Genomic DNA, 71910 nt, shown 5'->3' with positions numbered 1-71910 from the left:
CTTGCGGATGCGAAGTTCCCCCATGGGGTTCTCCTTTTCAGCCTGGTCCTGCACCATGATGGAGAACAGGAAGAGATCTTTTGAATTTCATTGGTTTCTGTTGTGATGTCCTCCTTTTCATTTCTGATTTGGTTTATTAGAGTTCTTTCTTTCTTTGTGGCCATGTGCTTCCGGGAACTTGGTTTTAAGTCTATGGATGTTGGCTGTTGGTGGGATTACACGGTGCCAGGGGCAGTCCCTAGTTGTGACCGCCTAGCTATTGGAAAATGGGAAATCTGGGCAGAAGAGGCCCAGTCCTGATCCTAGCAGACTTGGAGGTCTCAGCCCCGGGTCCCACACACCTGGGTTCCTCTGCCAGTACCTTCAGTGCATGAGGCTCGTCCGAACGTGTGGAGAGGGCCTTGAGCATGGCTGTAGCTAGGCTCTGGAGGTCTTCGGTCACGGGAGCTCTGCTTGGGGTAGGGAGGAAAGCTGAAGCCCACCCCCTCCAAGGGGCCCCAGGGAAGACAGCCAGGTGTGTGGGCAAGAGACTCTCTGCCATCTGATAAGGGATTAATATCCAGGATATACAAGACACTAGTAGAATTGTACAAGAAAAAACCTTCAACCCCATCAGAAAATTGGGCGAAGAAATGAACAGAAGTTTCCTCAAAAAAGAAATGCAAATGGCTAAAAGGCACATGAAAAAATGTTCTACATCGCTAGTCATCAGGGAGATACAAATCAAAACAACAATGAGATATCTCACATCACAGAGACTGGCACACATTCAAAAGAACAAAAACAACCAGTGGATGTGGTGAAAAAGGGACGCTCTTTCACTGTTGTGAGAATGTCGACTGGTCCAGCCTTTCTGGAAAACAATATGGATAGTCCTTCAAAAACTAGAAATTGTGCGTCCATATGATCGTGCAATTCCACATCTGGGAATATATCCTGAGGATGCAAAAAGCACAGTAGAAATGACATCTTTACCTATATGTTCATTGCAGCACTGTTCACAATAGCCAAAATCTGGAAACAACCCATGTGCCCTAGAACAGATAACTGGTTAGAGAAACTTTGGTACAACTACACAATGGAATATTATGCAGCTGTTAGGAGAGATGACGTCATGAAATTTGCTTGTAAATGGATAGACATGGACAGTATAATGCTAAGTGTAATGAGTCAGAAAGAGAGGGACAGACATAGAAAAACTGCACTCATTTGTGGAATATAAAACAGCATAACATGAGGTGGACACTTAAGGACAGTAGATATAAGGGTCAGGAAGATTGTTCCATAGCTGGAAGCCTGCCTCATGAGCGGAGGGGAGAAGGCAGCTGGAATAGAGAAGGGATCACTAAGAAAAATGATGACTAGAGGAATTTGTAGGGATGGGTGATGTGTGTTGAGAGTAGTTAATGGACCAAACATGATGACCTCCCAGTGTCTGTGTTGCAAGCCATAATGCCCCAAAGTAGAGAGAGATTATGGGTAATATTGTCTGCCATGGAGGCAAGGGGAGGGTGGGAAAGGGGGTATACTGGGGTGGTGGGGAACGTGCACTGGTAGAGGGATGGGTGTTTGATCATTGTGTGATTGTAACCCAACCATGAAAGCTATCTCACGGTGATTCAATAAAAAAAAAATTCATGTGCAAACCTTTCTCTGACATTTCAGACTCCAATAATCCCCTTCAAGAGCTTCTTCTTGGGGAACGCGGTTGTGGTACAGATAGGACCAAGTCCAAGAACCAGAATGCACACAGTCAGTTTTGAAGATGGCATAGAAATGGCATTAAGAAATCTCAGTCACAGAAGCACAAATCTCTTAAAGGAGTGAACCCCAAATTCCTAAGGATCATGCATTTAATCACGAAGCACAAGAATGGCCTGAAGAAGATGCCAGACAACAGTGCTGAGGCCATCAAGGCCCTGGTGCAGCCCAAGCAGGCCAGGCCCTGATCACAAAGAACAGTTACAAGCTCAGCTGACTTGCCTTCATTGCTCGCCCCAGGCTTGGGGAAAATGCTTGTGCCGCATTGCAAGGGTTTCTGGCTTTGCCAGCCAAAAACCAAGATGAAACCAAGGATGCAACCAAGTCCAAGACCCAAAGTAAGACCTAGATGGTGGCTGCAGCTCCAGCAACACCTCCAGCTCCCAAAAATGCCGAGGCCCTGCTGTGGTCTCCTAAAAGGCTCCTGTCTGCCAGTGTGAGCGTGGCAGGATGGGTGTAACCTCTGGGCTGTTTCCAGCATGGGTCCTCCTGTGTTATTTGTACAAATAAACCTGAGAGCAGTAAAAAAAATAAAAAAAAACTCTTCAAGTCACCATCCAGGGGATTGTTGTCATTTTGACCTAATTTTCCTAGGGTCTTGATATTTTTCCTGCCTTCTCCAAATATAATCTGAATGATTAAAGACAGAAATTCTTCCATTGGTCCTTAAAAGTCCCAGGGTCCCTAACACACAAAAGGCTAGCCCTTAATTATCAAACCCCATCACCTGCAGGCAATACTGTTAAGTTGAAACAAGAAAGGCATCCTCGTACTTTTTCCAAGGGGAAAATTAAAAGTAGATCCTTAGTCAACTTGTACATTCTTAGGTATATATGTGTTGCGTGAATATTTGTGCGGTTGGAGGCGCTGAGATAAGGCACGCGGAAGAAATGTCTTGCATGGAGGACTAAGGCTCTCTCTGGCTCTTAGCAAAGGCAGAGGGCCTCGTGGATCTCCTTTTATTGATGGTGCACTTCTAAAGGGTGCAATACATTGATGTCATTAAAGGCAACAAAAGGTGTTACAGGAACAACATTGAGGCAACATTATTTCCCATTATTTCCTTGTATCTGCAGGACAGTAATCTAGGCCTGCGGAAAGTAGATACAAAACCAAAACCTAAATGGAAACCTTCCTTGGGCTGAAAGCACTTGGGTTTACATCCCAAGACCAGGCTGGGCTGCCACAGGAAATCTACATGTCAATTACAGACTAGGCAGCACTTGAAATCTACATCCCAAAGACTAGGCTGGGCCAGAGCCTGGAATCTACAATGTCAAAAGTCAGGCCTCGTTAGCACCTAAGATCTGCATGTCAAAGACCAGCCAGGCTTCTGTGAGAAAAGGAAAACTGCCTCTGAAATTATTTCCAGAAGGCAGCTGAAAAGGGGGAAAATATTCCTGTCTGTAGTACAGTGTCCCCAACATCTCCCCCTTTTTCTTTAGGACAGATTTTAACCATCATAACAATTCAAGCTTAAAATAAAATGCTAGACACAAAATGTTCAATAACAATAGCAGAGCACCTATTCTCTAGGACAGATTCTCTTACACCAGGACCCATCCAATGGTGAAATCCCATGGTTGTGTTTCTCCTCTCCTTGTCCAACAAACATATAAGCATTCATAATATTAGTCATTTTGTATGGACATAGCAAGTGATGCATTAAGCTTTTAGAATTGCTCTCCTGGGGCCATCTCAATCTCAGACTACAGTGCTCAGGCCAGATTAGTCATTCCTATCCCTAGCAGGGTCTTAGTCTCATCATTACTTTAGGATCATGACAGCACTTGCCCATGATCAAACTCTTAACTTATAGTTAAGAATTAGGCACTTTGGCCAGGCCCATCTCGATGCCAGGGTAGCACATAACTTACCGTTTGCCCTAGATCCGTCCCGTCCCTCATTCGGGACCCTGCTTTTTAGGGGGCTAGGAATTGAGGGCAACCAAGGATACAGTCAAGAAAGCAGATGCCCGGGAATTAATAATATTCAAAGCCAATTAAATCCCAATTGCAAAGGCATAATATTAAATGTCTTCCTCTCTCCATACAAAAAGACATGACTTTAAACTAAACTATTCAAAAGACATAAAGAGAGGAGAAAGACAATATCTCACTCATACATATAAAATCATAGATTTAACTCATCAAAAATACTTTGCCATATATCTGAAAACCCAATACCGGAAGGATAGTTATTAGAAGTACCATGAATTTACAAATCCATTATTCTAACTGTTCATATATATATTATACGCTAACAAATGATCTTTAACATTATCCCATGAAAATTCAGTCATATTGTACAGCACAAGTGTTATACAGAATAAAGTAATATTCCAATCACATTTTATAGTGGTGACTCGCTGACTATTCACTAAGCAAAGTAACAGTTCAAGGAGCATCAGCCGACTCAGACTGCAGTTCAGAGTCCATTTGTTTTTGAACAGTCCGGAATTTCTGAGAGTTCTCATGCCATTTCTGGACGAATACCACAGTCTATGTTCCTTGCTTCAGAGCTATATCTGCCACAGCCATTGTCGCTGTCGCTGTGATGTTCCCCCGATAGCAGCGATGAGCAGGCTAAGAAATCTCTTGATCAATCAGAGAAGAGAGGTAATCAGTTTTGACAACGTGCTTCAGTTGTTGGATTCTCTTCCCATGGTCGATGAAAAATCACCAGCATTCCAACACCTACTCAGGCTCTGAAAAATAAAAACTTCCTTTCGTGGAATCTCATAGATGGGTTAATACAAGCATACATGAAACATTGTGCACAGGAAATCATTCCTTCTATCACATAAGGAAAGGGCGCACAAGCTAAAACATTAAACATTAAAACATTAAACATTAAAACATTAAACATTGGAACCAAGAGCCGCGGCACGAGAAGCAGAGCCTCCCGCCTACTGACTGTGATCCTGAGGTCTCCTAACCCATTTTGGCACCAGAGCAGATTCTTGGAGCCATGCATTTTGACTGCGAACTGAACTACAACCTCGTGCAGCCCGGGGAGGGATTTTTTTCCCTCTCCACCCCATTTTTCTGAGCGAAAATGGCGGCAGCGGCAGCAACCACGCGGTGAGAGCCACCCTCTAAGACCCCTACACCAGGAGGTAGGACTTTCTTTAGTGACGTAGCCTGTAGGTGATCCTGGGAGGGGAGGTGTTCCCGGCGCGCCTTCCGCCCAGAGATGAACCAAGAGCCGCGGCACGAGAAGCAGAGCCTCCCGCCTACTGACTGTGATCCTGAGGTCTCCTAACCCATTTTGGCACCAGAGCAGATTCTTGGAGCCATGCATTTTGACTGCGAACTGAACTACAACCTCGTGCAGCCCGGGGAGGGATTTTTTTCCCTCTCCACCCCATTTTTCTGAGCGAAAATGGCGGCAGCGGCAGCAACCACGCGGTGAGAGCCACCCTCTAAGACCCCTACACCAGGAGGTAGGACTTTCTTTAGTGACGTAGCCTGTAGGTGATCCTGGGAGGGGAGGTGTTCCCGGCGCGCCTTCCGCCCAGAGATGAACCAAGAGCCGCGGCACGAGAAGCAGAGCCTCCCGCCTACTGACTGTGATCCTGAGGTCTCCTAACCCATTTTGGCACCAGAGCAGATTCTTGGAGCCATGCATTTTGACTGCGAACTGAACTACAACCTCGTGCAGCCCGGGGAGGGATTTTTTTCCCTCTCCACCCCATTTTTCTGAGCGAAAATGGCGGCAGCGGCAGCAACCACGCGGTGAGAGCCACCCTCTAAGACCCCTACACCAGGAGGTAGGACTTTCTTTAGTGACGTAGCCTGTAGGTGATCCTGGGAGGGGAGGTGTTCCCGGCGCGCCTTCCGCCCAGAGATGAACCAAGAGCCGCGGCACGAGAAGCAGAGCCTCCCGCCTACTGACTGTGATCCTGAGGTCTCCTAACCCATTTTGGCACCAGAGCAGATTCTTGGAGCCATGCATTTTGACTGCGAACTGAACTACAACCTCGTGCAGCCCGGGGAGGGATTTTTTTCCCTCTCCACCCCATTTTTCTGAGCGAAAATGGCGGCAGCGGCAGCAACCACGCGGTGAGAGCCACCCTCTAAGACCCCTACACCAGGAGGTAGGACTTTCTTTAGTGACGTAGCCTGTAGGTGATCCTGGGAGGGGAGGTGTTCCCGGCGCGCCTTCCGCCCAGAGATGAACCAAGAGCCGCGGCACGAGAAGCAGAGCCTCCCGCCTACTGACTGTGATCCTGAGGTCTCCTAACCCATTTTGGCACCAGAGCAGATTCTTGGAGCCATGCATTTTGACTGCGAACTGAACTACAACCTCGTGCAGCCCGGGGAGGGATTTTTTTCCCTCTCCACCCCATTTTTCTGAGCGAAAATGGCGGCAGCGGCAGCAACCACGCGGTGAGAGCCACCCTCTAAGACCCCTACACCAGGAGGTAGGACTTTCTTTAGTGACGTAGCCTGTAGGTGATCCTGGGAGGGGAGGTGTTCCCGGCGCGCCTTCCGCCCAGAGATGAACCAAGAGCCGCGGCACGAGAAGCAGAGCCTCCCGCCTACTGACTGTGATCCTGAGGTCTCCTAACCCATTTTGGCACCAGAGCAGATTCTTGGAGCCATGCATTTTGACTGCGAACTGAACTACAACCTCGTGCAGCCCGGGGAGGGATTTTTTTCCCTCTCCACCCCATTTTTCTGAGCGAAAATGGCGGCAGCGGCAGCAACCACGCGGTGAGAGCCACCCTCTAAGACCCCTACACCAGGAGGTAGGACTTTCTTTAGTGACGTAGCCTGTAGGTGATCCTGGGAGGGGAGGTGTTCCCGGCGCGCCTTCCGCCCAGAGATGAACCAAGAGCCGCGGCACGAGAAGCAGAGCCTCCCGCCTACTGACTGTGATCCTGAGGTCTCCTAACCCATTTTGGCACCAGAGCAGATTCTTGGAGCCATGCATTTTGACTGCGAACTGAACTACAACCTCGTGCAGCCCGGGGAGGGATTTTTTTCCCTCTCCACCCCATTTTTCTGAGCGAAAATGGCGGCAGCGGCAGCAACCACGCGGTGAGAGCCACCCTCTAAGACCCCTACACCAGGAGGTAGGACTTTCTTTAGTGACGTAGCCTGTAGGTGATCCTGGGAGGGGAGGTGTTCCCGGCGCGCCTTCCGCCCAGAGATGAACCAAGAGCCGCGGCACGAGAAGCAGAGCCTCCCGCCTACTGACTGTGATCCTGAGGTCTCCTAACCCATTTTGGCACCAGAGCAGATTCTTGGAGCCATGCATTTTGACTGCGAACTGAACTACAACCTCGTGCAGCCCGGGGAGGGATTTTTTTCCCTCTCCACCCCATTTTTCTGAGCGAAAATGGCGGCAGCGGCAGCAACCACGCGGTGAGAGCCACCCTCTAAGACCCCTACACCAGGAGGTAGGACTTTCTTTAGTGACGTAGCCTGTAGGTGATCCTGGGAGGGGAGGTGTTCCCGGCGCGCCTTCCGCCCAGAGATGAACCAAGAGCCGCGGCACGAGAAGCAGAGCCTCCCGCCTACTGACTGTGATCCTGAGGTCTCCTAACCCATTTTGGCACCAGAGCAGATTCTTGGAGCCATGCATTTTGACTGCGAACTGAACTACAACCTCGTGCAGCCCGGGGAGGGATTTTTTTCCCTCTCCACCCCATTTTTCTGAGCGAAAATGGCGGCAGCGGCAGCAACCACGCGGTGAGAGCCACCCTCTAAGACCCCTACACCAGGAGGTAGGACTTTCTTTAGTGACGTAGCCTGTAGGTGATCCTGGGAGGGGAGGTGTTCCCGGCGCGCCTTCCGCCCAGAGATGAACCAAGAGCCGCGGCACGAGAAGCAGAGCCTCCCGCCTACTGACTGTGATCCTGAGGTCTCCTAACCCATTTTGGCACCAGAGCAGATTCTTGGAGCCATGCATTTTGACTGCGAACTGAACTACAACCTCGTGCAGCCCGGGGAGGGATTTTTTTCCCTCTCCACCCCATTTTTCTGAGCGAAAATGGCGGCAGCGGCAGCAACCACGCGGTGAGAGCCACCCTCTAAGACCCCTACACCAGGAGGTAGGACTTTCTTTAGTGACGTAGCCTGTAGGTGATCCTGGGAGGGGAGGTGTTCCCGGCGCGCCTTCCGCCCAGAGATGAACCAAGAGCCGCGGCACGAGAAGCAGAGCCTCCCGCCTACTGACTGTGATCCTGAGGTCTCCTAACCCATTTTGGCACCAGAGCAGATTCTTGGAGCCATGCATTTTGACTGCGAACTGAACTACAACCTCGTGCAGCCCGGGGAGGGATTTTTTTCCCTCTCCACCCCATTTTTCTGAGCGAAAATGGCGGCAGCGGCAGCAACCACGCGGTGAGAGCCACCCTCTAAGACCCCTACACCAGGAGGTAGGACTTTCTTTAGTGACGTAGCCTGTAGGTGATCCTGGGAGGGGAGGTGTTCCCGGCGCGCCTTCCGCCCAGAGATGAACCAAGAGCCGCGGCACGAGAAGCAGAGCCTCCCGCCTACTGACTGTGATCCTGAGGTCTCCTAACCCATTTTGGCACCAGAGCAGATTCTTGGAGCCATGCATTTTGACTGCGAACTGAACTACAACCTCGTGCAGCCCGGGGAGGGATTTTTTTCCCTCTCCACCCCATTTTTCTGAGCGAAAATGGCGGCAGCGGCAGCAACCACGCGGTGAGAGCCACCCTCTAAGACCCCTACACCAGGAGGTAGGACTTTCTTTAGTGACGTAGCCTGTAGGTGATCCTGGGAGGGGAGGTGTTCCCGGCGCGCCTTCCGCCCAGAGATGAACCAAGAGCCGCGGCACGAGAAGCAGAGCCTCCCGCCTACTGACTGTGATCCTGAGGTCTCCTAACCCATTTTGGCACCAGAGCAGATTCTTGGAGCCATGCATTTTGACTGCGAACTGAACTACAACCTCGTGCAGCCCGGGGAGGGATTTTTTTCCCTCTCCACCCCATTTTTCTGAGCGAAAATGGCGGCAGCGGCAGCAACCACGCGGTGAGAGCCACCCTCTAAGACCCCTACACCAGGAGGTAGGACTTTCTTTAGTGACGTAGCCTGTAGGTGATCCTGGGAGGGGAGGTGTTCCCGGCGCGCCTTCCGCCCAGAGATGAACCAAGAGCCGCGGCACGAGAAGCAGAGCCTCCCGCCTACTGACTGTGATCCTGAGGTCTCCTAACCCATTTTGGCACCAGAGCAGATTCTTGGAGCCATGCATTTTGACTGCGAACTGAACTACAACCTCGTGCAGCCCGGGGAGGGATTTTTTTCCCTCTCCACCCCATTTTTCTGAGCGAAAATGGCGGCAGCGGCAGCAACCACGCGGTGAGAGCCACCCTCTAAGACCCCTACACCAGGAGGTAGGACTTTCTTTAGTGACGTAGCCTGTAGGTGATCCTGGGAGGGGAGGTGTTCCCGGCGCGCCTTCCGCCCAGAGATGAACCAAGAGCCGCGGCACGAGAAGCAGAGCCTCCCGCCTACTGACTGTGATCCTGAGGTCTCCTAACCCATTTTGGCACCAGAGCAGATTCTTGGAGCCATGCATTTTGACTGCGAACTGAACTACAACCTCGTGCAGCCCGGGGAGGGATTTTTTTCCCTCTCCACCCCATTTTTCTGAGCGAAAATGGCGGCAGCGGCAGCAACCACGCGGTGAGAGCCACCCTCTAAGACCCCTACACCAGGAGGTAGGACTTTCTTTAGTGACGTAGCCTGTAGGTGATCCTGGGAGGGGAGGTGTTCCCGGCGCGCCTTCCGCCCAGAGATGAACCAAGAGCCGCGGCACGAGAAGCAGAGCCTCCCGCCTACTGACTGTGATCCTGAGGTCTCCTAACCCATTTTGGCACCAGAGCAGATTCTTGGAGCCATGCATTTTGACTGCGAACTGAACTACAACCTCGTGCAGCCCGGGGAGGGATTTTTTTCCCTCTCCACCCCATTTTTCTGAGCGAAAATGGCGGCAGCGGCAGCAACCACGCGGTGAGAGCCACCCTCTAAGACCCCTACACCAGGAGGTAGGACTTTCTTTAGTGACGTAGCCTGTAGGTGATCCTGGGAGGGGAGGTGTTCCCGGCGCGCCTTCCGCCCAGAGATGAACCAAGAGCCGCGGCACGAGAAGCAGAGCCTCCCGCCTACTGACTGTGATCCTGAGGTCTCCTAACCCATTTTGGCACCAGAGCAGATTCTTGGAGCCATGCATTTTGACTGCGAACTGAACTACAACCTCGTGCAGCCCGGGGAGGGATTTTTTTCCCTCTCCACCCCATTTTTCTGAGCGAAAATGGCGGCAGCGGCAGCAACCACGCGGTGAGAGCCACCCTCTAAGACCCCTACACCAGGAGGTAGGACTTTCTTTAGTGACGTAGCCTGTAGGTGATCCTGGGAGGGGAGGTGTTCCCGGCGCGCCTTCCGCCCAGAGATGAACCAAGAGCCGCGGCACGAGAAGCAGAGCCTCCCGCCTACTGACTGTGATCCTGAGGTCTCCTAACCCATTTTGGCACCAGAGCAGATTCTTGGAGCCATGCATTTTGACTGCGAACTGAACTACAACCTCGTGCAGCCCGGGGAGGGATTTTTTTCCCTCTCCACCCCATTTTTCTGAGCGAAAATGGCGGCAGCGGCAGCAACCACGCGGTGAGAGCCACCCTCTAAGACCCCTACACCAGGAGGTAGGACTTTCTTTAGTGACGTAGCCTGTAGGTGATCCTGGGAGGGGAGGTGTTCCCGGCGCGCCTTCCGCCCAGAGATGAACCAAGAGCCGCGGCACGAGAAGCAGAGCCTCCCGCCTACTGACTGTGATCCTGAGGTCTCCTAACCCATTTTGGCACCAGAGCAGATTCTTGGAGCCATGCATTTTGACTGCGAACTGAACTACAACCTCGTGCAGCCCGGGGAGGGATTTTTTTCCCTCTCCACCCCATTTTTCTGAGCGAAAATGGCGGCAGCGGCAGCAACCACGCGGTGAGAGCCACCCTCTAAGACCCCTACACCAGGAGGTAGGACTTTCTTTAGTGACGTAGCCTGTAGGTGATCCTGGGAGGGGAGGTGTTCCCGGCGCGCCTTCCGCCCAGAGATGAACCAAGAGCCGCGGCACGAGAAGCAGAGCCTCCCGCCTACTGACTGTGATCCTGAGGTCTCCTAACCCATTTTGGCACCAGAGCAGATTCTTGGAGCCATGCATTTTGACTGCGAACTGAACTACAACCTCGTGCAGCCCGGGGAGGGATTTTTTTCCCTCTCCACCCCATTTTTCTGAGCGAAAATGGCGGCAGCGGCAGCAACCACGCGGTGAGAGCCACCCTCTAAGACCCCTACACCAGGAGGTAGGACTTTCTTTAGTGACGTAGCCTGTAGGTGATCCTGGGAGGGGAGGTGTTCCCGGCGCGCCTTCCGCCCAGAGATGAACCAAGAGCCGCGGCACGAGAAGCAGAGCCTCCCGCCTACTGACTGTGATCCTGAGGTCTCCTAACCCATTTTGGCACCAGAGCAGATTCTTGGAGCCATGCATTTTGACTGCGAACTGAACTACAACCTCGTGCAGCCCGGGGAGGGATTTTTTTCCCTCTCCACCCCATTTTTCTGAGCGAAAATGGCGGCAGCGGCAGCAACCACGCGGTGAGAGCCACCCTCTAAGACCCCTACACCAGGAGGTAGGACTTTCTTTAGTGACGTAGCCTGTAGGTGATCCTGGGAGGGGAGGTGTTCCCGGCGCGCCTTCCGCCCAGAGATGAACCAAGAGCCGCGGCACGAGAAGCAGAGCCTCCCGCCTACTGACTGTGATCCTGAGGTCTCCTAACCCATTTTGGCACCAGAGCAGATTCTTGGAGCCATGCATTTTGACTGCGAACTGAACTACAACCTCGTGCAGCCCGGGGAGGGATTTTTTTCCCTCTCCACCCCATTTTTCTGAGCGAAAATGGCGGCAGCGGCAGCAACCACGCGGTGAGAGCCACCCTCTAAGACCCCTACACCAGGAGGTAGGACTTTCTTTAGTGACGTAGCCTGTAGGTGATCCTGGGAGGGGAGGTGTTCCCGGCGCGCCTTCCGCCCAGAGATGAACCAAGAGCCGCGGCACGAGAAGCAGAGCCTCCCGCCTACTGACTGTGATCCTGAGGTCTCCTAACCCATTTTGGCACCAGAGCAGATTCTTGGAGCCATGCATTTTGACTGCGAACTGAACTACAACCTCGTGCAGCCCGGGGAGGGATTTTTTTCCCTCTCCACCCCATTTTTCTGAGCGAAAATGGCGGCAGCGGCAGCAACCACGCGGTGAGAGCCACCCTCTAAGACCCCTACACCAGGAGGTAGGACTTTCTTTAGTGACGTAGCCTGTAGGTGATCCTGGGAGGGGAGGTGTTCCCGGCGCGCCTTCCGCCCAGAGATGAACCAAGAGCCGCGGCACGAGAAGCAGAGCCTCCCGCCTACTGACTGTGATCCTGAGGTCTCCTAACCCATTTTGGCACCAGAGCAGATTCTTGGAGCCATGCATTTTGACTGCGAACTGAACTACAACCTCGTGCAGCCCGGGGAGGGATTTTTTTCCCTCTCCACCCCATTTTTCTGAGCGAAAATGGCGGCAGCGGCAGCAACCACGCGGTGAGAGCCACCCTCTAAGACCCCTACACCAGGAGGTAGGACTTTCTTTAGTGACGTAGCCTGTAGGTGATCCTGGGAGGGGAGGTGTTCCCGGCGCGCCTTCCGCCCAGAGATGAACCAAGAGCCGCGGCACGAGAAGCAGAGCCTCCCGCCTACTGACTGTGATCCTGAGGTCTCCTAACCCATTTTGGCACCAGAGCAGATTCTTGGAGCCATGCATTTTGACTGCGAACTGAACTACAACCTCGTGCAGCCCGGGGAGGGATTTTTTTCCCTCTCCACCCCATTTTTCTGAGCGAAAATGGCGGCAGCGGCAGCAACCACGCGGTGAGAGCCACCCTCTAAGACCCCTACACCAGGAGGTAGGACTTTCTTTAGTGACGTAGCCTGTAGGTGATCCTGGGAGGGGAGGTGTTCCCGGCGCGCCTTCCGCCCAGAGATGAACCAAGAGCCGCGGCACGAGAAGCAGAGCCTCCCGCCTACTGACTGTGATCCTGAGGTCTCCTAACCCATTTTGGCACCAGAGCAGATTCTTGGAGCCATCCATTTTGACTGTGAACTGAGCTAAAATATTAGAAACCCAAAACCGCGCGGCCGCTATCGCGGCCGCGCGGACTCAAAATCTTCACCTTTACCAAGGAAGAGAAATTATTAGATGATGCTTATTCAGCAGGCCTGATTGTTGGGGAAAATTTCCAATCAACAATAGTGAGTTCTGTATGGAAATATGAAATGTACTCAATATATAGAGAGAATAATGGGAATATCATCAGCTACTTAGATGGGGGGTGGGGTGGGAGGGGGGTGTATTGGGGTTTTTGGTGGTGGAACGGGTGCACTGGTGAAGGGATGGTGGTTTAATCAGTATTTGACTGTGACTTAAACCTGAAAGCTTTGTATTTTTTTTTGTTTTCACGGTGGTTCAATAAAATATTTCTTTAAAAAAAAAAAAAAAATAAAACATTAAACATTAATGTTAATATTAACATTAAAACATTAAACTTAAACTTCTGTTGAAATAAATAGTATCATTCTTGGTTTGGCTTCCAAGTTTGGGTGTTCAAACTCAGTACATCAGGATCCTCCACGAGCTGATTCACCACCAGGATCTCACCATTCTACAAGGAAGTGATCATTGATGTAAAGAGAAGGGTTCGGCAGGGTGATACCATTTCACCGAAATTCTTCAGTGCCACCCTCGAGAACATCATGCGACGGCTGGAATGGGAAGGAATGGGAGTAAAGATAGACGGTCGGCAACTACAACACCTCCACTTCGCTGATGACATCGTTCTAATAACAACCAAACATTAGCCAACCGGCACAAATGCTGGCCAACTTCGACCGTGAGTGTGGAAAGATCGAACTGCAGCTGAATCTCACCAATACAATGTTCATGAAAAATGAACTAGTCCCTGACGTTCCATTTGCTCTCAATGGAGTGAATATCTCCGAATGTAGCAGCTATGTGTACCTGGGTTGAGAACTCAACATGAGGAACAACTTGGTGCCAGAATAGAGCAACATTTTGCGTGGAAAATGTGGAACATTTTCAAGAGCATCAAAGAAGTGGTTCAGAGGACAAAGAACCTCTGGCTCCGGGCACATCTTTTCAACTCCACCGTTCTTCCTGCACTAACATACGCCTCAGAGACCTGGGCCCTACACAAACAGGATGAGAACGCTATTCGGGTATCCCAAAGAGGAATCAAAAACCTCTGCTTGGAGTATCACGTTTCATTCAAGTGAGAGGAGGAATCCGGAGTTCTGACCTCTGTCCATGATCAAGAATCAGGGACAGGACTGGAGTGATAGCACAGTGGGTAGGGCGTTTGCCCTGCACGTGGCTGACCTGCATCCTGTATGGTCCCCTGAGCACTGCCAGGAGTGAGTTCTGAGTACAAAACCAGGAATACCCCCTGAGCATCGCTGGGTGTGACCCAAAAACTAAAAAAATAAAAAAGAATCATGGACCCTGTGTCGTTTGCAAGGTGTCGAAAATCAGATGGGCTGGACATGTAATGGCATTCAGAGATGGCTGCTAGACTAGAGCTGTTACTGACTGGATTCCATGGGATGTGAAAATACCGCGTGGCTGCCCACGTATGAGAAGTATGGTCAGACTTCTTTGTTAAAACCCTGAACGAACAGTTTGAGTCTCTTCGTGTTCTTGGAGCGAACAGATACCACTGGGCTACACTAGCACTAGACAGGGACGAATGGAGATTTTACTGGCACCTGCCCTAGAAAATCGAAGATCAACGGGATGACAAGTAACACAAGTGATATAGACCACAACTTCTTGATCCATTTATCTGTAGTTGGGCATTTGGGTTGTTTCCATAAGTTGGCTCTTGCACTGTGACAGTGAACATAGGTGTGCATATATTCTTTGAATTAATGTTTTTGAGTTTTGGGAATAGTTGCCAATAAGTGGTAATTCTGGATCATATGAGAGTTTTATTCCTATATTTTGATAGCCCTCCATATTGCTTTTCATGGAGGCCGAGTCAGAGGACAGTCCCACCAACAGTGGACGAGGGTTCCTCTCTCATCCAAGTCCCACCAACACTGGCTATTTCCAGACCTTTGGATATATTCCATTCTCAACTGTAAAGCTGCCTTCTTTTTAAACAGTTAGTTTTTTCTTGTTTGTTTTTTGGGGGGCCCCACCTTGTGCTGCTCAAGACTTACTCTTGGTTTTGTACTCAGGAATCCCTCCTGGTGCTCAGGGGACCATATGTGATGCTAGAGATGGAACTGCAGTCAGCAACAGGAAGGCAGGGGCCTTACCTGATGTACCATTGCTCTGCCTGGAACATTTAAAGGTGATTACTGAGCAATAATATAAGCCATAAACCAATTACTGTATCTACAAAGTCGTATTATGTATATCTTTAAGTATTTAACAATGTCTATAATTATCAAAACAACTATACACAATTCAAGAATACAAAGGTGTAAAGAATGATACAATGGATACTCAACTATTCACTACTCACTTAAAACACTGGTATGTTGCTAGGGCTATGGCAACAGCACAGTGGGTAGGCCACTTGCCTTGCTCAGGGCTGATGTGGAAACCTGAATCCCAGATGGTTCCACAAACCACATCAGTGATTCCTCAGCTCAGAGCCAGGAGCAAGTCCTGGGAACAGTTGGTTGTTTCCTTTGTTTTCCTTTGATTTGGGGGGGCATCACCCTGCGATGCTGCATGCTTAATACTACACTTGGTTCAGCACTCAGGAATCACTTAGGAAACAACCAAACAAGCAAACCTGAAACATTGTGTACTCAATTACATCTCTTGTTTTATGCCACTTTGATTGCCTATGCCTTTATCCTGAATTTGTTCACATGTAATTTGTTTATTATTATACACCTGAATTTTTTTTTTTTTGGTGGGGGCACAGCTGGCTATGCTCAGGGATCACTCCTGGTGGGCTTGAGGTACCATACGTGGTGTGCCTGGGTTGGAACCCGTGTTGGCCTCATACAAGGCAAGCTCCCTCCCCGCTGTACTCTCTGACCCCATTCTCCCCCCACCCATATATACATATAAACTTTATATATTGTCTGTCTTGCTGTTGAACATTTAGGATGTCTTCAGTTTAAAATTTTATTTATTTCTTTGTTTTGTTTGGGGGCCACACCTGTGATGCTCAGGGATTACTTTTGTCTTTGCACTCTACTAAGGCTCAGCCCTCCAGTTTAAAACGGCAATAATATTGCTATAGACATTCTAGCATTTTATTTATGTGACTGAGTCTAGAGCCCTCTGTGCTTTGAATTTTACTAAGTATTGCTAAATTGTTCTCTAAATTGTCTCTCCAATTTAGTATCCTGATACCAAATTAAAATACTCTGCACATCAAAGGAAATTCCACAAAATAAAAAACAGCCTAGGAAATAGATACTTTTGATTTAAATGTTTTTCAATAGACATACAAAGTTATAACAAAGATGAACAATCTTATAAGCAAAGAGTTGGGATCAGAAAGAGTAGACAGAAGGGTCAGAGAGATGACTCAAAACTTAGAGCCCCAGGTTTTATTTTCTGAACCTGGTGGTCCCCCAAATATTGAGCTAGGAGTGACACCCTGAACACTGCAACGTGTGGCCTCAAGACAGAAAAAAAGGAGTGATCTCAGAACACAGTCAGGAGGGCTACTGAGTGTGGCCCCCAAATCATCAAACAAAAACAGGCTAAATTTTCTACTGGAAATTTGACATATTCTTTTTTCTTTTTCTTCTTTTTAGTTTTTGAGCCACATCCAGTGATACTCAGGGGTTATCCTGGCTCTGCCCTCAGAAATAGCTCCTGGCAGTTTTCAGGGGACCATATAAGATGCTGGAGATTGAACCCAGGTTGACTACATGCAAGGCAAATGCCCTCCCCGCTGTACTATTGCTTTAGCTCCTTCACATGTTCTTGGCCTTTGACAACAGAAAATTAAAAACATGCTAGGTAGCAAGAGTGGTGGAAAGGCTGCAAGAAATGTGGTATGTAAACTCTGCTTAAATATATTGACATTTATTACTAAAACAGTTCCTGAATAGGTGAGCACTAGAATATCTCTCAGCATCTCAGGAAAAGGATAGAACTGAAATCTGATCTGTTGCCATCTGAGGCACACTTTGCCATTTGAGTCCAACTGTGTTTAAATCTAAAATTAAAGAAATAAATGGCAACACAAGGAATACAATAGAATCCAGACTGGTAATAGAATATATGAAATATCGAAGATCCAATCCAAAATTATTCAACAAAAGAATTATGAGAACATAAACTCAGAATGGAAGGGAATGTTTTGAAATTCAATATCTGATAAAGGGTTAGTACCCAAACTCTTGGGTCTTATGAACACTATGTGGGAACCCCCCAAATGGACAGAGAATCTAAGTAGACATATTTCCAATGAATGCAGGATTCTCAACTTCAGTTGAGAATCAGGGGATGGCACACAAGATCACAATGAGAAGGGCCAGAGTGACAGGACAGTGGGTAGTACAGTGGATAGTACAGTGGGCAGGGTGTTTGCTCTGCACATGACCAACCAGGGTTCAATCCCCCAACATCCCATATGGTCTCCTGAGCATCGTCAGAAGTAATTCCTGAGCATAGAGCTAGGAGTAATCCCTGAGCAAACTGGGTGTGGCCCCAAAAATAAAAAACCAAAACCAAAACCAAAAAAAGGATCACAATAAGATGCCATTTCATGCCAGTCAGAATGGCTGTTATAATGAAGATGAGAAATAACTTGTTGGTTTTGACCTAGAGAAAAGGAAACCCTTAGTGCACTGTGGGTAGGAGTATAAAACTGGTATAGACAATGTACTTACTATGCAATATGGTATGGAACATATGAAATAAAGTATGGATGTTTCTTATACGACTAGAAATGGACCAAGCACATTATTCAGCAATTCCACTTCTAGATATTTATCCAAGGGATACAAAATACTAACTCAAAGATATTTATTACGTTATTTATAATAGCCACAACATGTCCATTGATTTTTAAAGTCAGGGATTGAACTCATACACACACTCTACCTCTGAGCTACATTCCTGACTCTCTATAGAAAATTTAGTGATCAAAAATCAGAGCAAGTTACTGTCGCTCTCCCCTCCTCTGGTGGAGCCTCACCCATGAGTGAACCTATCCCTGGACTGCACAACGGTGAGTGCCTCAAACCTCACACCACCCGTACTCCAAGAGTACCGCATACATCTGATGGGGTTCAAAGTAGGAGGCAACCAATCTTAGAGGGAAATATTTCTTTTACAGATATATATATCAATGTATATATATTGATATATATATATAAATATATATATATATACACAAAACCCAACCTTTAACAACATATTAGTGATCTCCTCTAGAAGGGCTTAATGACGCTGTATGAAATACAACAGTCTTCATACTCTTTCCTCGAAGGAAACGCTTTGTAGCATTTTCAGAGGTTTTTCATAACAATACAAAATATATTCTTTCTTTTTTTTTTTTTTTTGCTCTTTTGGGCCACACCCAGCGACGGTCAGGGGTTACTCCTGGCTTTGCACTCAGGAATTACTCCTGGCGGTGCTTGGAGGGGGCATATGGCAATGCACATACATGATGGTGATTTGGGAGATCACACACTTCCTTGTGACAACAGGAAGCCTCGAAAGTAGAGCCACAATGTTCACACACAGTGCACTGCAGGGGATCGAACCAATAGCCTCATGCTTGCCAGGCTTTGCCAATGGAGCTATACCTGGTATCAACCAAATAAGATATATACATAGCAACCAACAAAATATCTATGTGGGAATCACTCTAGGTGGGGCTCAGGGAATCTTCTGTGGTGCCAGGACTCTAACTGGGTTGGACCCAGGCAAAGCAAACATCCTACCCACTGGACAGCTGCTCTAACTTAGTAGTTTCTAACTAACAATCTTGCCAACACTACAGTGAACGATTATTTCACAATTATTAGAATGGCTGTGTAATAAAAAAAGTTAATTCGAAGGCCACAGTGGCTCTCTTACTACTGCCTGCATTTGGCAGTCTCGGGCTGTTTCCCCCACCCTTTGGAGGCTGATGGCAATGGGCAGATGAAGGAGGGAAAGAGGGTCAGGCTGGTTGGTGTCAGTTGCAGTTTATTCCAATCTCATCTCCATCCTCCTCTGATTCTCCTTCAGATCTTCCCCCTTCATTCTTCTCCATCCTCCTTCTGGATCCCCTGATTCTCCTGGATTCTCCCTTGATTTCCTTTCTGGATCCCCAGCCCACTCTTACAGCCTTAGTTAAATCCCAAATGATGAGGGGTTGTGGTAACAATTACACATGGGTGTGGCCATACAATCAACAGAGCTCAAGTCCCTCAGGGGAAGCTTCTTCTAGGACAGATTCTCATTCAGTAAGAGGACCCACCCAAGAGCGGAATCCTATGGGTGTGTTTCTCCTCTCCATAGTCCAACAAACATATAAAATTCCTAATAGTAGTCATTTTGTATGGCTCTCCTGAGGCCATCTTGCTATAGATCTCAGACTACAGTACTCAGTCCAGATTAGTCTTTCCTAACTTTACCAGGGTCCTAATTTAATTGTTACTTTTTTGGATCATGACAGAATTTGCCCATGACCATGCCTTTAACTTATAGTTAAGTATTATGGCACTTGGCCTGGCCCATTTTCATTCCAGGGTAGCTCAGAGCTTGCCCTGGATCCATCTAGTCCTTCGTTGGGACCCTGCTTTTGGGGTGCTAGGAACTAAGGGCAACTGAGGCTTAAATCTAGAAAGCAGATGCACAGGAGTGAATATTATTTGTAGTTAATTAACTCCCAGGTTACAAAAGCATAGTATTAACTGTCTTCCTGTGTCCATACAAAAAGAACATTGCTTTAGAGTAAACTATGCAAAAGGTCATAAGAGAAGCAGAAAAGCAATATTTCACTTATAGATACAAGTCAAGTGTCCTTAGGAGGATCTGACCTTACAAGTTAACAGAGTCTGATTAGGGGAAAAACGTAATTGACCGGTGGGGAAGCAGAACACAAAGAGGTTACGGATAGGCAAAAGAATGGGAGTGACTCGGGAGCACTGTGATGGGTGTAACCCAATAAACCTAAACTCCTGTGGCAAGGGAGAAAGGACAAACCAATGTTATCCTACAAATAGCTGTTATTTACAAATGAGAAAACAAAACAAGGGGTTGGAGCAATAGTACAGCAGGTAGGGTGTTTGCTTTGCGTGTGGCCAATCTGAGTTCAATCACCCATTATCCCACATGGTATCCTGAGCACCACCAGGAGTAAGTCCTGATTTCAGAACCAGAAGTGACCCCTAAACATTGCCAGGCGTGACCCAAAAAGCCCTCCACACCAAAAAAAAAACCCCAAAAAAGTCATGCAATAGAGGCGTCAGTAGGATACAGAACAATGCCTGTGCAGTGCTAATGAGAATATAAGATACTACAGCTACAGTGAAAGGTGTTATAATAGTTTCTCCCACATTCCACATAGATTTGCAGGTGATTTGACAATTCCATTTCAGAGAATATCTACAGAAGAATTAGAGGTAGTTGCCAGAGAGATTGTACAACAGTCAGGACACTTCCTTGTGGGTCAACCTGGGTTCAATCCCTGGCACTCCATGGGGCCCCCTGAGCAACACCAGGAGTGGTCCCTGAGCACCAAGCCAGGAGTAAGCCCTGAGCTGTGTCAAGTATGTCCCCTCAAAAAAAAGAGAGAGAGAAAGTTCCTTCCCCATTTGATTTATCACACAGTGATATGTGAGGGCTGCACCCCAGGCGGTGCACACCTGTTTGGGGCTCACTGGATGCCGCTCCCTCACAGGCACTGATCAACACCTGCTGCTCTCGGTTGTGGTGCACCAGGGGTTCTCCAGGGATCTCAAGAGCAGTGCCACCAGAATCTCAGTTGGCTTGTGGGACAGTGTCAGAGATTGAACTCATGTCCTTGTGCCTGCAAGACAGATAAATCTACCCTGAGCACGTCGCTGGGCCCTGCACCATCTTTTTTTTTTTTTTTTTTTTTTGCTTTTTGGATCACACCCAGCGATGCTCAGGGGTTACTCCTGGCTTTGCACTCAGGAATTACTCCTGGCGGTGCTTGGGGGACCATGTGGAATGCCGGGGATCAAACCCGGGTCAGCCGTGTGCAAGGCGAACGCCCTCCCACTGTGCTATCGCTCCAGCCCCTGCACCATCTTTTAATTGATCATTTTGGCAGCTCTATCTATTTTGGTTGGCAGTTTGTTTGGATACAATAATGAATTATGTGCATATCACAAAAATGGTGTTTCTGCTTCATGGGCTTCTTAAGTTCGTCATCATCATCATCATCATTATCATCATTATCATCACCATCATCATCATCATCCTGTTGATCATCGAATTTCTTGAGCAGTCTCAGTAACGTTTCCATTCTTCCAAGCCCTGAGATTTTAGAAGCCTCTCTCTACTCATCCTTTCAATGATGCTGTTGGGCTTCCAAAGCATCGCTGGGCTTCTTAAGTTAGTATTTTTAAATCAAAATAGTATTCATTTATTTATGCTTCTATAGTCGCGATGAAAACAACTAATTTTTTTTTTGATTGGTGAAAATAACGTTCCAAAGGTTTTACTCAAAGTAAACTTTGTAAGCTGTAAATTATATAAAAAGAAGGGAACACTTTAAAAAAATTTTATTAGTGAATCACTGTGAGGTACAGTTAGAAACTTATGAACTTTGTGTTTGTATTTCAGTCATAAAGTGATCGTTTACCCTTCCTCCACCAGTGCCCAATTTCCTCCACCAATGTTCCCAGTATCCCTCCCACCACCCCCACCCCACCCTGCCTTTGTGGCAGGGCATTTCCTTTTGTTTTCTCTCCTTTTGGGTGTTGTAGTTTGCAATAGAGGTATTGAGTGGCCTTCATGTTCGGTCTATGGTCTACTTTCGGCACGCATCTTTCAACATGAATGGGTCCTCCCAACATCCTCTACTTGGTGGGAACACTTTTTTTTTTTAAAGAATTAAAATGTTCAGGATCAGATGGAATGCTGGGATCAAACCCAGATTGGCCACATGCAAGGCAAAATCCCTGCCGACTGTACTCTCGCTCTGCACCCAACCACTTCACTTTTTACGTGTGCACAAGCAAACCTGGAACTCACAAAATGCAAATTCATTGAAAGGAACTATGATCTAAGTGAACAGTCATTCTTCACTGAATAGCGTGTGAATATCTTCTAGAGCTGCATGTCTTAGTTACCTTCTGGAACATTATTCTTTGAATAAGTTGGCCTCGTTTTCACATGATCCATGTCAATTTTGTCCTCCAGTGTCAGGATAATTTACACTTTATTCAGATTGCTAGTTCACCACCAATGTTCTTAAAAAGCAAATATATTAAATTATTACTTTCATTCTATTGAAACTCTTGCTGCCACAGCAGTTCCACAGGTGCTCCTGGGTCTGTGGGCAGATTTCCCCACAGCACACGCTAACATGGCTCTGAACTGGCCTCAGGATGTGCTGTCTGCAGCCATGCACATCTAACTTCACACTGTGCAAGATCTTTCCGAGGAGCAAAGGATGGCTTCTCGTTTGCCCACAGGCACAGCCTCAGGGAAGAGAGGCTCCAGGGTGTAGAGGCAGCCTAGTTCTCTGCAGTTTTGGTACTGGCGAAGTTTCTTAATTTCTCTTAGTTTCAGACAAGAGAAACATTTTACCCTTTATCTGTGTAATAGGGAAGATGGTTAGAATTATGTGGAACACTTGAAGTTACTACACTTGAAGTAGTAACTAGCATCATAGAAATATTGAGTATTCTTTTATCCAGTATCTCTATGTATTTATCCCTAACAGGTTACTAAAAAATTTGGGCCAAGCACATTGGCTGCACTCAAGGTTCACTCCTGGCAAGACTCAGAAGATCATAGATCGTACTGGGGAGGAAATCCAGATGGCCATGTGCGATGTAAATGCCCTAACTGCTGACTGTCTCTGGCCTTGCAGTACATTCTTTCTTTTGAATTATAAAAACCTGTATTGGGGCCAGAGCCATAGTAGAGCAGGTTGGGCATTTGCCTTGCACACAGCTGACCCGAGGCCAACCCAGCTTCAATCCCTGGCAAGACTTATGGTCCCCTGAGCACCGCCAGGAGTAATTACTGAGTGCTGAGCCAGGAGTAATCCCTGAGCACCACCGGGTGTGACCCAAAAAGCAAAAAGCAAAAACAAAAACAAAACCAGTCCAACAAAACCCCAAGTATTTTACCTTCATTTATTCTCCAATGCTCTTCTTTTCTTCATGTCGATCTAGGCTTCTGATTCCTTTTAAAACTAAAAAAAAATTTTTTTTTTGAAATTTAAACACTGATTTATCAAGTTGTTCATAATATAGTTGTCTCAGGCATTCAATATCTGTCCAGTACATTATTAAAGGTGAAGCATTTTTATATACTTCACAGCACCTGTTTTAAGCAATTTGCTTTTATTTGTTAGTTTTGGCCACACCTGGCTTTGTTTGGGGCTTACTCCTTGTTCTGATTTCCGGGATCATTTCTGGCAGTGTTATAAGTAACTTTTATATTCAGAGCTTGCTTGGATAGGCAATTTGCCACTGTACTCTGTATTTACATAACTGTACTGTGTTGAAGTAATATGAAGAACATTTATGCACCCTAGAAAAAAATTATACATTTAAAAATATGTAAGTTTTTGTATTAGTTATGATTCAGCAGTTTTAAAGCCGAAATCGTCAGAGACGTAGGTCATCAGTCTTTCTATAAAAACACAGCACAAAAAAAAACCAGCACAAATAATTTTTTAATTTATGACAAATTACATTTTATTAAAAATGACTTCATTATATGTACATAAAATACACTAAATACATTAAAATATTTGAAAACTTTAGTGTCATTTTGCATATTAAAAAGTATTATTAAAAGTTCAGAAGAATATTCAATTGCTAATAACCAATGTCTTGATCTTGCTATACTTTTCATCAGTTTCTTAAATACTTCCCAATTTTATTTTTTGGGGGGTTTGTTTTTGTTTGAGGGGAAGCACACCAGGTGCTCAGGAGTTAGTCCTGGCTCTACAGTCAGGGATTACTCCTGCAAGTGTTTAGTGTATCAAATGCGGTGCAAGGGATTGAACCTGGATTGGCAGTGTGCGTGGCCTACCTGCTGTACTACCTCTATCTTTCCAATCCCCCCTAAACATTTTTCTGTTTTGGAGATATACCTGGTGATGCACAGGGGTTACTCCTGGCTCTACAGTCAAGAATTACTCCAGGTTGTGCTTGGGGACCATATGGGATCCTGGGAATGGAATCTGGGTAGCTTGTGTGCAAGGCAAATGCACTACACATTGTACTATCACTCTGCCCCTGCCACCTCCCTATTAAACTTAATATGTCAATCACTGTATCACTGTATCACTGGTATCCTGTTGTTCCTTGATTTGCTCGAGCAGGCACCAGTAACATCTCCATTGGTCCCTGTCGCATGCTAGTGTAGCCTGATTGGCGTATTGGGGGCTCTTTCAGGATTAGGGGAATGAGGACCATCGTTGTTACTGTTTTTGGCATATCGAGTATACCACGGGTAGTTTGCCAGGCTCTGCTGTGTAATATGTCAATACTCTACATATTAAAAACAAAAGGTGACAATAATTTAAGAGTTAGAAATAGAAGCCACCTAGGGATGCATAACTAAAGCACAGATTATGTTTAAGTTGCAAAGATTTAAATTTAAATGATCTTAAAAATCTCTTTCAAAAAGTAAAAACTGACCAACACAGGTGGGGTAGGGGGCTGGGAGGGGGGTGGTGGGGGGAGGTATACTGTGATTCGTGGTGGTGGAATATGTGCACTGGTGAAGGGATGGGTGTTTGAGCATTGTATAACTGAGACTTAAACCTGAAAGCTTTGTAACTTTCCACATGGTGATTCAATTAAAAAAAATCATATTTTACATATATATATATATAGTGTGTGTGTGTGTGTGTGTGCGTGTGTATATACCTTAAGGAGAGGTTGCTAAAATCTCAGGGTGTCCAGTATCTATCTTCTTTCCCAAGCACATTCAAAAAAGGAATATTTAAAGATATACTGCACTTTCTTTTTTCTTGAGAGGAATAGAGACGTTACTGGTGCCCGCTCAAGTAAATCGACAAGCAACGGGATGACAGTGATACAGCGATACCTTAACTACCTAAAACAGTTTTTTCTTTTCTTTTTTGGTCACACCTGGCGATGTACAGGGGTTACTCCTGGCTTTGCACTCAGGAATTACTCCTGGCGGTGCTCAGGGGACCATATGGGATGCTGGGAATCGAACCTGGGTTGGCTGCGTGCAAGGCAAACGCCCTACCCGCTGTGCTATCGCTCCAGCCCCTATCTAAAACAGTTCTGCTCTTTTTTTTTTAATACTCTTCTCCCCTAAAATCCTCATGAAATGAGATAGTGGGGCTGAAAGTCACTTCTAATACATCTCTCAAAGGTTCAGTTTGCATATTCTCTTCAGTTAGAGCCTTTCATCTGCAACTTTGCCAAATTTGTTATGTAGAAATATATTGAGGAATACAATCTTCATATAATTTTTTTTTTTGGCTTTTTGGGCCACACCTGGTAATCTCAGCTCTTACTCGTGGCTCTGCACTCAGGAATTACTCCTGGTAGTGTTTGGGGGACCACATGGGCAGCTGGGGATTGAACCTGGATCAGCTGTGTGCAAGGCAAATGCCCTACCCACTGTGCTATCACTCCGACCCCCGGTCTCCATATAATTTTTAAAGGTCTTTTGTGGGCTAACCAAAAAGAACCATGCTCATTATAGAATAATTGGGAAGTGCAGAAAGTATGGGTAAGGAAGTGCAGTTGGCGGGAGACTTTCTGGCAACCCTGGAGTGTCCAGTATCTATCTTCTTTCCCAAGCACATTCAAAAAAGGAATATTTAAGGATATACTGCATTTTCTTTTTTTTTTTTTTTTTTGTTTCTTTGGGCTGGCTGCAAGCAAGGCAAATGCTTTCTCCAGTGTGCCCACTCTGGCCCACTTTTCACTGGGTAAAATGGTCTTGAGCAATGTTCCTTTCCTTTTATGTATTATTCGTAGGAATTTTTGTTTGTTTGTTTTTATTTTTGGGTCACACCCAGCGATGCACAGGGGTTACGCCTGGCTCTGCACTTAGGAGTCACCCCTGGCGGTGCTCAGGGGACCATATGGGATGCTGGGAATTGAACCCGGGTCGGCCGCGTGCAAGGCAAACACCCTACCCCACTGTGCTATTGCTCCAGCCCCTCGTAGGAATTTTTAATTTTAATGACAAATAAAACTTTCCACTAAATAAAAAAAAAGAACTGTAGCATAAGATAAAGAATGGTATTTATAATTTTTAAAAGTTTATATTGTATAAAACTTTGAAAGTCATAAAGTCAGGGGCAAGAGTGATACAACAGCAGGTAAGGCACTTGCTTTGCATGGGGCCCACCCGGTTCTATCCCCAGCATCCCATATGATTCCATGAGCCCACCAGGAATGATTACCGAGTGCAGTCATGAGTAAGCCCTGGACACTGCTTGGTATGGCCCAATAAGGAACTAAAAACAAAGTCATACGAGAAATAACCATCTCTTTTGGTTTGTTTCCCTTTGTCAGGCAGCGTGGTGATTACTAAACAGGCGTGATCTCGGTGGCGCGGGACGAGGGGGGAAAAAATAGAATAGTTATGTAACAAACAGCGGGACTTAATATCTCTACATTCTCAGCAATGGAGAGCCATCAAATGCTTCCTTGACAGTGGGACTGTCTTCTCTTTTTTGGGGGGAAGCCCTAGCAACAATAGTGAATTATGTGTTGAAACATGGACTGTAACCAAGATAAAGCGTAAACGAAGTGAAACTTATCACTTACAAGGGCGGGGACTGGGGGGGTGGGAGGGGGCGGGAGGTATAATGGGGTGGTTGGTGATGGAATATGGGCACGGGTGAAAGGAAGGGTGTTTGAGTACTGTATAACTGACATAATCATGAGAACTTTGTAACCCTCCACATGGTGATTCAATAAAATTTAAATTAAAAAAAAAAAAAAAAAAAAAAACAAAGTCATAAAATCATAAATATCTATCACTTTTGGCAATGGCTACCTCTCAGTTTGCAATTCAACGTTGACATAGTCTTTTCAAATTCTTCAAAGGTGGGGTAGAACCCATGAGGCAAACACTGCCCAGACCATTCCACTCCAGGGCGTTGGGGTGACAGCAAGATCTCTGACTCAGATAGCTGGTCCTGTCACACATGAATAACCACATGTCTGTTTGTGAAGTCCACATGCTGAACACCGACAAGCTGTAAGACAGAGTTGATGGGTTTGTGATCCAACCTATTCCTGTCACGGTGTATGAAATGGATGTTATTCCCTGGAAAAAAAGAAGGAATGATTGAGGTGGGCAGATGAATCATTAGATGCACTGCTTACTAGAATTGAGGAAGCTTTGCAATCGTTTTCACTTTTTTTAATTGAATCACTGTGAGAAAGACCTTTACAAAGCACTTCATGATTAGGTTTCAGTTATACAGTGTACATGTCCCAACATCAATGTCCTCAGGTTGCCCTGCATCACCCTCACCCCTCCACACCCCCACAGCCTGCCTCTAAGGCAGGCACTTTTTTATTTTTTAGTTTTTAAATTTTTTTTTTAATTTTATTGAATCACCGTGAGATAGTTACAAGCTTTCATGTTTGGGTTACAATCTCAAATGATCAAACATCCTCCCTCTACCAGTGCACATTCCCCACCACCAATATCCCCAGTATACCCCCCTTTCCCACCCTCCCCCTGCCTCCATGACAGACAATATTCCCCATACTCTCTCTCTACTTTTGGGCATTATGGCTTGCAACACAGACACTGAGAGGTCATCATGTCTGGTCCATTATCTACTTTCGACATGCATTTCCCATCCCGACTGGTTCCTGCAGTCATCATTTTCTTAGTGATCCCTTCTCTATTCCATCTGTAAAGGCAGGTGCTTTCCTTCTCTCTCTCTCTCTCTCTCTCTCTCTCTCTCTCTCTCTCTCTCTCTCTCTCTTTGGCATTGTGGTTTGCAATATTGATACTGAAAGGTTGTCAAGAATATCCCTTTATGACCCTCCTATACTGCTGGTGGGAATGCCAACTGGTTCAACCCTTCTGGAAAACAATATGGTTGCTCCTCAAAAAATTAGAAATTGAGCTCCCATTTGACCCAGTAATACCACTTCTGGGAATATACCCCGGAGAGGCAAAAAGGTATAGTTGAAATGACATCTGCACTTGTATGTTCATCACAGCACTGTTTACAATAGCCAGAATCTGGAAAAAACCCTACTGCCCGAGAACAGATGACGGGTTAAAAAAACTTTGGTACATCTATACCATGGAATACTATGCAGCTGTTAGAAAAAAGGAGGCCATGAACTTTGCATATAAGTGGATCAACATGGAAAGTATCATGCTAAGTGAAATGAGCCAGAAGGAGAGAGCCAGACATAGAAGAATTGCACTCATCTGCGGAATATAAAACAACAGAATGGGAGACTAACACCCAAGAATAGCAGAAATAAGTACCAGATTTGCTCCATGCCTTGGAAGCCGGCCTCATATGCTGGGGGAAAAGGCAGTTCAGATAGAGAAGGGAACACCAAGTAAAATGTGGTGGAAGAATCTGCTCGGGATGGGAGAGGCGTGCTCAAAGCAGACTATAGACCGAAGAGGATGGCCACCCAATACCTCCATTGCAAACCACAACACCCAAAAGGAGAGAGAGAACAAAAGGGAATGCCCTGCCACAGAGGTGGATGGGGGTGTGGATGGGGGTGGGGTGGGGGGGAAGGATGATGGAGTCATCAGTGGAGAATAGGCACTGGTGGAGGGATGGGAACTCAAGCTGTGTATGTCTGAAACACAGCACGAGAATATGTAAATCGGTATCTGTACCCTCACGGTGATTCATTAATAAAACATAAATAGATAAATAAAAGAATATCCCTTTATTTACTTTTAGCACTCAATTCTTGCCCAGCATGATCATTCCCAGCTATTATTATCATATTAGTCTCTTCTCTATCTCACCTACCTGTAGGATAACATGAAACTTGCAAGGGGGGCAGCCCGAGACTCTGCAAAATCAGGGGATGTTCCCAGCTGCAGCCTCTCTCCACAGTGTGGAGTTTCAGAGCTCCAATCAGTAGAACTGCTGCAGCCAGAAACATCAGAAAGCGCAGCCTTGGATATTTCCTGCCCTGGTACGGTTACTATAACCCCTGCCCAGTGCCCCTACAAATTAAATTCTGGTGTAAAGGGACCAATTTCATAAGGCACTGGGTCCCGTTACGTCTCATCAGAAGTCGAATTCATCCACCTGATGTGGGTCTCAGACCATCAGAGTCTCACAACCCTCCAAATTCCAGCCCCAAACCATCGCCAAAATGATTTCAGCTGGAAGTCACAAGGAAAGAAGAGGAGCCAGTGCCAGAGGACCTGCAGCAAAGACCTCGTGCTCCTTTAACCTACTGTGAGGTCACATTAAGAGCATTCCTCATACCCCTCTCTTATAGGTTGTGGATTGGACGCCAGGCCTCCATATTTTTTTTTAAATTTAATTTAATTTAATTAATTTTATTTTATCACCATGTGGAAAGTTACAAAGTTCTCAGGTTTATGTCTCAATTATACCGTATTCAAACACCATCCCTTCACCAGTGCCCATATTCCACCACCAAAATCCCCAGTATACCCCTCCCCCCACGCCAACTGTATAACTGATGAATTTCACTTCATTTTCTCTTGATTACGTTCCATATTTCAACACAAAAACTCACTATTGTTGTGGGAGTTATACCCCCAAACAAGATAACCCTATTAAGGAAGCATTTGATAATTAGTTTTCCATTAAAAGATTGTATGTTTTCAGGTTTTAGAAAAGGTTGCGCGGCCGCTAATGCGGCCGTGCGGCTCGGATGTGTCCCAGTCCCGAATCCCGGAGCCGTGTTAGTTGCTGCTCAGTGTCGCCAGGGCTCCATCTGGAGAAGGTGTGCTGGCGGCACCTCCTCCTTCCGGCTCCCCGGTGTTGTTGGCCCCAATTCGGGTCCGGAGCATTTTCCGGGCCGCGTTGCTCACCAGAATGCCTGGCCGCTTCTCTGTTGATTGTGGCAAGATGGTGCCAAGGGTGGGTCGAGGGCTTGACTTCCGGCACAGGCCTCCATATTTTGAATTAACAATACTTTACTTTTATCCTTTCCTTGGAGTTCACAGGTACCTCAGTTAATGAAGAAGGAAGGAATGATTTTTCACTGGAACAGCTTTCCATTTCTCTCTAGAATATTCGTTTGTATTGGAGGTTCCCTCTGTCTCTTTCTCTACTCCCAGGCAGGGAGACCAAACCCCAATGGTCAAAGCCTCTGATAACTTTTAAAAAGTGTTTTTTCTCAAACATAAGCGAGGTTGCATATCTATACGACTGCTGATGAACCTGACCAGAGAATGGCTCTATTCCTCTGCTGAAGTACTCCTGCCAGAAGCTGTGATGCTCCTGTACCAGTGCTCTGTGACTGATCCAGTGCTTCCTGAAATTTATTGGACTCCTAACAACTGCTCCCTTGGGACTCATTGCTGCAACCACTACTGATGCTATTACAGGAACAACTCTTCAGTTTTGATCCAGACACTTCATTTCTTCAGGACAGGACTAAATGACTCTCATCATTGGTGACTCTTGTCACTCCTGGACAGTGCAGGACAACTGGATGCTTTACTACAAGCACTGCTCTGGGCCCAGGGTTGGACTGAAATCTTAGTACAACTAAGACTGTAGTCTGATTTGAAATTGTTCCTCTATTTCAAATTTTGTGTTTTTGTAAAAAGAAAAGGGGGAGATGTAGGATAACATGGGTTTGTCCTTTCTGCCTTACCGCAGGGAGCTTAGGTTTATTGGGTTACTCACATCACAGTGCTCCCATTCCTCTATTTATTTGTAACTTCTTTCTTTGTGCTCTGTTGACTTGTAAACATTGTTTTCCTCTTCTCCTTAAGTCCTTTGCATAGATAATTCAGAGCAATGTTCTTTTTGTATGGGCACAAGACAGTAAATGCCATGCTTTTGTAACTTGGGAGTTAACGGACTCTCAGTGATATTTTCCTCCTGGCCATCTGTTCTTTCAACCTTAGCCTCAGCTGCTCTTACTTCCTAGCACCACAAAAGCAGGGTCCAGATGAGGGGCTGACTGGATGGACACATGGGCAAGCAGTAAGCTATGTGCTACCCTGGCACCAAGATGAGCCTGGGCCAAAGTGTCTAATGCTTAACTATAAGTTAAGAGCTTGGTCATGGACAAATTCTGTCATGATCCAAAAAGTAGTAACTAGATCCGGACCCTGCTAGGATTAGGAATGATTAACCTGGCTTGAGAACTGTAGTCTGAGTCTGTGGTAAGATGTCCCCAGGTGAGCTGCCCTACAAGCCTCAATGTATCTCTTACTGTGTCCATACAAAAATAACTAACATTAAGATGTTAATTAAGATGTTGGACTGAGGATAAGAGGAAGACCCCTGGATGTGTTTCTGCCCTTGAGCATGACGGGCCATCAGGAAGGGCTTTCTTATGTTGATTTTGCTACTGGACTGGGTGTAGCGTTGGCCCAAAGTGCAGGGACTGGAGAAATGAGAGACAACAAAGTTGTTGGGAGACAGAGCAGGGAGCAAGATGGAGCGTGGAGAGATGAGCGGGAGAGACAGGAGGAGATGGGAATGAGGGGCCATGTGGGACTAGAATGGAGGCTCAGTGAGACTGGAACAGGCACATGGGGAGAATGGAATAAACGGCAACTGATCAACCTACCGGCTTGGCCTTTGTTTCCTCCTCCATCTGCTCCATGGCACGGGCCACCTCGGCTGGGCGAGTGGCCCGAGGACCCCCAAACCCAGGCAGGGAGGGGGAGAGCTGCCGGGGCCTCCCCTTGCCGCTTGGAGATTATACACCTACCCTCCACCCCCCACACACTTGTGATTGATTCCAAACATTGAATCAACATTGAAGCCCCTGTTTTCCCTCACCATGGATATTAGTTTTCTACTATATTTTTTACACACCAGGAATGAATGCAGTTATTCTATATCTCTCCCTCTCCTTATGACTCATTTCACTCAGCATGATACTCCCCATGTCCATCCATTTATAGGCAAATTTCATGACTTCATTTTTCCTAAGAGCTGCATAGTATTTCATTGTGTAGCTGTGCCATAGTTCCTTTTTCCTTTCCTTTCCTTTCCTTTCCTTTCCTTTCCTTTCCTTTCCTTTCCTTTCCTTTCCTTTATTTTTTGTGCCACAGTTTCTTTATACAGTCATCTGTTCTTGAGCACTCAAGTTCTTTCCAGATTCTGGCTACTGAATAGTGCTGCAATGAACATAGGAGTGCAGACGGTGTTTCTGCTGTGTTTTTGAGCCCCTAGTTATATTCCCAGAAGTGGTATGGCTGGGTAAAATGGGAGTTCAATTTCTATTTTTCTGAGGAATGTCCATATTGTTTTCCAGAAAAGCTGGACCAGTTAGCATTCCCACCAACAATGAAGAATCTCTTTCTCCCTACATCTGCGCCACCATTGGTTGCTCTTGTCTTTTGGATGTGAGCCAGTCTCTGTGGTGTGAGGCAATATCTCACTGGTGTTTTGATCTGTATCTCCCTGATTATTAGTGACAAAGAGCATTTTTTCATATGCCTTTTGGCCATTTCAATTTCTTCTTTGAGAAAGTTTCTGTTTATTTCATTGCTCCATTTTCTGATGGGGCTAGGTGATTTTATTTTTGTAGACTTCAATCAGTGCCAAAACTTTGCAATTCTTAATCAGTCCAAAAGGAAAAGTTAATTACCTGGAACATGTTGTACCCTCTATAAAATGTTATAATCATTTTTCTTATTCTTTTTCTGAGGGGGCAATTCCTGAGGTGGGAACAATGCACCCAGTATCCCCACCTATGGCCACTGCTCGAAACCCAGCCACGCGTGCATCAGGACCAGTGCTCCCTGGGCAGCAAGAGTCATATGGGCTGAGTGACAAGAAATTAATCATTTCTGTTTGCAGCTCCCATAGCCCCTCTCTGAGTCTCTAAGTCCCTTCTTCAGCTCCTCAGCTCCATTCAGCCAAGTGTCTCAGCACTTGATGGTCCTCTGTCCCATGACACTTGGTGCCTGGCCATGCTCTGGAGCCATGTGGTGCCAGAGATCAAGCTATTACCTAAGTCACACCAAGCCCCAAAGTAATTTTTAATTAAAGCAATAAAACATGATAAGAATTATGGTTAAATAAGAGTGAAACTTAATGTGTTATGAATCCCAAGGAAAACATTCTAAAATTATAATATTCTGTGAGGTTGGAGCAATCGCACAGCGGGTGCCAAGTCATTCCTCATGCTGAGTTCTCGACCCAGGTACATATAGCTGCTGCATTCAGAGATGTTCGTTCCAAGGGCTGGAGCGATAGCACAGCAGGTAGGGTGTTTGCCTTGTACGCAGCCTACATGGGTTCAATTCCTCCGCCCCTCTTGAAGAGCCCAGAGATGTTCGTTCCATTGAGAGCAAATGGAATGTCAGGGACTAGTTCATTTTTCATGAACATTGTTTTGGTGAGATTCAGCTGTAGTCTGACATTTCCACATTTGCAGTCAAAGTTGGCCAGCATTTGTGCCGCTTGGCTAATGTTTGGTATTATTAGAATGATGTCATCAGCGAAGCAGAGGTGGTGTAATTGCTGACCATCTATCTTCACTCCCATTCCTTCCCATTCCAGTCGTCGCATGACGCTCTCAAGGGCAACACTGAAGAGTTTCGGTGAAATGGTATCACCCTGCTGAACTCTTCTCTTTACATCAATGATCACTTCCTTGTAGAATGGTGAGATCCTGGTGGTGAATCCATAAGACAGCTTACGAAGGATCCTGATGTACTGAGTTTGAACACCCTGTTTGGCTAGGGCTTCGATGACCGCTTCAGTCTCAACAGAAACAAAGGCCTTCTTTAAGTCGATGAACGTTAGACAGAGCGGCATCTTGAACTCTCACGAAACTTCAATGAGCTTGGTCACTGTGTGGATATGGCTGATCGTGCTGAATCCCTTTCGAATCCCGGCTTGCTCGCATGGTTGTCCTTCATCTAGTGTTCTGCCTACTCTATTCAGGATGACTCAAGTGAACAACTTGTAGACAACGGACAACAGGCAGATTGGGTGATAGTTGCTGATGTCCTGTATATCTCCCTTCTTGTACAACAGAACGGTTCTGCTGATTTTCTATTGGGACGGAACCTTGCATTCGGATAGGTAGTGTGTGAAGAGCTGAGCCACTGTATTGACGAGTACTGGTGGAAGATTCTTCAGGTGTTCAGGTCTGACCTTGTCTGGACTGGGTGCTGTACGTGTCTTTATCAACGAAATGGCGTGTCGAATTTAGGAAGGGAGGATGTTTGGAACAACATATCCATACTGCGGATTTTGGTATGTGGGCAGGTAGATGTGGCTATCGAAGAGATCTGAGGAAAAGTCATGAATAATCCTCTCCATTGCCCTTCTGGAAGATGTGACAGATCCATCAGGATGTCAGAGGGCAGTATCTTGGTCTTGTAGTTGGCGAAGAACAGGCGACGTATAGCCTAGATTCTGTTTACTTTGATTTTTGGATGGCCACACTCAGGGTTTACTCCTGGCTCAAGAATCACTCCTGCTGGTGTTCAGGGGACCACTTGGGATGCCAGGAATCGAATGCAGGTTGGCGTGAGCAAGGTAAGTGCCCTACCTGCTATACTATCTCTTGGTCCCAGATTCTGTTTACTTTATTGAATTCAAGATCAGAAAATTTTTTCCCTTTTTCTTGAGTCACTATAAGATGCACAGTTACAGAGTTGATTAAGACCAGAATTTTAACTTAAAATATTACTCTAGCTATGTTCTCAAGTTGGCACACAAATGACACTTGGTGTACTGTAATACAACTGCATGTTTGGCTAGATGACCTGAGACATGGAGATGAGAATTTCAACAAGCCCATCTGGCTTGAAGGTGGAAACAAGTCTTTCATAAGTAGGACTCAAACTCCATCCAGTTGATTTTATAGGACCTATTTTCACAAAATAGGGAACAGGACTTCTTTATTTTAGCTAACCCAACTGGTTCAAATTAATGAAGAGGAAAGGAAAATGAACTAAAATGACATATTTTAGCTATAGCCCAAATGTCATAATACTTCATCAAAATCCTCTTTCCAAAGACTTCCTTTTAGACATATGGAATTTACTAAGGTAAATTGTAATTTCTGCTTGTTTTTGAACCACACCCACTGGTGCTCAGGGCTTACTCCTGGCTCTCCACCCAGGGATTACTCATAGCATGGCTCCGGGAACATATATGGTGCTAAGAATTGAACCCACATCAGCTGCATGTGCACTACCCACTGTACCATCATTCTGGCTCTAGTAAAATTTAATTGTATAACTCTTAAAAACTACAAAGACTAAGATGAGAAATTTCATAGTAATTTCAGCCCAGTAGGATCATAGCAAATCTGGTAGGAAAGTGGCACACAAGCCCACTAAGCTCAGTGAGCCTAAACAATGCACAGAAGGCTCAACTAGCATCAGCCAGCATAGCAGAATTCAGACATGGTGTTACTTCAGTAACAATACTGTCAGATATAACAATTATCACAAATTGGCTCTTACTGATCTAAGTTATGATAATTACATTTGTCTTTGTGTTGTAACAAATAATATGAAGTAAATTTGCACTTGCAAGGGGGCAGGCTGGGGTAGTGTGTGGGAAACTGGGGACAATGGAAGAGGGAAAGGCACATATATGGTGGGATTGGTGTTGAAACATTTAATTCTGAAAACAACTGTAACAACGTGGTAAATCACCATGTTACAATTTTTTTTTTTTTTTTTTGCTTTTTGGGTCACACCCAGCGATGCTCAGGGGTTACTCCTGGCTTTGCACTCAGGAATTACTCCTGGCGATGCTTGGGGGACCATATGGGATGCCGGGGATCGAACCCGAGTCGGCCGTGTGCAAGGCAAACGCCCTACCCGCTGTGCTATCGCTCCGGCCCCATGTTACAATTTTTAAAAACTAAAGAGAAATAAAGAAAAACTGGCTTACAACACAGGTTTTCCAACATGGACATATTTATATATTTATTTATTTACTTTTTGCTTTTTGGGTCACACCCGGCAATGTTCAGGGGCTGCTCCTGGCTCTACACTCAGGAATTACTCCTGGCGGTGCTCAGGGAACCATATGGGATGTCGGGGATTGAGCCCAGGTCGGCTGTGTGCAAGGCAAATGCCCTACCTGCTTGTACTATTGCTCTGGCCCCCCAACATGGACATATTTAGTTGTCTGTCTCTATTCATGCAATGGCATACAGCAGCATTCCAACACTCAACTATTTAGCAAAGGGAATCCAAAGTAACTTCAGGTTGTCCAAAGTGATTAAGAAAGCTATGTAAAGTGGGGGCTAGCGAAGTAGTACAGGGGTTTATGGCTGCTGCTCACACTGCATTCAGTTCTTGAGTGCCCCCAGAAGCCAGGAATAGCCATGAGCATTGGCAGATGTGATCACCAAACGAAACAAACAAAAGCTACTTAAGTATGTAGCTTGTGGGGCTAGAGCAAGAGTACAGCAAGTAAAGCATTTGCTTGTATGTGGTTGATCTGGGTTCGATTGCTGGCATCCCACATGGTCCCCCAGGAGTAATTCCTGAGTGCAGAGCCAGGAGTGACCCCTTGGCATCACTGGGTGTGACTCAAAAAAGAAAAAACTAAAAGTGTGTAATTTGTATGTTAGTTTCTATGTTCATAAATAAGTTGCCCCTGGGTCGACTTCCTTTCTGATTCTGAGTAAATCTAGTTTGGGGGCCGTACCTAGTTGTGCTCAGGACCTACTCCTGACTCTGTACTCAGGGATCACTCACAAGTTGTTGACTTGTGAGACTCTATTGGGTATTAGGGATCAAATCCAGGTTGACTGTGTGCAAGGCAAGCACCCTAACCACTGTACTATCTCTCTGGCCCGAGGAAAGCTTAGTTCTGTTTGATATAAATCACCAAACTGATTCTTCCATTAAGAAAAACAAGAAACAACAACAAGAAGTTATTTTTCTCCTAGTTAGAAATGTTAATTTGTAAGTAAACATTACATCTGAACTTAAAAAAAAATCTCTTCCTGGGGCCAGAGTGATAGTACAGCAGGTAAGATCTTTGCCTTGCATGTTGTTGACCTAGTTTTTATCCCTAGCACCTTATATGGTCCCCTGAGCACTATCAGGAATGATCCCTGAGCACAGAGCCGGGACTAAGCTCTGACTACAGCCAGGTATGGCCCAAACAAACAAAATAAAATAAATAAAATAAGGCTTTTCCTCCTTCATTCATTTTGTTTTTGTAGTGCCAGGGATTGAACTCAAGGGTTCATACACATGAGACATACACTGTAGTGAATCACACCCTGACCCCACCACCAAACTTGTAGAAATAATTCTAGGGGTATTCTATATTCTATTCAGCTAACCACAGATGATGCTCTCTATTCCAAATAGCTGAAATCACTCAGCCATGAATGGGATCATTACATCCATTGTACATTGGTACATCAAAATACAGAAGGTATTGAAAACAAAAGATGCCCCTGCTTGAGCACAGGAAGGCATGCTTACCTGGACCTAAAATGAGGGTTCCACCTTGTTGAGCTGGGTCTCCTTGAAAATCAAAAAGAGGGCCAGTCACTGCCCGCCACAGGCTCTGAATGCTTCCTGAGAGTATATTTGATTTGATATGGGGGCTGTGTCCTGAAATATTAGGAAACGTTTTTAGACATTAGTTTATATTCAACTTTATACTAAAAAGGAAATTTTAGCACTTCCAAAAAACTGCTATAAGTAGGGAGACCCTGGTAATGTACTTTTGAGAAATAAAACTTAAGAGATTTTCAAGCTCTGAAGTAACCCAAAGGCACGTTAGAGCACATCCTTTTAATACATATAAATTCTAAGCCCCTTGAGAGAGAAACTGAGGCACCACCCAGATGAAGAAACCCAAAGGCCCAACCAGGGTGGGCCTCCTCAGAAAAGGAGACGCTAAGAAGAATCCGGGAGATTCTGAGAGAATAATCAACAGTGCAAGGGATGAGGTTATGAAGAGACTATCAACAGTGCAAGGCTTTCCTGCAATAACACCCAGATTAACATGTATGTGTATAAAACTCCAGAAAAACCTATGTGAGGTAGAGGGTGGGTTAAGGTGTTAACTTTACACACAGCCATCCTAGGTTTTATCCCCGGCATCCCATGCAGTCCTCCAAGCACCACCAGGAGAAATACCTGAGTGCAGAACCAGGAGTAACCCTTGAGCATCAACAGGTGTGACACAAACAACAATCAACAACAACAATCAACAAAAACACCTTTTTGGCAGAAATACATAAAAGTTTCTTTTGAAAGCCATTCAGGGCTGACTCTTCAAGCCTGTGTTCCCCCTTGAACATGTATCTTGCTTGTCTTTATATTTCTTTGCTTGCTTATTTCTACTTGAGAGAAACTTACGTCCTCTCTTGAACATATACTTCTCGTTCTTTCTCCCCTGACATCTTAGTTTTTAAACTTTAAGGAAAGTTTCTGGTCACTCCTGGTGACGCTCAGAGCCAACTCCTGGCTTGGCACTCAAGTATCACTCCTGGTGGTGCTCAAGGGACCACATGGGATGCCAGGGATAAAACCCGGTTTAGCCACATGAAAGGCCCTACCCTCTGTACTATCTCTTCAGCCCATTTTCACACATCTTTCTAAATAAGTTCAATAAAATTTACCTTGCTTCCTCATTTCACTACTTCTGAAATTCTTTCTGGGAAGGAAAGACCCCAAAGGCCTGTGTGAGTTTTGGCTCTAGGCCAGGCATTTCCTTGAGAGCCTGTGGCCAAACTGGGCTGAGCAAAGAAGTGGAAATACTCTTCCTGAATCTGTCTCCTGTGCTCCCCACTTTACTGAGAAGCTGGCAACCAAACATTTCTTTGTTGTAGGTTATCAAACTACTTTTTGCTTTTCTATTTTACTTCCTCTGGTGAACTTTTTTTTTCTTTTTTGGTTACACCCGGGGATGCTCAGGGGTTATTATTGGCTTATGTACTCAGAAATTACTCCTGGCAGTGCTCAGGGGACCATATGAGATGCTGGGAATCGAACCCAGGTCGGCTGCATGCAAGGCAAATACCTTACCCGCTGTGCTATCACTCCAGCCCCTGGTGAACTCTTCTTGAAGGTTTTTCACTATTGATATTCTGGACCACAAAATTCTTCAATGAAGTGCAGGGTGTACAAAAAATTTAGAGTCCTGCATCTACTGGATGCTGTAGCTCTGTTCACCAAATTGTATTGTTTGTTTTAGTTTGGGGGCCACACCTGGCAGTGTTCAGGAAACCAAATGTGGTGTTGGGGACTTGAAACTGGGTCAGCTACATGCAAGCCAAGTGGCTTACCTGCTGTACTTTATACTTTCTCTCTAACCTGTTCACCAAGGTTTTTTTTCTTGCGGTGGGGGTTAGTTTGGTGTTTGGTTAGGGGTCACATCTGGCGATACTTGGGGCTTGCTGCTGGCTTTGTGCTAAGGACTCATTCCTGGCAGGGCTTGGGGGACTCTATGGGGTGCCAGCATGCAAGGCAAACACCCTCCCTGCTGTACTATCGCTCCAGCTTCTCACCAATTTTTACAAGCACAAATGTTTCCAGACAATGCTAACCCTCCTCAGTGAGAGGTAGGGGATACTATCAACGATACAACAGGAGCAGATGTGTGGAGTGTCAGGTCACCTTAAACCCTCTTCCTCTCTCTCTCTCTCCCTCCCTCTCTTCCTCTTCCCCTCGCCCCCTCCCCTGGGGACTCTCTCCTTTCTCAGGGGCCTGTGCTCCCTGGAAACATGGCCCAGTTCAGGCAGCCCACATAGGCCCAGACAGCAGCAGAGCACAGGCAAGGCTTGGATGCCAGGGAAGCTCAGGGACTGACAGCGCTTGATGCTGCCCTGGCAGTGACAAGGAGCTGAGCACAGGTGTCTACCCTTGCACACGTGGCTATGGCTGGGGATTAGGAAAGCCCAGACAGAAGGGCAGGAGCTGCTGGGGTACAGCTGGGAGGGCCGGCGACAGGCACAGAGCCCAGGGATCTCACCTACCCCCATGCGGCATGGCCAGAGATGGGAGGTGCACAGAGGACAGAGAGCAGCGTATGGACAGGACTGGGGACATCGTTCATGGGCAAAGGAGAGGCCTGGACACCTGGGCATCTGGACCCATCTACTTCATCTCTACAATAAACTCTAACCTTTAACAAGTTTTGTATGCAAATCTTTCCTACAATTCTCAAGAACCCACCAGCGAGGGAAAACCGCTTCCGGTTAACACCATCAGTTGAGGATTAAAGCACTGTTATTAGTGCTTTATATTCATATTCATATTCACATGCCAAAGTCAGTAACAAGCTGGGTCTCATTCCCCTGACCCTGAAAGAGCCCCCAGTGTGACATTGCTGGGAAGGCCAAGTAGAGAGGCTTCTAAAATCTCAGGGATAGGATGAATGGAGACGTTACCGAGACCGCTCAAGAAATTCGACGATCAACGGGATGATGATGTTTAGTGCTTTAAACAAAGAAGTGATATGAGAACTAGATCCCAGTTTGCCACTCAAAAAGAATAGCGAGGCCATCTCAAACTTTTAGTATTTTCCTTTCAAATTTCCCATGCATACCGATTAGTCCCATCCACTAACAGGCACCACTCCTTTCTAACAGACACGTACACCAGAGATACGCCTTTCCTTTTTGACCCCGTAGGTGAACTATACCTCCATCTACCCAGCAGTCTGACATGGCCATGTGAAGGTGAGTAAAACAGTGTCACTTTTCACACCAGCTCCTAAACACCTCCCACATTCGATTCTGTGTTTTTGTAAGCATGGGCTGAAAAAAGGCAGTTAGAGGCTGTGGAAAGCCTGTGCCCTTCCTATTGTGTCCTTCCTGGATGCTACATCTAGGTCACACACCTGAGTACAGCAGTCTTGGAATATAAATCAAAAGAGAAAGAACCTTGTACCATGTATTCTACCGAGATGGAGGCTTAGCTACTGCAGCACAATGATAGGGACCATTCCGTATTTCCCTGGCTGTCAGGTTTCAGTTTTATTTCCCACAGTGATTCGTGCTTTACTTCTACTCCCTGGGAGTAAAGAGATTCACCTTTACCCTTGTATCTAATCTTTCTCCAATACTTGCTATGCCTTTCATTTAGATTTCTGTGTTTTGATGACTAATCTGCTTCAACCAGCCTGATTTCTTAATATTTTCAGATGTTTATTATTTTTCATCAATCTAACAGGTTCATTAGTATGGACCTTTTTTTAACCAGGAAATTACAGGCCTCTTAACTCAGACACTGTTTTCTAGGATCTTATATCAAAAATTAATTTTCTGAAGCCCAAGCTAACTCTTTCCATCCAAGTCAGGGAATGGGCCCAGGAGGTGGGGCGGGAGTTGAGCACAGGCCTTGCATCTATCTGCAAGGCTCTGGTTCCACCACTGAGACACAGCCCACCTTAGCACCACCATGCGTGGTCACAGGGGTACCGAGGAACCAGTGAGACTGGGCCCAAGTCCCTTGCTTCACCAGGGTGTCTCCCACAAAAATAAAAAGAGAAAAAGAAAACAGTGGGGGACCATTTAATATCGAAAGGGAATTCTAACCTGATTGATCCTGCAACCTAGAATTGAACAAGCTTAGTTGTTAAGCATAATCTCATTTTTTCAGTTTGTTTTTCGCTCTGAGGTCACACCTGGGCGTTTCAGGCTCCATTCTCAATTCTGTGCTGGGGAATGGGGCTCCAAGTGACACTTGGGGAGGCCATATGGTGTTAGGGATGAAACCCAGGGTGTCAGCATGCAAGTATGTGCTCCAGGACTTTAAGCCAACCCCTTATTTTTCCAGTTTCAACTTTTGTGTAAAACCTTTATTTTTTTCTTTCTTTTTCTGGTTTTCGGTCCACACCTGGTGATGCTTAGGGATCAGTCCCACTATCCACTCAGGAATCAGTCCTGGCAGGGTTGACCATATGAGACGCCAGAGATGCACCCATGTCGAGTGGGCAAGGAGAATCCCCTACACACAGTACTATCACTCTGGCCCCTACCCTGACATTTTTTGTCTGGTAACAATAGTCTAGGATAAATTAAAGGAATGAATGAATTACTTGAGTCTAGTTATCTTATTTGATATGTCAGAAATCAAATTCTTTCTACCTAAAACACATATAAGCCTATTTAAACTCCTATGATAATAAATACTAGGTATATAATTGTACTAATAAATAATTGTACTAAGAGCAGGGAATGTGGACCTTAAAAGATGAGTGAGGCCAGGCCCTGAGCTGGTGTGTGGGGGCTTTACACCAGGAACCCTGGTTTTTGTCAGTAGTACAGCATGCTTTCCTGAAGGGAGGGGCCTCCAAATAGATGAATGAGCAACAGAATCCTCAACCTGACGGCCTTAAGCACAGTCATGGAGCATATAATAAAGTACAGGATGCTTTAAAGTACAAAGAGGGAAAGCAATCACTTAGGAGGTCCCAGAGTCCTGGAGTGCACAGTCCATGTGCATGTGGCCATGCAACATCTCATACTATATTACTGATGTACCAGGAGTAGCACACGTTGGATAGGATGTAAGGTAGAAGGCAACCAATCTCAATTAAAAATAAATATGAGCACAGAAGGCTCAACCTCCAACAACATGTTTGTAGTCTCTTATACAGGGCTCAATGGCTCCAGGGTGAGATACAGCAATCTTCCACATTTTATTCTATTTTGATCATTTTTATTTTATTTATTATTATTATATTTTTTGCTTTTTGGGTCACACCCGGCGATGCACTCAGGAATTACTCCTGGTGGTGCTGGGGGACCATATGGGATGCTGGGGATCAAACCCGGGTTGGCTGTGTGCAAGGCAAATGCCCTACCCGTTGTGCTATCGCTCCAGCCCCTTTTTTGATTATTTTTAGAGAATTATTTATAAGAAGCAATACAAAATAAATTATTTAGGGCCTGCTATTGGGGCAGGCTTAGGTTGGAAAAATTTGAAATAATGATGGTAGGTAAGGTGTAATGGTGGTGGGACTGGTGTTGGAAAACAAATTATTGTGAACAACCTTAAAAAAATTAAGTAAGGGGGGCCGGAGCGATAGCACAGCGGGTAGGGCGTCTGCCCTGCACGCGGCCGACCCGGGTTCAATCCCCGGCATCCCATATGGTCCCCCAAGCACCGCCAGGAGTAATTCCTGAGTGCAAAGCCAGGAGTAACCCCTGAGCATCGCTGGGTGTGACCCAAAAAGCAAAAAAAAAAAAAAAAATGGTCAAAAGATAAATAAATAAGATTTTTTAAAAAAAATTAAGTAAGGAAAAAATAAAATAAAATTAGAAAAAAAAAAACAACAAAGAACTCCCAGAGCCAAACTTCAAGTGAGAATGGAGAGCTCCTTACTAGGGAAGTGATGGTGGACAGTCTGGTGGGAGGTGTGGGGCTGGGGTTCCATGTACGGAACTATTCCAGGAACAGCTCTGTAAACCACGGTGTCCAAAACAAAATTTTAAAAAAGAAGAGCGGGTTGGAGTGATAGCACAGTGGGGAGGGCGTCTGCCTTGCACGTGGCTGACTGGGGTTCGATCCCCGGAATCCCATATGGTCCCCCGAGCACCACCAGGAGTGATTCCTGAGTGCAGAGCCAGGAGTAGCCCTTGAGCCTTGTAGGTGTGACACCCCCCTCCCCAAGAAAAAAGAAGAGCATGGAATATTCAAGGTCTTGGTGCTAAATTATGAAAATATATTAACTTATGCAATATTGTTTTTCTTCTAGTTCCCAAAGTAAAATGTAATCATGCTAAAAAGCAATAAAAACAGCAGCAAAAGCCCACCACTTTTCTCATTCCCATAATCGAGATAACTGCAGTATCTTTCAAAGCCTTTTTCATCACACACATACATCCATACCACAGTACTTTCTGGGGAGCTAGGTGGGGTGGGAGCTAAGTCAGTGCTGCTCACGGTAGGCACACTCAGGAAACGCCTTGATGATTGCACTGTCTCTTCAAAAGTTACGTTTATTTTCACAAAAGAAGTAGCCATCCTGAGCATACTGGCATCTGATTGGCTTTTCCCATCCATTTAGGGTTCCCCAGCCTTTCACACCATTCCATCTAGGAAATGAGTTTTTTTGGGGTCTAGGTGTGTGAACCACTTCTAGAATCATAAAAGGAAACCTGATTTATGAATTTACTGCTTGTTCCATCTCCCAAGTGTAAAAAGTCAGGTCATTCTGGGACATTGTCATGTCTTACCTGAGGCAGCAATTTCTTCACCTCTTTTCATCCCCAATCTCTTGTAAATCTCTCTTTCAGGATCAACATAGATTTCATAAGAATACCCAGTCAGTTTGCAGAAAGACTGAAATAAAATTTAAAAAAACTGAATTTGTTAAGAGTATGAAAGAACAGTAATCATAATCTATTTTTAAAGCAATTTTAACTTATAATTAATGGTTCAAACACTATAATTTTAATATCTGAAACAGATTTAATTTGTTAATTTCTTGATGTGTAATAAGTTACCTCAATATGATGATACGATGACTGTCCAATTACTATCAGAGCGACATTTGCTTCCTTTAAGGAAAAGAAAAGGACATACACATATCATTAGAAATGAAATGTTTCCTACAATCTCCCCACTCAACCCTTGCTCCGTTTTAATCCCACTACATCATTCTAAAATAATAATTCAAAGAATAAAATTAAGTAACATATGCTAAAATATTCAGTTAATTCAGATATATTTCGCTAAGAATTTTAAATGGTAGTTAATTCACCGTAGTATGAACGGTGAATTAACGGTATAAATTAAAGACGAATGAACATTATTACAGCAGGGGTGCTGAATTAATCAATTTTATTTTTTCCATATCCCGACTGAGTCTGCCGGAGCAAAGTGGCTGCTTCCTTACGGACTTACTTGCAGGAAACTCTTGGGAATTTTGGCTAGGTCTTCCACGTATTCCTTGCAGATGTAACACAGGAAATGCTAGAATCCCGAGCGGGCACGGAAGGGAGAAGCCACGTTAGCGTCGGGGTCCACGAAGTCTGCGACACGCGCGGCCGAGCCATCTCGTGGTCCCGGAGAGTTGAACAGCGCCCAGGACGCCAAGGCTCGCGGACTCGCGGCCACACCCGGGGCGGGGACAAAGGCGCCTGGAGCTCTGGGAGCACCGGAACGCGTGGGCCGGGCCCGGCACTCCCGTTGCGCGGGGACACTGGGAGCACCGGGGCGCGGGCCGGGCACGGCACTCCCGTTGCGCGGGGACACTGGGAGCACCGAGGCGCGGGCCGGGCACGGCACTCCAGTTGCGCGGGGACACGGGGAGCACCGGGGCGCGGGCCGGGCCCGGCACTCCAGTTGCGCGGGGACACGGGGAGCACCGGGGCGCGGGCCGGGCCCGGCACTCCAGTGCGCGGGGACACGGGGAGCACCGGGGCGCGTGGCCGGGTACGGCACTCCCGGCGCGCGGGGACACTGGGAGCATCGGGGTGCGGGGCTCGGGCGCTCCTGCCCGGCGGCCCGGGGGCGCACGCTCCGCATCCCGGCAGGCGGCGCGCGAAGGGCCGGACCCGCGCCCCTCGGTCCCCGCGGCCCCACTCACCCGCACGAACACCACTACGGCCCGGCGCTCTCGGAACAGCGCCCCGAAGGGCAGCCGTCTCCCCGCGGCATCCAGCACCGGGAGATCGGCCACGGCGGGGGCCAGCGGCTGCCCGCGCTCCGGGCCGCGGGGCTCGGCCGGCTCGGCGACCCCGAGGACCTGCTGAGTGACCGGGGCCCCGGCAGTGGACATCGCGCAGGGACCGGCCGCGGGCACCGGGTGGACAAGACGTTGGGTCGGGCGGGGCCCAGTGGGGGTGGGGGGGGTTGAGCGACAGGGGCGGGCCGGGGCCCGGGTGGGCGGGGCCCAGTGGAGGTGGTGCGGCGGGCGGGGGCGCAGCAGGGGCGGGCCGGGGACCTGGTGGGCAGTGCCCAGTGGGGGTGCTTGGTGGGGGGGTTGAGCGGCAGGGGCGGGCCGGGGACTGGGTGGGCGGGCCCAGTGGGGGTGCTGGCAGGGGGAGGGGCGGGAGGCGCGGGGGTGGGCGGAGCTGGCGGGCACCCGGGCTCTCCTGGACAGGCCCAATGGGTCTCAGTCCAGAACCTGCGGCCTGGATCCAGTATCGGCCACAGGCACTGGCGGTTCAGCCCCTTCAGGGAGCAGAAAAAGGAAACAAAACGAAGCAAACTGGCAAAAGAAATAAACCCCGCCTAAGCCCCCTCTTAGCAGCTGCCCAGTGCCCGGGATCTTTTCGAGCTGTTGCAGGCAGATAAACAGGGGCCTACGAAGGAGCTTTTCAGAGCCAATAAAGCCAGGAGAAATGGCTCAGTCCTGAAGCGTGTGAAGGCCTTAAGGACACATTCTTCTTTTTTTTTTTTTTCCTTTTGAGATGTGAATCCTGAGCTTTTTGGAGTTAGAGAAACTGAGGCACCTCCCAGAGAAGGGTGGAGCCCTCAGCGGAGTGGCTGGAGCTGCAGGTCCTTAGCACCGCCCGGGAAGGCGCTGGTCTTGCACGCGGCTGAGTGGGGTTGCTAGGAAAACAATGTCAACAAAATCAATATGCTGCTTCACCTCATCTCTTACAAAACTCTCTTCAAAATTAGAGTAGAGCGAATAATTATTGCCAAAATAATTTAGTAACAAATTAATAAGACTTTCCTAATCCAGTGGAAGTAGCCATGTGCTTGAAAGCACGAAAATCTGTTGCTGTCGTAAGTGGTAATTCAGTGCCATAACAGAACCAGTTTTAAATGGACTCACTATCTGCAACTTGTTTGGAGAGGAAAAGTACATACTAGCTCAATTTAAACCCTTGTGTCATGTACCTTCAGCCCATAGCTTTCAGTTCTATACATCCTAAATATGTACATTGTGCTACAGGAAACCAGTGAATTATCTTGAAAAGGTAATCTTGTCATTACCTTAAATTTCATTCCTAACATTCAATCTGAATTTACAAATATTTGATACTTTTCCTAATAGGAAATAACAACTGCAAATGTATAAAATCAAAATAATACAACATTAAACAATAATACTCAACAGTCTAAAATTCTCTTAGTAAATAAAATCCTTACAATTATATCTAAAAAACAGAAATTAGATGAAGAATTCTGTTGGAGGAAGCATGTGGTTAGGACCATGGCTATTATGCCCTAATTTCACAACTCAGAGAAATAGAAGAGAAACAAAGACTAGAAAAGACGTTCTGGCCCGAGCAACAGAGCAGCAGAAAGGACGCTCACCTGGCACATGACTGATTCTCGGCATTCCATATAATCCCTCCAGCACCGCCGGGAGAAATTCCTCAGTGCAGAGCCAGGAGTAACTCCTGAGCATCATTAGATGTAGCCCCCCCCCAAAAAAAAAGAAAACAAATGAAAGAAGATATTCTAAGACACGGTATACACTTAGGGGTCAGAACGCAAGAGTGCTCAGATAGCAGGCCGCCTTGTTTTTGAGTAAAACGGTTTACTCAGAGTAATGGTCTACACTCTAAGAGTCAGAACAATGCATACAGAGGGCTCAGCGCCCTTTGTACATGGATTGTATTTTATATGGGTATAGAAATAGGATATCTAATAGCCTCTTGGAGAACCTGACAAGCTACCGAAAGTATCCCGCCCACATGGCAGAGTCTGGCAAGCTACCCATGTCATATTTGGTATGCCAAAAACAGGAGCAACAAGTCTCACAATGGAGACGTTACTGATGCCTGCTCAAGCAAATCAATGAACAACGGGAGGACAGTGCTACAGTGCAGTGCTAAGGTTCTCTGAGCCTGCCTGGAGTGATCCCTAACCCACTCCCCTCTCCAAATAAACAAACAAAACCAAAAAGTAGCTGGGGGCTCAGAATGGGTGCAGATAGCTCAGAATGGTGGCACTGTAGCACTGTCATCCCTTTGTTCATTGATTTGCTCTAGTGGGCACCAGTAACATCTTCATTGTGAGACTTTGTCAGGGTTCTGGCCCAGTAGACCCTGGCAAACTGGAGTATGATTCCCCAAGCCACCGGACTTACTCCCTATGGGAGAGGGAGTGGGAGGGGGAGAAGCCTCTGCCTATGGCCACCCCACTGCCGCCACCAAGAAAGAACCACTCAGAGGGGGGAGAGTTGGAGGTCAAGCAACTCTCATTTTATTAACTCTCACACACTGGTATTTATATTAAAACTTTTAGGGCAATTTGGATACTGTGAACACCTGGTTATCAACTCTTGCTTTTTTTTTTTTTAATTTTGAGTCACACCTGGCAATGCTCAGGGGTGTGCTTTTGGGTCACACCGGGTGATGCACAGGGGTTACTCCTGGCTCTGCACTCAGGAATTACCCCTGGCGGTGCTCAGGGGACCATATGGGATGCTGGGATTTGAACCTGGGCCGGCCGAGTGCAAGGCAAACGCCCTATCGCTGTGCTATCGCTCCAGCCCCGGTTATCAACTCTTGAGGTAAACATTTTGCTGGGCCCTTTACAGATGTTAACTAATGATTTATGTTCCCCTCCTCTGAAGGTCGAGTATGCTAGCTCAGACAAGTGGTGACTTTCAAGTTTCATCCCATTATCTCCTGAACCAAGGGTGCCTTTCTGAGTGGAGTGCCTTAGGCCCCTGTGTAGAGAGCCTGCTCCTGCTTCTAAGGGCAGGGGACTTGGCCAGGGTCTCAGGCTGGCTGCTGGGACCCCAACAAGACTTGTTATTGTTTTTGGCATATCGAATACTCCAGGGTTAGCTTGTCAGGCTCTGCCGTGTGGGCGGAATGCTCTTGGTAGCTTTCTGGGCTCTCCAAGAGGGATGGAGGAATCGAACCTGGGTCGGCCGCGTGCAAGGCAAACGCCCTACCTGCTGTGCTATCGCTCCAGCTCAGAATGGCAAAGTACATATTTTGCATTCAAGAAATGTGGATTTGGGGCCGGAGCGATAGTACAGCGGGTAGGGTGCTTGCCTTGCATGTGACCGACGCACGTTTGATCCCCAGCATCCCATATGGACCCCTGAGCACCGCCAGGAGTAATTCCTGAGTTCAGAGCCAGGAATAACCCCTGAGTATTGCTGGGTGTGACCCAAAAAGAAAAAAAAATGTGGATTTGATTTCTGGCACAGCATAATCCTTTAGCGGTTTTTTTTTTTTTTTTGGTCACACCCGGATGATGCTCAGGGGTTACTCCTGGTTCTATACTCAGGAATTACTCCTGGTGTTGCTCAGGGGACCATATGAGATAGCAGGGACCAAACCCAGGTTGGCCTCATGCAAGGAAAATGCCCTGCCCGCTGAACTATTGCTCCAGCTTGGTGCATGGTCCTCTGGTGAGCCAAGGCCATCGTTGGTGTGGCTCTGAAAAAGTACAGCAAAACAAGCAAAGGCAGCTAGAACAGAAAAAAATCAGTCCAACATCATGTACCATTATATGCACTGGAAGCCAGGTAAAATGCTCTGAAGCCCTCCTAAAGTATGTGCCCCAGAGTGGCAGCCGCATTAACATGTATTTATTTTTGTCTATTTAGTATCACTTTTTTTTTTTTTACTTTTTGGGTCACACCTGGTGATGCTCACCGGTTATTCCTGGCTCTGCACTTAGAAATTACTCCTGGCTGTGCTTGGGGGACCATATGGGGTGCTGGGGATCAAACCTTTCCCACTGTACTATTGCTCTGACCCTTACTATTATATTTTAAGTGGAATTTTTTTGGTTTTTTTGCCTTTTTGGGATCACACCCGGCAATACTCAGGGGTTATTCCTGATTCTGCACTCTGGAATTACTCCTGGTGGTGCTCAGGGAACATATAGAATGCCAGGGATTGAACCCAGATCCGATACATTCAAGGCAAATGCCCTACCCACTGTATTACCACTCCAGCCCCTTTGGAAGCTTTACACTCAAACACAAATGTGTAAATATGAGATATATAATGAAATGTACTGTTGACTCTAAATATTTTTTCCTAATAACCTTTTTGAGATGTAGTTTTCCATTTTGGTACAGAGATTGTGAGTATATTAAACTGATTAAAAGAAAACACATTTGTCTTGAGGTTGAGTCTCATTCAAAAAATAATTTTTTTTTAAATTTTTGGTGCTCAGCACTACTCCCGAATTCTCAGGACTTACTCCCAGCCCTGGTCTCCTGGCTCTGCCCTTCTCGCTCGGCTCATGGGGTGCCAGGATTGAACCTTGGCTGACTGTATACAAGACAAAGGTCCTGCCCCACTGTACTATTGCTCTGGCTCCTCAAAATTTTACCAATAGTTATTTTTGTTAGTTGCCTTTCATATTTAAAAATAGGAAAAATCATATTTCAGCTCGTGTATCACTGTCACTATCACTGTCATCCCATTGCTCATCAATTTGCTCAAGCGGGCACCAGTAACATCTCAATTTTGAGACTTGTTGTTACTGTTTTTTTGGCATATCAATATGCCATAGGTAGCTTGCCAGGCTCTGCCGTGGGGGCAGGATACTCTTGGTAGCTTGCCAGGCTCTCTGAGAGGGGAGCTCATGTATATTACACATATTTTTTTTTTCTAGGAAGGGCTTATTGATCTTTTGTATAATTAAGAATATTGGTGAAAATGTTTCATAGATAAATAAAATAAGAATAAAAAGAAAAAAGAAAAAAGAAAGAAAATGTTTCACAGAAACACATTATTTTCTTCTGATATTGGTGACATTTTTAACTAATGTATTTAGTTGTGTGGAACAACTCAGTAATATGTGTCAACAATTTTGAAATATTTTCAAAGATATTTCATTTCCATAAATGTAATTCAAACACAAAACATATGTTAGCAAAGATGTTCATTAAAATGTTCTTCAGTAAAGTGACAGTCACATTTTGTTTCTTTTGAGGAGGTTCTTTCCTAAGAGGGCCGGGAACCACCATGTCCACACCCTGCAGGATTTGGGGGACTGTGTGGTGCCAGGGCCTGGATAAAACCTGGGGAACTATGTTTCACCTGGCCCTAGAGATCCATACATAGATGTAATTTGGGTTTTGCTCCCCGTGGTGTTTGTGGAACCACATTTCCCATTTGGTACCAGGAATCAAAACATACCTGGCAGTGTTCAAGTACCACTCTAGGTAGGCTCAGGGGACCATGGAGAGTGTTGGGGATGGAACCTGGGTGTTCTGCATGCAAGGCAAGCCCCTGTGCCATCTCTCCTGCCCCTAAACCTGGGACTCTGATGTGGAAAGTATGCATTCTTTGAGCTAGTTCCTCAACCCTGATTCTACATTTTCATTAAACGTTTTTAAATCATCATTTAAAAAACTTTAAATTTCTTTGAATTTTTTTTGACTACAGCTAATGGTGCTCAGGGCTTACTCCGGGCTCTGCACTTAGGGATCTTTCCTGAAGAAGCTTGGGTGGCATATGGTGGTTGAGGGGTCCAGTCCAAGTCAGCTGTATGCAGGGCAAGAGCCCTACCTGCTGTACTATCACTTGTGCCCCCAATTTTATAGTTTTTTAAAGTTTTATTTTAACTTTACAATGCTGCTAATCATAAAGTTTCGTGCATAATACAATCTGACAACACTTGCTCCCTTAGAGTGTTCAGGTGTGTCCCCTCTGCTCATTCTACTTGCCCCCAATCTCCCTTGTGATATGCTTCCTACCCAAGAACAGTTTTCAGTTTCTGTTGCCTCTGGACATTTGTTATTCCTCTACTCTGTTTCTTTATATCCCACATATAAGAGAGATCATTGGATCTGTCTCTCTTCTGACTAACTTTGCTCAACACAATACTCTCCAGATCCACCCACCTAGCAGCAAATTGCTTGTTTTCATCTTTTAAAGATGGTATTCCATTATGGTAAGCCAAGTGGTATTCCATTATATCTATGTGTGAGTTTCAAGGGAAAGCACCATGGGGGCAAGGAACTCAAACGTTTGGTGGCAGAGAACCATTCCCCTAGCCGGCCATGGCAACGGATGGATGAAGGACCAGGGAGACAGAGAAACAGGACTGTTTGGTAGTCCCTGGTAGTATACCAGGCTGGTTGGTAGACAGTTTATTTCTCTCTCCTCCCCAGCGTGGTTTACTCTCTCCCCTTACAGTGTAGTCATTTCTCCTCCTTTCTCCCCAGTGTGGTCCAACTTCTTCTCTTGCAGCATGGTCATTTCCCTCCCTTTCACCATCACAGTCACCACTGTCATCACAGTAGTTTCTCTTCCCTTGCCGTATCCTCGTCTTTTCTTTTTTTTTTTTTTTTTAAATTTTTATTATATCACCATGTGGAAAGTTACAAAGTTTTCAGGTTTATGTCTCAGTTATACAATATTCAAACACCATCCCTTCACCAGTGCACATATTCCACCACCAAAATCCCCAGTATACCCCCCGCCACAGCCCCCCTAACTGTATAACTGATGAATTTCACTTCATTTTCTCTCTACCTTGCTTACATTCCATATTTCAAAACAAAACTCACTATTGTTGTTGGAGTTTCCCCCCAAGGAAGACAGCCCTACTAAGGAAGCATTTGATAATTGGTTTGTCATTAAAAGATTGTATGTTTTCAGTTTTTAGAAAAGGTCGCGCGGCCGCGTCAGCGGCCGCGCGGCTCGGATGTGTTCCAGTCCCGCAACCCGGAGCCGTGTTAGTTGCTTCTCAGTGTCGCCAGGGTTCCATCCGGAGAAGGTGTACCAGCTGTACCTCCTCCGTCTGGATCCCTGGTGTTGTTGGCCCGGATTCGGGTCCGGAGCATTTCTCCGGCCGCGTTGCTCACCAGACTGCCTGGCCTCTTCTCTGTTGAAGGTGGGAAGATGGCGCCGAGGGTGGGTCGAGGGCGGGACTTCTGGCGGCCGGGACCATTTGGAGTTTGGGCAGGCGCTGCCCCACTCCAGTGCCCCCCCGCGGCTCGGATGTGTTCCAGTCCCGCAACCCGGAGCCGTGTTAGTTGCTTCTCAGTGTCGCCAGGGTTCCATCCGGAGAAGGTGTACCAGCTGTACCTCCTCCGTCTGGATCCCTGGTGTTGTTGGCCCGGATTCGGGTCCGGAGCATTTCTCCGGCCGCGTTGCTCACCAGACTGCCTGGCCTCTTCTCTGTTGAAGGTGGGAAGATGGCGCCGAGGGTGGGTCGAGGGCGGGACTTCTGGCGGCCGGGACCATTTGGAGTTTGGGCAGGCGCTGCCCCACTCCAGTGCCCCCCCGCGGCTCGGATGTGTTCCAGTCCCGCAACCCGGAGCCGTGTTAGTTGCTTCTCAGTGTCGCCAGGGTTCCATCCGGAGAAGGTGTACCAGCTGTACCTCCTCCGTCTGGATCCCTGGTGTTGTTGGCCCGGATTCGGGTCCGGAGCATTTCTCCGGCCGCGTTGCTCACCAGACTGCCTGGCCTCTTCTCTGTTGAAGGTGGGAAGATGGCGCCGAGGGTGGGTCGAGGGCGGGACTTCTGGCGGCCGGGACCATTTGGAGTTTGGGCAGGCGCTGCCCCACTCCAGTGCCCCCCCGCGGCTCGGATGTGTTCCAGTCCCGCAACCCGGAGCCGTGTTAGTTGCTTCTCAGTGTCGCCAGGGTTCCATCCGGAGAAGGTGTACCAGCTGTACCTCCTCCGTCTGGATCCCTGGTGTTGTTGGCCCGGATTCGGGTCCGGAGCATTTCTCCGGCCGCGTTGCTCACCAGACTGCCTGGCCTCTTCTCTGTTGAAGGTGGGAAGATGGCGCCGAGGGTGGGTCGAGGGCGGGACTTCTGGCGGCCGGGACCATTTGGAGTTTGGGCAGGCGCTGCCCCACTCCAGTGCCCCCCCGCGGCTCGGATGTGTTCCAGTCCCGCAACCCGGAGCCGTGTTAGTTGCTTCTCAGTGTCGCCAGGGTTCCATCCGGAGAAGGTGTACCAGCTGTACCTCCTCCGTCTGGATCCCTGGTGTTGTTGGCCCGGATTCGGGTCCGGAGCATTTCTCCGGCCGCGTTGCTCACCAGACTGCCTGGCCTCTTCTCTGTTGAAGGTGGGAAGATGGCGCCGAGGGTGGGTCGAGGGCGGGACTTCTGGCGGCCGGGACCATTTGGAGTTTGGGCAGGCGCTGCCCCACTCCAGTGCCCCCCCGCGGCTCGGATGTGTTCCAGTCCCGCAACCCGGAGCCGTGTTAGTTGCTTCTCAGTGTCGCCAGGGTTCCATCCGGAGAAGGTGTACCAGCTGTACCTCCTCCGTCTGGATCCCTGGTGTTGTTGGCCCGGATTCGGGTCCGGAGCATTTCTCCGGCCGCGTTGCTCACCAGACTGCCTGGCCTCTTCTCTGTTGAAGGTGGGAAGATGGCGCCGAGGGTGGGTCGAGGGCGGGACTTCTGGCGGCCGGGACCATTTGGAGTTTGGGCAGGCGCTGCCCCACTCCAGTGCCCCCCCGCGGCTCGGATGTGTTCCAGTCCCGCAACCCGGAGCCGTGTTAGTTGCTTCTCAGTGTCGCCAGGGTTCCATCCGGAGAAGGTGTACCAGCTGTACCTCCTCCGTCTGGATCCCTGGTGTTGTTGGCCCGGATTCGGGTCCGGAGCATTTCTCCGGCCGCGTTGCTCACCAGACTGCCTGGCCTCTTCTCTGTTGAAGGTGGGAAGATGGCGCCGAGGGTGGGTCGAGGGCGGGACTTCTGGCGGCCGGGACCATTTGGAGTTTGGGCAGGCGCTGCCCCACTCCAGTGCCCCCCCGCGGCTCGGATGTGTTCCAGTCCCGCAACCCGGAGCCGTGTTAGTTGCTTCTCAGTGTCGCCAGGGTTCCATCCGGAGAAGGTGTACCAGCTGTACCTCCTCCGTCTGGATCCCTGGTGTTGTTGGCCCGGATTCGGGTCCGGAGCATTTCTCCGGCCGCGTTGCTCACCAGACTGCCTGGCCTCTTCTCTGTTGAAGGTGGGAAGATGGCGCCGAGGGTGGGTCGAGGGCGGGACTTCTGGCGGCCGGGACCATTTGGAGTTTGGGCAGGCGCTGCCCCACTCCAGTGCCCCCCCGCGGCTCGGATGTGTTCCAGTCCCGCAACCCGGAGCCGTGTTAGTTGCTTCTCAGTGTCGCCAGGGTTCCATCCGGAGAAGGTGTACCAGCTGTACCTCCTCCGTCTGGATCCCTGGTGTTGTTGGCCCGGATTCGGGTCCGGAGCATTTCTCCGGCCGCGTTGCTCACCAGACTGCCTGGCCTCTTCTCTGTTGAAGGTGGGAAGATGGCGCCGAGGGTGGGTCGAGGGCGGGACTTCTGGCGGCCGGGACCATTTGGAGTTTGGGCAGGCGCTGCCCCACTCCAGTGCCCCCCCGCGGCTCGGATGTGTTCCAGTCCCGCAACCCGGAGCCGTGTTAGTTGCTTCTCAGTGTCGCCAGGGTTCCATCCGGAGAAGGTGTACCAGCTGTACCTCCTCCGTCTGGATCCCTGGTGTTGTTGGCCCGGATTCGGGTCCGGAGCATTTCTCCGGCCGCGTTGCTCACCAGACTGCCTGGCCTCTTCTCTGTTGAAGGTGGGAAGATGGCGCCGAGGGTGGGTCGAGGGCGGGACTTCTGGCGGCCGGGACCATTTGGAGTTTGGGCAGGCGCTGCCCCACTCCAGTGCCCCCCCGCGGCTCGGATGTGTTCCAGTCCCGCAACCCGGAGCCGTGTTAGTTGCTTCTCAGTGTCGCCAGGGTTCCATCCGGAGAAGGTGTACCAGCTGTACCTCCTCCGTCTGGATCCCTGGTGTTGTTGGCCCGGATTCGGGTCCGGAGCATTTCTCCGGCCGCGTTGCTCACCAGACTGCCTGGCCTCTTCTCTGTTGAAGGTGGGAAGATGGCGCCGAGGGTGGGTCGAGGGCGGGACTTCTGGCGGCCGGGACCATTTGGAGTTTGGGCAGGCGCTGCCCCACTCCAGTGCCCCCCCGCGGCTCGGATGTGTTCCAGTCCCGCAACCCGGAGCCGTGTTAGTTGCTTCTCAGTGTCGCCAGGGTTCCATCCGGAGAAGGTGTACCAGCTGTACCTCCTCCGTCTGGATCCCTGGTGTTGTTGGCCCGGATTCGGGTCCGGAGCATTTCTCCGGCCGCGTTGCTCACCAGACTGCCTGGCCTCTTCTCTGTTGAAGGTGGGAAGATGGCGCCGAGGGTGGGTCGAGGGCGGGACTTCTGGCGGCCGGGACCATTTGGAGTTTGGGCAGGCGCTGCCCCACTCCAGTGCCCCCCCGCGGCTCGGATGTGTTCCAGTCCCGCAACCCGGAGCCGTGTTAGTTGCTTCTCAGTGTCGCCAGGGTTCCATCCGGAGAAGGTGTACCAGCTGTACCTCCTCCGTCTGGATCCCTGGTGTTGTTGGCCCGGATTCGGGTCCGGAGCATTTCTCCGGCCGCGTTGCTCACCAGACTGCCTGGCCTCTTCTCTGTTGAAGGTGGGAAGATGGCGCCGAGGGTGGGTCGAGGGCGGGACTTCTGGCGGCCGGGACCATTTGGAGTTTGGGCAGGCGCTGCCCCACTCCAGTGCCCCCCCGCGGCTCGGATGTGTTCCAGTCCCGCAACCCGGAGCCGTGTTAGTTGCTTCTCAGTGTCGCCAGGGTTCCATCCGGAGAAGGTGTACCAGCTGTACCTCCTCCGTCTGGATCCCTGGTGTTGTTGGCCCGGATTCGGGTCCGGAGCATTTCTCCGGCCGCGTTGCTCACCAGACTGCCTGGCCTCTTCTCTGTTGAAGGTGGGAAGATGGCGCCGAGGGTGGGTCGAGGGCGGGACTTCTGGCGGCCGGGACCATTTGGAGTTTGGGCAGGCGCTGCCCCACTCCAGTGCCCCCCCGCGGCTCGGATGTGTTCCAGTCCCGCAACCCGGAGCCGTGTTAGTTGCTTCTCAGTGTCGCCAGGGTTCCATCCGGAGAAGGTGTACCAGCTGTACCTCCTCCGTCTGGATCCCTGGTGTTGTTGGCCCGGATTCGGGTCCGGAGCATTTCTCCGGCCGCGTTGCTCACCAGACTGCCTGGCCTCTTCTCTGTTGAAGGTGGGAAGATGGCGCCGAGGGTGGGTCGAGGGCGGGACTTCTGGCGGCCGGGACCATTTGGAGTTTGGGCAGGCGCTGCCCCACTCCAGTGCCCCCCCGCGGCTCGGATGTGTTCCAGTCCCGCAACCCGGAGCCGTGTTAGTTGCTTCTCAGTGTCGCCAGGGTTCCATCCGGAGAAGGTGTACCAGCTGTACCTCCTCCGTCTGGATCCCTGGTGTTGTTGGCCCGGATTCGGGTCCGGAGCATTTCTCCGGCCGCGTTGCTCACCAGACTGCCTGGCCTCTTCTCTGTTGAAGGTGGGAAGATGGCGCCGAGGGTGGGTCGAGGGCGGGACTTCTGGCGGCCGGGACCATTTGGAGTTTGGGCAGGCGCTGCCCCACTCCAGTGCCCCCCCGCGGCTCGGATGTGTTCCAGTCCCGCAACCCGGAGCCGTGTTAGTTGCTTCTCAGTGTCGCCAGGGTTCCATCCGGAGAAGGTGTACCAGCTGTACCTCCTCCGTCTGGATCCCTGGTGTTGTTGGCCCGGATTCGGGTCCGGAGCATTTCTCCGGCCGCGTTGCTCACCAGACTGCCTGGCCTCTTCTCTGTTGAAGGTGGGAAGATGGCGCCGAGGGTGGGTCGAGGGCGGGACTTCTGGCGGCCGGGACCATTTGGAGTTTGGGCAGGCGCTGCCCCACTCCAGTGCCCCCCCGCGGCTCGGATGTGTTCCAGTCCCGCAACCCGGAGCCGTGTTAGTTGCTTCTCAGTGTCGCCAGGGTTCCATCCGGAGAAGGTGTACCAGCTGTACCTCCTCCGTCTGGATCCCTGGTGTTGTTGGCCCGGATTCGGGTCCGGAGCATTTCTCCGGCCGCGTTGCTCACCAGACTGCCTGGCCTCTTCTCTGTTGAAGGTGGGAAGATGGCGCCGAGGGTGGGTCGAGGGCGGGACTTCTGGCGGCCGGGACCATTTGGAGTTTGGGCAGGCGCTGCCCCACTCCAGTGCCCCCCCGCGGCTCGGATGTGTTCCAGTCCCGCAACCCGGAGCCGTGTTAGTTGCTTCTCAGTGTCGCCAGGGTTCCATCCGGAGAAGGTGTACCAGCTGTACCTCCTCCGTCTGGATCCCTGGTGTTGTTGGCCCGGATTCGGGTCCGGAGCATTTCTCCGGCCGCGTTGCTCACCAGACTGCCTGGCCTCTTCTCTGTTGAAGGTGGGAAGATGGCGCCGAGGGTGGGTCGAGGGCGGGACTTCTGGCGGCCGGGACCATTTGGAGTTTGGGCAGGCGCTGCCCCACTCCAGTGCCCCCCCGCGGCTCGGATGTGTTCCAGTCCCGCAACCCGGAGCCGTGTTAGTTGCTTCTCAGTGTCGCCAGGGTTCCATCCGGAGAAGGTGTACCAGCTGTACCTCCTCCGTCTGGATCCCTGGTGTTGTTGGCCCGGATTCGGGTCCGGAGCATTTCTCCGGCCGCGTTGCTCACCAGACTGCCTGGCCTCTTCTCTGTTGAAGGTGGGAAGATGGCGCCGAGGGTGGGTCGAGGGCGGGACTTCTGGCGGCCGGGACCATTTGGAGTTTGGGCAGGCGCTGCCCCACTCCAGTGCCCCCCCGCGGCTCGGATGTGTTCCAGTCCCGCAACCCGGAGCCGTGTTAGTTGCTTCTCAGTGTCGCCAGGGTTCCATCCGGAGAAGGTGTACCAGCTGTACCTCCTCCGTCTGGATCCCTGGTGTTGTTGGCCCGGATTCGGGTCCGGAGCATTTCTCCGGCCGCGTTGCTCACCAGACTGCCTGGCCTCTTCTCTGTTGAAGGTGGGAAGATGGCGCCGAGGGTGGGTCGAGGGCGGGACTTCTGGCGGCCGGGACCATTTGGAGTTTGGGCAGGCGCTGCCCCACTCCAGTGCCCCCCCGCGGCTCGGATGTGTTCCAGTCCCGCAACCCGGAGCCGTGTTAGTTGCTTCTCAGTGTCGCCAGGGTTCCATCCGGAGAAGGTGTACCAGCTGTACCTCCTCCGTCTGGATCCCTGGTGTTGTTGGCCCGGATTCGGGTCCGGAGCATTTCTCCGGCCGCGTTGCTCACCAGACTGCCTGGCCTCTTCTCTGTTGAAGGTGGGAAGATGGCGCCGAGGGTGGGTCGAGGGCGGGACTTCTGGCGGCCGGGACCATTTGGAGTTTGGGCAGGCGCTGCCCCACTCCAGTGCCCCCCCGCGGCTCGGATGTGTTCCAGTCCCGCAACCCGGAGCCGTGTTAGTTGCTTCTCAGTGTCGCCAGGGTTCCATCCGGAGAAGGTGTACCAGCTGTACCTCCTCCGTCTGGATCCCTGGTGTTGTTGGCCCGGATTCGGGTCCGGAGCATTTCTCCGGCCGCGTTGCTCACCAGACTGCCTGGCCTCTTCTCTGTTGAAGGTGGGAAGATGGCGCCGAGGGTGGGTCGAGGGCGGGACTTCTGGCGGCCGGGACCATTTGGAGTTTGGGCAGGCGCTGCCCCACTCCAGTGCCCCCCCGCGGCTCGGATGTGTTCCAGTCCCGCAACCCGGAGCCGTGTTAGTTGCTTCTCAGTGTCGCCAGGGTTCCATCCGGAGAAGGTGTACCAGCTGTACCTCCTCCGTCTGGATCCCTGGTGTTGTTGGCCCGGATTCGGGTCCGGAGCATTTCTCCGGCCGCGTTGCTCACCAGACTGCCTGGCCTCTTCTCTGTTGAAGGTGGGAAGATGGCGCCGAGGGTGGGTCGAGGGCGGGACTTCTGGCGGCCGGGACCATTTGGAGTTTGGGCAGGCGCTGCCCCACTCCAGTGCCCCCCCGCGGCTCGGATGTGTTCCAGTCCCGCAACCCGGAGCCGTGTTAGTTGCTTCTCAGTGTCGCCAGGGTTCCATCCGGAGAAGGTGTACCAGCTGTACCTCCTCCGTCTGGATCCCTGGTGTTGTTGGCCCGGATTCGGGTCCGGAGCATTTCTCCGGCCGCGTTGCTCACCAGACTGCCTGGCCTCTTCTCTGTTGAAGGTGGGAAGATGGCGCCGAGGGTGGGTCGAGGGCGGGACTTCTGGCGGCCGGGACCATTTGGAGTTTGGGCAGGCGCTGCCCCACTCCAGTGCCCCCCCGCGGCTCGGATGTGTTCCAGTCCCGCAACCCGGAGCCGTGTTAGTTGCTTCTCAGTGTCGCCAGGGTTCCATCCGGAGAAGGTGTACCAGCTGTACCTCCTCCGTCTGGATCCCTGGTGTTGTTGGCCCGGATTCGGGTCCGGAGCATTTCTCCGGCCGCGTTGCTCACCAGACTGCCTGGCCTCTTCTCTGTTGAAGGTGGGAAGATGGCGCCGAGGGTGGGTCGAGGGCGGGACTTCTGGCGGCCGGGACCATTTGGAGTTTGGGCAGGCGCTGCCCCACTCCAGTGCCCCCCTGCGGCTCGGATGTGTTCCAGTCCCGCAACCCGGAGCCGTGTTAGTTGCTTCTCAGTGTCGCCAGGGTTCCATCCGGAGAAGGTGTACCAGCTGTACCTCCTCCGTCTGGATCCCTGGTGTTGTTGGCCCGGATTCGGGTCCGGAGCATTTCTCCGGCCGCATTGCTCACCAGACCATTTCTCTGCCCTTTTCCTTAGCTGCGTTTCTTCCTTTTCCCATTACATCACAGTTATATAGAAATCATGAGGGGTGGAGTAGGTGAGGTTGAACATTGTCATAACAACAGAGGTAAAGCCACTCCTTCAGGGGAAGTTCTAGGAGATTAACTCAAGGACAAGATCTCATCTGAGGGTTCAGCACTCCAGATTACCAGGAGATCCACTCAAGGGCGGGATTCCATCTAGGGCGTATTGCTTTCTCCTTTCCTCAGCTAGTAATCTAAATAATCTTAGTAAATTTACTTTTTACTAATATTTCTAGTCATTTTGCATGAACACAGTAAGAGATATATTAAACTTAAAAGTTGGCTCTTCCTGGGGACATCTCACTATATATCCCAGACTATAGACCGCAGGCCAGGTTAATCTTTCCTGACCCCAGCAGGGTCCTTATTCAGTTACTTCTTTTGGGGTCATGACAGAGTTCGTTCCATGACTGTGATCTTAATGTACTTATTGTACTTCTTATGGCACTTAACTTGACCCTTTCTGATGCCAAAGTAGCTTACAGCTTGCCCTGGGTCCATCCAGTCCCTTCGTCGGGACCCTCCTTTTGGGGGTGTTAGGAAGTAAAGGCATCTGAGGCCTAAGTCAAGTAAATATGATGGATGCCCAGGAAAAAATATTATTTGGAGTCAATTAACTCCCATGTTACAAAAGCATAGCATAAACTCTCTTCCTGTGTCTATATAAGAAGGACATTGCTGAATAAACCATGTAAATGACATGAAGGAAAGAGAAAAGTAATGTAGGATTATTAGTGCCTGATGGAATTGGGTGTGCCTCGGGGACACTGTTGTGGGAGTAACTCAATAAACCTAAGCTCTTTGCAGGAGGAGCAAAGACAACCCAATGTTATCCAAGTTTCAGTTTCTTTATCCAGTCACCTGTTCCTGGATTCTTAGGTTGTTTTCGGATTTTGGCTATTGTATATAATACTGCAATAAATTAATTGGGAATAAATGCATGAGCAGAAAATATTAACAGGCTGATGTGTAGAACTGATAACAGGCAGTTTGCTAGAAAATGACACAACCACCTTAATAGAAGAAGTCCCTTGGTAGGCACAAATATATGTTGAAATAAGAAAATTGTTGCTGCTATTCTGACAACTCAGATTACTGGTATCAACAGATATCATGTTTCCTTGTCGTTGCAACCTTACTATCTATGTCATATTTCATGTAAAACATGGTTTACATGTTAGACAATTTCATTTTCAAGTAGAAAGATAGATATGATTTAGTTATTAAGTGAGCAAAGAAAGGCACTCAGATATTAAAAAGTCATTTTGTAGGGGGATAGCAACCATGCACAAATGCAGAACTTAGAAGGGTTTGTACCTGTCTAAATGAATCACTTTGAGAGATAACATGCTTGTGACAGTCATCAATTAATGATCTCTCAGCTCCACATTTGTCCTTGAATATATGCTCTGTGACACTGGACACACTTGCTGAAATCACCTCTCCTTTATATGATATGCTTAAGTATGATAAGCGTTTCAGTAGAGTGCCAGAAGGAGGCTTGCTGGGGGAGGGGCCTGATGTGCTCTTTTCAGCTGAAGTGCTCTTGTCTGGCCAAGTCACATGTCTGGAATGCACTTTTGCTCACTTGCTACTTATTGCTCTTATCTAATTATTGCTCTAATCTATCAATAACCTCCCTGTGTCTTATTTTATATGGAAACCACATAGAACCCTTTCCCCAGACTCCATCCAATTGAGTAAGCCCTGAGTACTTCTGGGTGTGGTCTAAAAACCAAAATTTAAAAAATATATATAAAAAGATTTAAAACATACACTGAAAAACACAGAGACAGCATTGTGGGTGAATGGAACTGTAAACAGAAACCCATTAGTTGTTCAAGAAAAGTGTTCTGGAGACAAGGAATGTCTAGTGATAGAGTATATGTCTAGGCCCTGAGTTTGATTCCTGCAACACATTCTGCCAATACTACTGGGAGTGACCCTTGTGCTCCCTGTGTGTGGTCACTATGAAAAAAAAAAAGGAAAAAGAAGAGAAATCACTTGCCCAGACATAAATTCACAAATCAGGAATAAAAACCCTGAGGAAATAGTACAAAGGATCTATAAATTATTTCTTAATTTTTAAAGGTATGGGCTGGATCGATAGCACAGTGGATAGGGCGTTTGCCTTGTACAGAGCCAACCAGGGTTTGATTCCTCCATCCCTCTCGGAGAGCACAGCAAGCTATTGAGAGTATCTCGCCCGCACAGCAGAGGCTGGCAAGCTAGCTGTGGTGTATTCAATATGCCAAAAACAGTAACAACAAATCTCACAATGGAGACATTACTGGTGCCCGCTTGAGCAAATCGATGAGCAACGGGATGACAGTGACAGTGACAGTTTTAAAGGCATTTTTTAAAAAAAAAATTCTACATAACATAAAATATGGAATCACTACCACCCTAGCTTTAACAACAAGGTCAGGATTGTCCTTGGGGCAAGAACAGTTTAGGTCTTGAAAAATCAACAGGTGAAGATAGCATAACAGGTAAGGCCCTTTTTTTGCATGTGGCAGACACAATTCAATCCCTAGCATCCAATATCGTTCCCTGAGCACCATCAGGAGCGATTCCTGAGAGAAACGCCAGGAGTAAGTCCTGGACATCACCGGGTATGGCCAGAAGCAGAATAAGACAAAGAAAATAGCAAAAGTACACCCAGGGAATAACAATATAAATAGGCAGCAAAAAAAAATGCACCCAGGAAAGAATAGAATAATGAATTGTATCTCTCTAACACAACCTCCCCAAATTTATGAAACCTCCCAAAATCTTTGGAAGAGAACTTCCAGGCCCAAGTTTTCTTTTCCTCATAGGAAAAGTAGAGAACTCTAGAGAACTCCACAAACTTTCATAGGGAGACCAAAGGCCAAGACTGGAAGAGAAAATAATGTAAGAGAAAGAGGAATCTTGGAACAAGTGGGCCACTTTGCTCAACAGCTGAAGGCTTTAGAGTCTGTACAAGCCTGACCTCGTAGATGCTGCTTTGGTTTAATGATGGAGTGCTTCTGCATTATTTTATTTTAAATTTAATCTGTTTCACTCACCCCCCACTCTACTTTCTTTTGTTATTACTATCAGCATTGCAATGACTGGATGTTGCACACACATCTCATTGTGGTGTTCCCATTTTAGTTGTGGTGCTTGCTGGGGGTAACATATCAAGTTGTATTGCTCACACACTTAACAGAAGTGCTCACCAAGTTTTGTCCTTATTTAGATGTTGTGTTTGCATGTGTGCTTGCCACACATCCTACTGCTGCATTTGCATTCACCAGGGATCCTGCCCATTTGCAGTTCTCACATACACTTGACTTGGTATGTCATCAGGGATTGCAGACTGCAGAGCTTCCAGGATCATGCTCGGTACACATGGACACTGGGGATTTGATATTATGGCCACATGTGGGTCATGACTTGTCCCAAGGTTCTAAGCCACTGTGCTATTTCTCAGAGTCTATTTTGTTCAGTGGGGTTGCCTCTGCAAACTAGTTCAACCTAAGATTGACAGAGGGATTATGACTCTTTTTGTCACTTGGGGCCTAGCCCTTTGAACTATCTTCTTGGCTCTGTGACTCTAATTATTAAAGCAATACATGACAGACTTTGGCTTTACTTAATCTAAAACCCTGATTTATACAGATCAAGTAAGAATTTATCAGGTTAGCCATCTATTTCACATACAGACACTCCATGATCATTTACTAATACTATGAGTCTCTGAAAGTCAGATAATTCTTACTAATTTGTCTGCTTTCCACACCTCTTTAGCCTTTGTTGTTTAAGTTCTGCCACTTGACTCCTGACCTTGGAGTGAGCAAAATAGAGAGAATCTTATTTTGTGTGTGTGTTTATCTTTTTCTTCCTTTCTTTTTAAAATTGAATTACTATGAGCTACAGTTACAAAGCTTTCATGTTTGAGTTTCAGTCATGCAATGATCGAACACCCATCCCTCCACCAGTGCACAGTCTTCACCACCAGTGTCCCCAGTATACTTACCCCACCCCCATCCCACTCCTCCCCCCTGCCGCTATGGCAGACAATTTTCTTCTTACTCTCAGAGAGAATCTTTTATATAGATGTGCCAAATAAGTATTTTGCAAGTAGTTCAATATGATGAAGTCTCAAGAGATGTACACTAGGTGGTGCTATTTGCTTATATACATAACAAATCGAAAGCATTTCCAATGGAAAGACATTCAGAAGTCTATTCTTTCTCCTAAACCAATGGCTCTAGTTCTATCACTTTCTCCCATTTTAGAAAACATAAGATTATCAAACTTTCACTCAGAAGTGGAGGCAATAATGATGTTACAGTTTTCTTCATATTTGGGACTCCCATATTGGGAAAATCATAGTTCCTGGAAATCATGATTTTGACACTATCATGTATGTTTCTGGCCAGCAGGATTCTCATAATAACACTTATGAAGATACTGTATAACTCTTGGAAACCACATTTTCGCCAACAGAGTGTATTATTATGTTCAATGTGACCCCAGAAAGGAAACTTTCCTGAGAAGGGAGAGAGGAAAGTTGGTCCTGGAAGTCCCGGGCCTCAGGGAGAATATCTGAAAGTTTCCCTGTCTGAGGTAGATGTCTCTGATAGAGGAGGTGCTTCCCAAAGTACTCTGAGACTTAGGAGACCATAGTTGGGAGTGAGGCCTGCAGGGAATGGCAAAGCTTCTAGGGAATGTGTTTGCTGTTTTTTTTTTTTTGTTAGTGAGAGTAAACCAGGGTCTTATAATCTTGAGAAGATATTACCAGCAGTAAATAGGGGAATGCACATCATATACTTCCCTTTGTCACTTTTCTAGGGGTCGGACACATTCAGCCAAAGTTTTTGAATGGTATGAGCTAAATATGATTCCACTACAAGGGCAATCGCTGACTCTCAAAACAGAGGGTTTCCTTGTGGCAGTTATGAAAAGAAAATTAACACGGGACATATAAATCATACCAACTGGGTTGAAATGTTCTAAATGTTCATTTTATTATCTCTTTCTCAGAATTCAGTAAATCTCATTTTGAGTATCCCAGATGAATTTTGACTGTCACTGATTTAGGAGAGAACAGAATATCTACTTAAGTGGAGCAAGATTCTTTTTTTATTTTTTAATTTTTAAAATTTTTTAATTAGTGAATCACCGTGAGGGTACAGTTACAGATTTATACATTTTTGTGCTCATGTTTCCCTCATACAAAGTTCGAGAACCCATCCCTTCCCCAGTGCCCATTCTCCACCACAAATAAACCCAGCATCCCTCCCACCTCCCCAATCCCATCTCCCGCCCACCCCACCCTGGCACTGTGGCAGGGTATTCCCTTTTGTTCTCTCTCTCTAATTAGGTGTTGTGGTTTGCAGTAAAGGTGTTGAGTGGCCGTTGTGTTCAGTTTTTAGTCTACATTCAGCATGCATCACCCTTCCCCGCGTGGCCTCCAACCACATTTTACTTGTTGTTCCCTTCTCTATCTGAGTTGCCCTCTCCCCAGAATGTGAGGCCAGCTTCCAAACCATGGAGTCAACCTCCTGGTACTTATTTCTACTATTCTTGGGTATTAGTCTCCTACTCTGTTATTCTATATTCCACAGATGAGTGCAATCTTTCTATGTCTGTCTCTCTCTTTCTGACTCATTTCACTTAGCATGATACTTTCCATGCTGATCACTTATATGCAAACTTCATGACCTCATTTTTTCTAACAGCTGCATAGTATTCCATTGTATAGATGTACCAAAGTTTCTTCAACCAGTCATCTGTTCTAGGGCACTAGGGTTTTTTCCAGATTCTGGCTATTGTGAATAGTGCTGCGATGAACATACAAGTGCAGTTGTCATTTTGACTATACTTTTTTGTTTCTCCGGGATTCCCAGCAGTGGTATTTCTGGGTCAAATGGGAGGGCTGAACCAGTCGGCATTCCCACCAGCAGTGTAGAAGTGTCCCTTTCTCCCCACATTTCTCCAACAGTGGTTGCTTTTGTTCTTTTGGATGTGTGCCAGTCTCTGTGGTGTGAGGTGGTATCTCATGGTTGTTTTGATCTGCATTTTCCTGATGATTAGTTATATAGAGCACTTTTTCATGTGCCTTTTGGCCATTTGTATCTCTTCCTTGGCAAAGTTTCTGTTCATTTCTTCGCCCCATTTTCTGATGGGATTGGATGTTTTCTTTTTGTAGAGTTCAACCAGTGTTTTATATACCCTTGATATCAACCCCTTATCTGATGGGTATTGGGCAAATATCCTTTCCCATTCTGTAGATTGCCTTTGTATTCTGGTCACTGTATCTTTTGCGGTACAGAAGCTTTTTAGCTTAATGTAGTCCCATTTGTTGATCTCTGTTTCCACTTGGTTGGCCAGTTGTATGTCATCTTTGAAGGTACCTTTATCTTCAATATCGTGGAGGGTTTTGCCGACCTTGTCTTCAATGGACTTTATGGTTTGTGGTTTGATGTTGAAGTCTTTAATCCATTTTGATCTGACTTTTGTGCATGGTGTCAGATTGAGGTCTAAGCCCATTCTTTTGCATGTGTTGTCCAGTTATGCCACCACCATTTGTTAAAGAGGCTTTCCTAAGTGGAGCAAGATTCTTGTGGCCAGCACAAAGGAAGCAAAAATTATGGAAGTAAAAATTTTATGGAAGTAAAAATTATATAATTTAATTAGTAGGTCTATTATTTACCTGTTGTACTGTAAGAAGTTCATACCATGTTGGGATCCTGTGCTAGCTGAATATTAAGAAAGTTCTTGTCCTGGGGAGGTGCTGTCTAAAGGCTGGTTTGTAGAAACCATTGTCTTGGGATTACACAATCTAAGGGCTGACTTTCTTTCTTGTTTTTCTAGCGGGCTTTGTCCTTGTACTGGTGGCACAACATGTTGCTAAGGTGTATCAATATATAACTAAGGAAAATATCACTGGAACTATGTAACTATAGAAAAACATCGTTGACCTCTAGAAACCCAGTATATTCTAAACTTATGTAGCACAGCAGGTAGGGCCTTTGCCTTGCACGCAGCCAACCAGGGTTCAATTCCTCCGCCCCTCTTGGAGAGCCCAGCAAGCTACCCAGAGTATCTTGTCCACATGGCAGAGCCTGGCAAGCTACCCATGATGTATTCGATATGCCAAAAACAGTAACAACAAGTTTTACATGGAGATGTTACTGGTGCCCGCTTGAGCAATGGGATGACAGTGCTACAGTGATACAGTCATGTATCTGTAACATCCCTGAATATTTTCCCAATGTATGCTTCCTTCTAGAGACCTATAAAAGTCTGTTGCTTGTTCAATAAAGACACTACATGAGCAATGCTTGTCAGCCCTCCTTAACCTGTTGTCCTTCTCCCTTCACTCTGTTTGACTTAGTCGCACGGGAAGCAGCAATACCAGAAGTGATAAAACCCACAATGACATATTAAAATCTGGCAGAAATATTGGGACCCACAGGAAATCAGGGACACAAGGAATTTGGGTCAGGACCCATTTTACACAAATGAGTGAAGAAATTAATTGTACTCTAATTTGAATTTGAGATTCTAATTATGGAGGTTCTAATGTATTCCCCCCTAAGATACAGCTATTTCAGAATATTCCAGGGTATTGGGCATCATACATCTTCTGTAACAACTTCCAGATGAGACATGGTGACAGACCAAAATCCAGAATAGAACTCTACTTTTTTGTTGTTGGTGGTGGTGTTTTGGGACATAACCAGTAGTTCTCAGGGCTATCTCATGTCTCTGCACTCAGGATTCAATCTTGGTGGGGCTCAGGGACCCATATCACGAGTCACATAAATCACGAAATCCCGTTGATCATCGATTTCTCGAGCGGGCTCAGTAACCTCTCCATTCATCCTATCTCTGAGACTGTAAAAGCCTCTTTCCACTCGGGCTTCCCACCAATACTGCATCGGAGGCTCTTTCAGGGTCAGGGGAATGAGATCCAGCTTGTTACTGGCTTTAGCATATGAATACACCATGGGGAGCTTTGGAGGCTTTCCCACGTGGGCAGGAAATTCTCAGAAGCTTGCTAGTTTCTCACAGAGGGAGAAGTAGGTTATAAGATATCTTCTGGGAGCTTGTTTTTAAGTCTCTGGATGTTGGCTGTTGATGGGATTACACACACCTGGGTTCCTCTGCCGGTACCTTCATGCGTGAGGCTTGTCCAAACGTGTGGAGAGGGCCTTGAGCATGGCTGTGGCTAGGTTCCGGAGGTCTTCAGCCGCCGGGAGCTCTGCTCGGGGCGGGGAGGGAAGCTGGAGCCCATCCCCTCTGAGGGGCCCCGGGGAATACAGCTAGGTGTGCGGGCAAGAGACTCTCTGCCATATGGGAACGATATGGGGTGCCAGAAATAGAACTTGGGTCAGCCACCTGCAAGGAAAGCACCTTCTTCTTTCCTTGAACTCTCTCTTGAGACTTTGAAGCCTTCTTCTCCAACTACAGGGCAAGTTTTAATTTCATACCTACCCAATAAGGTGAATTAAGGATTGGAGTGATTTAGGTGACTTCTAATCTCTGAGTAACTGGGTTTAATTAGTCCTAATTGGGGGGTTTGAGGAGAGGGGGGGGAGAGAGAGAGAGAGAGACAGACAGACAGACAGACAGACAGAGAGAAAGTGCCTCAGGCTGGTGCAGGAGGGCAGGATTTGGAGGGTGGTTGGAGGGAAATTGGGGACATTGGTGCTGGGCAATGTACACTGGTGGAGGGATGGGTGTTGGAAGACTATGACTAAAACCCAATATCATGAACAGCTTTGTAATAATCTATATCTCAGAGTGATTTAATAAAGAAAAAATAATGAGGTCCTAATTTACGTTGTCCCATGTGCAAAGTCAAAAAGTCCCTGGGGAGTAGAACTGATACAAACTTATACTTATGAAGCATTGAAAGGACAGTTATGCCCCCTAAAAGAATATGGAAGAGATACATATAAGTAACTGTTTCAAGCATGGCAGCCCACATATTCAAGGTAACTTAATGGGGTCACCAAAGATATGAGAAATCTCAGGTTTTCTGATGTCTCATGGGAGAACAACTCATCCTGCTTCAGGTCAGTAACAATTTTCTTTTTCTTTTTCTTTTTTTTGGCTTTTTGGGTCATACCCCGCGATGCTCAGGGCTGACTCCTGGCTCTGTACTCAAGAATCACTCCTGGCGGTGCTCAGGGGGCCATATGGGATGCTGGGAATCGAACCCAGGTTGGCCTCTTGCAAGGCAAATGCCCTACCTGCTGTACTATCTCTCCAGGCCCAATAGTTTTCTTTTTTCTTTGACTTGTCCAGGTACAGATGTGGGATATGGTAACATCTGGACCCAGTGGTGATGGGTTTCCTGACATAGTTCAGTCAGATGTCATTTGAGGCTGATATTTCACTCCTTTGAAAGACTATGATCTCCATGCAGCATGATGGTGGTATCAGATTCGTTGGGAAACTGCAATTTCCTGAGAAATGGTTGTTATAAAAATGGAACCATTGTTAGAAATATCCAGTATTGGTGGACTTGTGGTAAGAAAAGATCCTTATTCACTGTCAGTGGGAATGCCTCTTGGGTTAGCGATAAGGAGCTCTCTCAAAAATTGGAACAGAACTCCCACATGATCCAATGATAACACTTATAGCTTCCAAAGCACAAAACGTTATGTTGAAAGTATATATGCAGCACTTAGTATAACAGCCAAGATTCATAAAAATTACAAAATGTCTAACTACATTTGTGAGTAGATCAACTGAATGAATGGAAAAGTTGTAGTTTACATAATGGGATACTATGTAGCTCTTAAGAAGGACAAAACCATGCAATTTGCTGTTATCACAAAAAGAACTAGATGATACCATGCTAATGAAGTCAGTCAGAAGGAAACAGATACAGAATGATCTCTCATATGTGGAACTTAAAGATACATAGGAAGGCAAAAACAAAGGGACAAAGGCAACATAACAGGAGAATTGATGAACACAAATGAGTTTGTGGTGGGGGTTGAAAGGGAGAGAACTTGGAAATCTTGGGGAGAAAGGTGGCTACACTGGTAATGGTGTGGTGTTGCAATTATAGTCTCAGGAAACTATCATCAACAATTTTGTAAATCACAGTACAATCAATTAAAAATAGTCAAAAAGTTATACTATGCTACTCTGAATGAATATGAGGAATCCAAATTGGGGGAAATAAAATAGAAAAGCATTAGTTCAGAAATTCTATATTCAGTAATTAAATATAGAATATACATAGATGCTGAATTTCCACAGAGGTATGTTACTTAAATACATTTCCTCTCCATCTTTACTCCCATTTTGTCAAGCAATTACAGTAAAAATCAAGTGTACTTCTAACATATTTTGCACAAACACAGAAATAATAGATTTAATTATATATGGTTTTTGTTGTTGTTGCTGTTTTGGGGCAACACCCAACTGTGCACAGTACTAAGTCTTGGCTCTATTCTCAGGAATCATTCAAGTATTTGTGGCACCATATGGTATGCTGAGGAATGAACCAGGCTCAGGCCATATACAAGGCCTGTTCTCCTTATCTCTCTAGCATCATTACAATTTGCTTACAATTTGCTTTGCTGGAATTTTTCCACAGAGAAATTCTGGATTGAGCTGAGCTTCTAGGGGTCAGGAATCTAGTCACTCACTCTTCTTTTTTTTTTTAGGGGTTGATTTCTACTCACTAGCATCTTCCAGATAGGAGTCAGGATTCTTATCTGCAGATCACCCTTATTTTGTAATATTAGTGGATGTTGAGTGAGCAGAATATTGTGGTACAAATAATGAACCAACCAGAATAAAGTGGAATTTCCCAGTGAGAGGCTGTTTCATCAGGCCTGAGATCAGTTGTAGTTTTCTCAATCACAGAGTTCTTCAATTTTATGGATAAATATAGGAACTCTCTCATTATGTTTCCCACTTCTAGTTAGTATCTGTTCCCTAGAGCTACCCATCAACTATGCTCAGAGGAGCTTATGGGTTCCTCCTTAGATGGGGAGCACACCACAGGGTCCATCTGGGTCTGCAACAAGACTCATATCTAGATGCTTAGGAACAAGGTTAAATTTGGGCATTCAATGCTTGTATGAGTTTTAAAAAGGACCCAAAATTGCATTTCAGGGCTCCCCTACCTCCCTGCAACAAAAGGATACACAAGATCAATGGTGTTTTGGAAATCATGCTTTACCCAGGGAAGTCCTGGAAGAACTCATAAAGCATGATCCTTTGTACTGCCAGGAAAGGTCCTGACAAGCATGGTTGAAGCACCCCCTCAAATAAATGAAAAATAATGTGATTATTC

General features: G+C 47.3%; 1 protein-coding gene and 1 pseudogene across 1 annotated transcript; both read right to left on the bottom strand.

Moving 5' to 3' along the window:
- Positions 1-57, bottom strand: part of LOC101553919 (60S ribosomal protein L11-like) — a 576-nt pseudogene extending 519 nt beyond the window's left edge.
- Positions 58-26962: 26905 nt separating this feature from the next.
- Positions 26963-45913, bottom strand: PRXL2C (peroxiredoxin like 2C). The gene is made up of 6 exons (XM_055130427.1): positions 45680-45913; positions 44995-45063; positions 44595-44648; positions 44325-44430; positions 37612-37743; positions 26963-27291 (listed from the first exon to the last, which is right to left on the bottom strand). The coding sequence occupies exons 1-6, from the start codon at positions 45869-45871 to the stop codon at positions 27164-27166; spliced, it is 681 nt and encodes a 226-aa protein (XP_054986402.1). The 5' UTR covers positions 45872-45913; the 3' UTR covers positions 26963-27163.
- Positions 45914-71910: the final 25997 nt, after the last annotated feature.

The sequence above is a fragment of the Sorex araneus genome, chromosome 3 (assembly GCF_027595985.1).
Source record: "Sorex araneus isolate mSorAra2 chromosome 3, mSorAra2.pri, whole genome shotgun sequence".
Taxonomy (NCBI): domain Eukaryota; kingdom Metazoa; phylum Chordata; class Mammalia; order Eulipotyphla; family Soricidae; genus Sorex; species Sorex araneus.
Note: the sequence above shows the minus strand (reverse complement) of the source record. Positions and strands in the feature narration are given on the sequence as shown.

Excerpts from the sequence above, each read along its gene's own strand:
- PRXL2C (XM_055130427.1), bottom strand. The coding sequence starts at position 45,871 with ATGTCCACTGCCGGGGCCCCGGTCACTCAGCAGGTCCTCGGGGTCGCC. Across the intron at positions 45,064-45,679 it reads CCGTAGTGGTGTTCGTGCGG|CATTTCCTGTGTTACATCTG; the intron begins GTGAGTGGGGCC and ends TCGGGATTCTAG. Across the intron at positions 27,292-37,611 it reads AACCCTCATTTTAGGTCCAG|GGAATAACATCCATTTCATA; the intron begins GTAAGCATGCCT and ends CTTTTTTTCCAG.